This window comes from Watersipora subatra, chromosome 5 (assembly GCF_963576615.1).
Source record: "Watersipora subatra chromosome 5, tzWatSuba1.1, whole genome shotgun sequence".
Classification (NCBI taxonomy): domain Eukaryota; kingdom Metazoa; phylum Bryozoa; class Gymnolaemata; order Cheilostomatida; family Watersiporidae; genus Watersipora; species Watersipora subatra.
In genome coordinates, this window is record NC_088712.1 from 5,567,496 (window position 1) to 5,639,584 (window position 72,089).

At 34.8% G+C, this 72,089-nt stretch overlaps 1 protein-coding gene and 1 pseudogene across 1 annotated transcript; both read left to right on the forward strand.

Annotated features, from left to right (window-relative positions):
- Nucleotides 1-17,842: 17,842 nt before the first annotated feature.
- LOC137397072 (uncharacterized) lies at nt 17,843-20,602 on the forward strand. Its single transcript, XM_068083358.1, has 5 exons — nt 17,843-17,946; nt 18,398-18,527; nt 19,179-19,638; nt 19,830-19,979; nt 20,151-20,602. The coding sequence occupies exons 1-5, from the start codon at nt 17,843-17,845 to the stop codon at nt 20,600-20,602; spliced, it is 1,296 nt and encodes a 431-aa protein (XP_067939459.1).
- Nucleotides 20,603-27,799: 7,197 nt separating this feature from the next.
- LOC137397073 (26S proteasome regulatory subunit 10B-like) lies at nt 27,800-38,501 on the forward strand (annotated as a pseudogene).
- The last annotated feature ends 33,588 nt before the right edge of the window (nt 38,502-72,089 follow it).

Genomic DNA, 72,089 nt, shown 5'->3' on the forward strand with positions numbered 1-72,089 from the left:
GTTTCTTTGTCATACTCAGCAAGCGTTTGAGATGTGAACTTGAACATTTGTTCCAAACTCTTTTCCTTCCCGATCATTCCTTTCTTTAGCTTGTTGATCTTATCATTAAGTTGCTCTACAAGCTGATTTATAGTCATCATCTGATGAGTCTCTCCTGAAACACACAAAATGTTTTAATAGTCTAACTTGACATGTTGATAGATTTGTCAAAATATTGCAATTGACACAGTCAAAGTTGAAAACAAAAAATTCTAAGAGATATAAAGAAAAAAAACTGACATTTAACTTTTTGCAATAAATTTTGACAGCAGTCAAAGTAAAAACTTGTTTTTCTTTACACTATATGGAATATGCTGTTTTTCACTGCTACCAATTACCATCATCACAGAATCTTGCTGAGCAGACACATTCAATGCAGATCATCTTCAGACATTTATCACACCCTAAACTGACTGGCTTGTCAGTATGATCAGTACAGAATCTGCTTTGCTGACTCTTCAGTAGCTCAAACTGCTCCATGTTTATGGTTGGATGAACCTGACCAAACTCTTCATTATATTCCTGATGGATCTATAACATGATTTTTTTAAACAAACTGAACCAATATACGATGAAAAATAACATGATGACATGCTATTTATATTGTCACAAAGTAAATATGAGGGTGAGAAGTAGAATTACAAGAATGACGTAACTGAAACTTCCCAAGTTCTTTTTGGGAAACCACTGAAAATTAAGCAACTAAAGTTATTTATGATAGAAGCTACACCATTTATCGCTGCTTCCACTTAAAAAAATAGTGAATGTATTTCAAATTAATTTTGGCTAATTGATAGTCTTTAATATTTATTGATAAAATTAGGTGAACCACAAACAAGATAAAATATTTGTTTTCCAGGATTTATCACAGATGTTATGTAAATGATTAAGTTCATAAAAATTAGAAAACTACTTTAAACCCTAATATTGTGTGTCATTACTCAAAATAAAATCTGTGAGTTGATCCGAATTTGTGCCCCAATTATTCGTAACAATCTGTTTTGACGATGAACAATTTTTTTGAGATAAAATGTCAATAGTTTATTCAATGCTAAAAATATTACGTAAAACCCTGCAAAACATAACAATGTAATTTCAGCTACATCTCTATAAAAGCAAGCTTTTTATGTTGGTCTTGATGTTGATAAGTGTTGTATATAGTTTATTACAAAAGATCAGAGTTTTGAATGAGCTACAAACCATTTACCCAAAAATTTACCCAAACAAATGTATTTACCCAAACACGTTGAAGCACCAAAGTATGTGGAAGGCTCATTTGAAATTTTTATTAAAACCTAAAGTAAAGTTGGTGTCAATAACAATAAAAGTTGCATACCTCATGGTGCTTCAAACAATAAATTGTATCACAATGTGTGCAATAGAAAATTGCTTGCTGGTCATTCTTTCCTTTTTTTGCACAAACATCACAGAATCTCGGTTTGTCCCTGGAAATGACGTACGCTGGCAGCTTGTTGAGTGGCATCTCACAGACTTGACTACAAAAAAATAACCATCAAGTATTCGTGTTGATGTGCCAACGGCGAAAATTTTGTGAAATATAATATTTATACCTAAAAATAATATCTAGAATATTCATAGGTTTAACAATTCTTACTAAAACTTTTTTAATAATTCATAATGCTCATTAATTACTGTATGTACAATTATTCAAAACAAATTTTATAAAAAGTTTGATTGTTTTGCATATTACCGAAGGCTTCAGTTGAGAACAAAAATGTTCCAATGTTTGGCTCTACATGATGGGGTTCAAGGTTTTATTTCCAATATAGATGCAAAATGGTTATTGTCTTGCAACCTGATGTTCTCATGTAAATTTAAAGGCTAATCAAAGGCTCAATATAAAACTTCTTGTAGCACCAGTTTATGAAAAAACGCTTCAGGTTTTACCAAAGACTCTGTATCAAATATAGAAGCTCGCTACTTTACAGTTTTGTTTCGGGATGATCTAATCGTCCAGTCGTAATCCGATCATGTGACCCATGCTTCCTGCCAAACAGCGCAAATAATTTTGGCAGCAGTTTTCGATTATCACAGGTGATCACAGGCTCGTCAAGTTTGTCAGACAATGATATGTACTCATTCGAGTTAAGGTTAAAAAAATAAACGACCAGAGCACCTGGAGGCACCTATCTTTTCAGTAATTTGTAAGCACACCACTTTTCACTGCATAATATATTTATTATATAATAAAGAGTGTTAAAGATTGACTTGCAACAAAGTTTACACTTCAGGTATTTGGCATCAAAAGATTCGCCATGTCTTACTCTACCGTGTTGTAGGTGTAAAAAATATGGAAGCTTCATTAAAAGCTCCTAAAAGCTCAAAAATGAACATTTAATCACAGTCATCGCAAAATTGTCGTAGATAGGAATCCACTTAAAAAAACGGCTCAAAAAGGACGTAGTTGAACACGATCGCTTTTGTTTAACCCTTCACGCAATCTCATTCTTCAAAACATATTCACAAATATACTTCATGCATTCAATAAAGCCATGCCTATTGTCCTTATGCGCCTATTTCATCATCATTGTAATGCTGTCACTTTGAGTCCTGACATCTCAAAACCTACCTTAAAAAATGGTTTTAATTTGTTAACCTTAGCTAGAAGGAGTGCATATCATCATTTGCTAAAGATGACGACTCTGTAGGTCATCTGTGATAGTTGAAAAATGCTGCAGAAATTGTTCGCGCCATTAGGCAGGAAGTATTTTGGCATAGGTCACCTGATCGGACTACGACTAAATAGTTAGACCAGGCTAAAACAAAACTGTATAGTAGTGTGCATCTATATTTAATACAGGTTTTCCGGTAGAACTCGAAGTGTTTGTCATAAACTAGTGCTACGAGACGTTTTACTTCGAGCCATTTATTAGCCTTTAACTTCAAGCGATAACATCACATGTCAAAACAATTACTACATTGTTTGAGTAGTCATCAAAATAAAGAGATTCCAAACTATGGCTTATTTTGTGATGACTGATTAACTGTTCGTAATTGGGCTTTTAGCAGCTTGTAATCCCATTTCCCTATATATTCCACCATAAACACATTATAGTAAGACATGGTGAATCTTTTGATACCGAATAACTGTTATTTGAACTTTGAACTTACTATCAGAAAGGAATCTACTAAAATATTGTTCAAGCTCATCTTTTAGAGTGGAAGTGGAGCACCCGTTTATTTATTAACACTTGAGGAAAATATGTAAAACAAAAATATAGAGGAGTTGCTTTCTTACTAGTTTGTATTCAACTAATTACATGTATGTTCTGGACACATTATAGATCACATAATCTGACAACCATTGACTAACTATCATTATTACTCTCTAGATGGTTCTTTTAATGGATTTCAACAAACTAACTCATTGTAATACTCTTCTGAAACTACTAGTATGTTGGTACACAAACTCATGTGTACAACTGCTAAACTAGAAGTGATCTATTTAAGGTAATAACTTAAGGTCATTTAGGTCATGTCCTTGTATTTGCATTTTTACACTATCAGGCATTAGGTCTGTTTCTTTAACCAGACTCCCTGATCAATGAACAGATAAGTGTAAGGCAGAAAGCTCATACATCCTATTACTCCAACCACTGTTTTGATGTCATCATCAACAATAAGGTGTACACTCTATGAGTGATTCACTGTTGGCAATGGTTAACACACCAACTATAGTAATTTCGAAGCAGCATTCCTGATATGGTGAGTGCTTTGGTTATTTTTTAATAATCTGATTTTGTAGTTCATTGTGAGTGTAGTTGATTGCCGTTCCTTTCTAATGATATCGACATCGATCGTAATAACTGTTGAAATTGGATCCAATGCCACCCACAAACAGCCAATCAAGATGCTGATAGTAGTGATCATTTGTGTCAAAGTTCAACATGGTTAAAGTCCATCACAGCATCGCTAGCAACAATTACGCTGGCCGTTCATCGATAATTCCATTTATTATTCTGTTCAAAGTCGTAAAGTAAACAAATTCAATATTTTTATTTGTTTTTTTTCATGGACTAGAGACTGGTTGTAGCAACAGTTATGCAGGTTTCACAGCAAGAAACATTTTCTATCATCTCGCTAGTGTGAGTCACCCTTTACCCTCGATTAGACCCATTTTAACAATGAATTTACTATAAATCATGTGTTTACCAACAAAAAGTCATGCCAATGCTTTCAACATGTAATACCAATTCCATCTTTAAAATATAAAATGTTTTGAAGAAGAAATTGTTTTGAAGAGATTATTGTCTGTTTGACAAAGTTTTGTAGCTAATTTTTCCATTTCTCATTCATTTAAAAATGGCGGTAAAACTTATCCATATTTTAAAAGTTGACAACATACACTAGCCATTTTTGATTACGTACAAATCATTTTTAACTTGTCAGGATACTCAAGTGGTTGTAAGCCTTTGAAAAACACAGACTTGGTTTCTTCTGCTTCAATACCTGTAATTATACCCTTATTGTCAAAACTATCTCTACACCCCCAAAGGCTTGTACACTATTGCTCAAATCAAGGTTTAGCGTACGATGTAGTACCATAATTAGCTATTTTAATGCCATCACCAACGATAAGGCATACACACTATGAACGATTCACTGTAGGTGATCAACAACCATTTAGAAATTACGAAACCAAAATCTCATTAGAAATATCGTTGTCCTTTTGTTATCATTTAGTTATCTGATTATGCAATTGATCAGCTGAGCGTAGTTCTTCGCCATGCTTGCAAATATGAATTGACACCGATTTTCACAACTGTTGAAATTGGATTCGATGCGATCAACAAACAGCAAATCAATATGTTAACAGTTTTGACCATCTTTGTCAAAATTGAACATGTTAAAAGTCCATAACATCTTCGCTAGCAGCAATTACGTGGGCCGCTCATCGCAACATGGCGTCATAGCAGTCTACTATTGTGGTCAATTGCACAGCTTGTCATTGAATTGAGTGATAGCGTGTACGGACCTTTAGGCAATGTTGCTGTGTCTGACTGTATGCATGAGCTGGCGTGAAGCCTGCTGCGTCAGCCAGATGTCCTAATCGTTGAACCGCAAAAATTTGTGCAATGGCTCTTAGCACTTTTTTTACACACATTTCACTTTTCACTTGTCACTGCAAACTTTGAAATTTTGGTGCTTGTTAATTTCTGAAACATTGACAATTGGCTTCTTTACCTCAGTGAAACTTGTGATTATACCCCTATTATTTGTGCATTGTCTAAGTGGCTAAGGCCGCGTCACTGTATTTGATTGTTTACACTACCTGGCCATAGGCCTGCTTCTAATAATAGCCAGGAGTCCTAATCATTGAACTGATAAGTTTGTACTAGGACCCAGCAGTGTGTTTATTTTATAGCCTGCAGTTCTCAGTAAATATTTGAAGTCCTTGTATTTAGCCTATGTCGGCTAGCTTCTAGCGAATCAAATTTGGGCAGATTAATATTCTGAAACTTTAGTTCAAGAGAATATCCATAGTCAGAGTTATTGTTAACCACCTAATGTAGACAAACTTGGCATGCCTTACAACCTGAAACAAATGTAAAAAGCTGTCACTTAGCAACCTACCTACAGTCCTCCCATGGACAAATCAGAATGTTATTCTCATCATAGAAGCCAGTCAGACATTCAAGGCAGTGCACATGGTTGCAGGTAAGTTGACGAGGATTGGGTAGAGCTACTCCTTGTCTCAAACAGAACCCACATTCTATGACAGGTGGCACAATCTCTTCCATGTTAGCCATAGCAAGAACTACAAATACTAAAAATACCAACGGACATGGTATTTAAGTCACAGACTCTATCTATCACATCTATCTATCTGCAAACTGTAATAGGTATCTATCACCTACCTATTACAGTGTGCAGTCATCTCTTGACTGCTCCTTACCATAAGCACTAGCAACTAGACTGCTGATAACATATTTTTAGTAAGATAGTTTTGGTATCTAAAACAAATAATTCAAAAACTTGCCACATAACCATTTGTTATATGAACAATATGTTAAACTCAACAATAGCTAATGAGCCTTATGATGTCAAACTTCAACAACAATTTGTCTAGATATTAGAACAAGTTCTAAAACTGTTTAGTACCGACATAATCAATTATTGGTTCTACCAAATTTGTGTAAATAAATGTAACCAGCAACAAATAGCGATCTAATGATGTTTATTCTGATAGGTATGCCTATCTTGTGCAGGACAAAGCAAACAAACCTTTAGTATGGATTATAATGTGTGCACAACTCTAACGACTCACTATTAGTGACGGTTTTGTCACTCGAAAGCTCATAGCATCATGTTGCTAAGAAAATTTGTGAGGTAGATTGTAGAAAATGCAGCTCATTTTGTTTAACCATTAGGAACCAAGCAGCAAGTAACAATGCTAGGTATATCATATATAGTAATAATTTGCTACTTTTAAAAATTCCAAATAGTAACTTTCACACACAAAAATTGAATGACTTTAACAGATAATATAAAACAACTTGTATTTTTCTGTCTTCTATCAACATGCTGATGGATTAACTAATGAGTAATCAAACTAATAATTCATATGATGTACAAATATAATAAAGATGTGGTTCGAATTTAAAAGTCTCTCTATTTTGAAACTTTTAAAGAATTCCAAACCTTAACAAGTTTAATAAAGAGCAAAGGCAGTATTTTTAATAGAAAACATTGCAAAAAATAAAATACTAAACAAAAAAGAGCTTGCTTTCTCTCTTCCTCCACAATTTCTGAAATATGCATTTCAGATATTAAAATGGTCATCAAATAGAGTTAAAAAAGTTCAGCAGCTAATTGCTTTAAAGAAAACATTAAAAGCCACATGTTATTTCTAAATTGGTCAAGACCTACTAATCTAAGTTCGATTAAATATACCAAAAATCTTGACTTATAAGTCAAAATATTGAAGCTTCCGTTGCCCAGCGCCTGGACTAGATGCAGTGCTTCTACAGGTGTGAACAATTTCATACCTTAATCCTGAGGGACTAAGTTTCAAAGGAAAAGTTTCAAAGTATGGTCTAAATGTCATAATCACCAAGATCCTAAGTGTATGTTTGAGCTAATAGGAGTGTACGTTGCGCATGAGAATCTTTATATGACATCAATACAAGTGATTTTAATCAAGCATCATTAGAGCAATATTAGTATTGAATACAAACTAGTACTAGCCAACACAAACACTCCCAAAGTCATGCACTCATTTACTCAGGTTATTTCAATAAAGTACTAGCAGTGGAAACATTGACACAACTTATGATTGTTAATTGTTACCAAACACTAAGTTAGTTGAATGATCTTTAAGTACTTCCTCATATTTATTAATAATTATTTTCAGGCTTAAGGTATGATATATGATACGTGTAGAAGTAAGAAATATCCTCACCCACCAGCCAAAGTGTACTAGTATTAGCTTCCTCCTTGGGCACAACGGAACATACGTATGAAATGAAACTGCTCATACAATGCATTCCTAGCCTACAATGCTTAGCCTAAGAGACCTGAGATGATAAGCATAATCAATGATGTTAGCGAATGTGATGCAAATTGTGCATACCGTCCTGTATGGAATTGCGCTAGGCAGTAAAATAATAAAGCTTTGTGTGTAGTGGTCTGTGTCTACCATTAGTTCATCAAACTCTCTTTGTTTTAGTACGGTTGTTAGGCTTGAATGGCCTAGTAATACAGTCAATGTAGTTACTATCAGGTCTATACTAATATATTTACTGAAACTCACCAGTGAATAGATTACTATAGTTGTTATACTGACTACCACAATGACCATGAGCTAGCAATTGATAATTCACTCTGCCTTTCATTGAGATGGGAAGGAGTAAAAGGTCAAGCAGGATACTACAACTTCTTTATATTTTTAAATTCACCAATTATGTCTTTTATTCCTAGAATAAAGGTAGATTTTATCTGTATGATACCCTAACTATTATTATCTATGAAACTACTTTACTGGAAGAGGGTGGTAACTTTGTCATAACTTGTGTCTGTGTAGCTATTTATTGCAAAATAACAAAATTAAAAAATTTAAAATGATATTTGTATCATTCTGCCTCATATTGTTTCATATCAAAGTGGCAATCATAATAAACTTTTGACAAAGTTTATTGTATTTTTATGTAATCATGCTGTCATACATGTATGACAAAGCTATTTTTTTACAATTTGAGCAAAAATTTTAATTTATAGTTATTCTCTAGAATTATGATATAACTTTTACCATAATATATATTAAAATTAGGCCTTATAAGTAAGTAAGTATTTCATTGCTTTAATATTAAAATAACTATGAGCTGTAGTAGAAGGACATAACTCCCAGTTATTGCCTAGCCTTCTTACTGATTAGACTTGACAATTACAAACTAAGGAAGATAACAACCCTTAATCAATTTAGAATATTTGCAAATTGATGAGTACTTAACATCAATGTCTTTCATATTTTGAATCTTCTGATTTTAAAAATACAGATTTGATTTGCTCCATTCAAGTAGCGTATGAGACCATGCCCCTATTAGTTGCCTGTTGATTATCAGTTGCCTAGTTTCTAGTTGCCTGCAGTTCTTACTAAATATGTTGTGCGCTTGTATTTAGTTGTAGCAGGTGACAGTTTTTACTCAAGTTGTAGAGAGTGTTCTATAACTTGAAATTATTTACTTGCTAGTTTCATAGAGATTTTGACAGCAATAATATTGTTTTTAACAAAATAAGATATTTTATATTCAGTTTCAAGGCAACATTCATATAAACAAATTACAAACTGAAACTTCTCAGAGTTTTCAATGTAGTTCGAATTTTTTCTTGATTTAGTAGTCTTAAGGAAATTCATAACAGATGTATTTCAAAAAATCATGGCAACCAAAGTAAATATAAACGGCAGATTAGGTAAATTGATTGTGCTGATATAATCCAGGAGTGTCTTACAGCATTCCTTCTAGAGAGCAGCAAGCTTAAATCTTGACACTTCAGCGAGATTTCCTTTTAATAGCCAAAAATTAGCTGGGGCTCAGAGGTTAGTGTGATGACTTATGTGTAATGTGTGATGACAGAAATGTGTAACTAGTAGGCACAACATGATAAGAAATTAAAGAAAGGAATTCTTTGTTTGCAGAACTTGGTTCAGGTAAAAATACATGTGTAATTTGGTCATATAAGGTCATATATGATAACAAGTAGGTGAAGGTGCTAAACGGAATAATTTAATACTTCAATAGTTTTGGTCCACTCTATATAAGGTAGCTAATGGGTCTACTACTTTATTTCAAGTTTTCAACCTTTCAACCTTTTCATATCATTAATAATAGACATCAGATGCAAAAGTAGTTAACCTTTTGGATGCCTTTTCGCACTTCTACGCACAAACTTACTTGACCCAAAGGCTATTTTCACGTTTCTTCAAGCCCACAATGGCTCTGGACCTACGAAACAGAAAAACTGTCAAATGAGTCTGTTATTTTTACAAAAAATTTACAAACCTCACATATTCACAGTAAAATATGTTTAAATTGCCTATGAAGATGTTTTTTAACAGTTACAATGACTATTTAATTTCTAGCAATAATAAAAATAGATAGCTGTGAAATATTATGGATGATCGTGATCTTTCAAACCATGTTTAAATATTTATAAAAGCTTTTAAAACTTTGTGATAACTACTTTAATATAAGATTCAGCACACTACAAACTTCTCCAAAACAATAAAAATGTAAAACAAAACTTTATATTTCTTGATGTTTGCTTATCCAAGCAATATAACTAACAATGTTTTGCGAGTGTCAATAAACCAATTTTTTTTGTAAAAAATGCTAGCAATTTTGTGCAGTGTTGATTTGTCTACAGTTCATGGTCCTAATGTCTGCTTGTTGCATTTCAAAACCTGTTTAGTTGAAGCACTCAGTCATTTTTGGAAGTTTCCACCATTGATTTATTCTGTGATATTTTTGATGTTACAAATTAAATTGTTAGTTGATCTCGTTTGCTATTATTATCGTTGATTGATTTTCAGAAAACAATTTTTGGTTTTTACATTCATATGGTATTATTTAACTTTTCATGAATTTATTTCAGTTATACTAAACTGATTTTATGTTACCTTAAAACTTTTAAAGACAAAATAGAATAGCTAGTAATATGCCATAATAAACATAAGCTATAGGTTAAAGGTCACTTGTGTTAAGTACCATTGATCCTATTTTGTGTTGTTGGAAGTGTTGTGTGGTGAGTTTGTGCTAGCTATAACAACTATTAACAAAGCAAGAGCTAACACAAAAAACTACATATTTGAGTCAGGAAATGCTTGGCTGAGCTATTTAACACAACAAGTAATTTAGCAGTCAAAAAGCTAATATATTATGTTACAATGACTGATTTTCAAAAAGAATGTTAACTGATTTTTTATTTCAATTGTCACCTGACACCTAACACCTAACAAAATCGAATTGATAAAACCAAGGAGACCGGAGCAACTCAAATGTTTGCATTTTCATACACACCGATTATAAAGGTAAAGTAGACAACTTCTAATAACATACTTTATAGAAGCAGGAAAGTACAGAATGACCTGCTAAGATAGCTGTTGAAATCTATCGAATGATTGTGTAGCTGTGTTTTCTGAGTACTCTGGACATATATGTCAAAGTAGCAGAGAAGCTAATAATCTTTTTAATTATATTTTATTTCAGTAATTTTAGTTTAAAAAAAATACAATCTGAATATGTGAATAGATCTATAATATATATGCCTATATATATGTATATATTTATATATTAAGATTCTCTTTCTTTTAAAAATGATAATTATATACACTAGATGAATACCTGGCATTGATCAGGAAACCAAAGATTTTAGTACAACATAATTGCACCATTTAGTATTTTAACTTTTATATGAAGCTGTTTATTTATAAATTTGAATACTTGTAGACTTAATCATTTCCACACTTCCCAACAGGTAGACAAATGATGCATTATACTTCTTTTAAAAGGGCGGGTTCCCCAGTAGGCCGTTAAACCACCAAAATGCATGAAACATTAATATCTCAAGAATTTGATTGCTGTACAGGAAGTTTATTACATGACAATGAAAATGAAAAGCATCTAAAGCATTGCGGGAGAAGAGCAGTTTGTGTAGATCGAAAAATTTCACAGAAAAATTAAAACACCAGTAAAAATGTTCAAACGTGAAATAGTTACTAAGCAACAGTTAAATAAAGTCTGTTCTCCTGCAGTAAGTGCAAAAAGATCATGAATTGATAGAAATATGTTATACAAAGCAGGAAATAAAAAATCACGAAAATATCCAATGAATAATAACAATGACAGGTTACTGTTGCTGTAGAAAATATCTGTCAAAATTTGCTGGGCTTGGTGCAATTATATCCCTGAAGCACACAAGGTTAAACGATGTTATTTACCAAATGGCGGGAGAATTTAAAGGCAACTTTAATGCTTACTTGGGATTGTGCAACATACAACTGTTCATGCAAAAATATACGTGTTAGGAGGTGAGTTCTGATGGTTTTTAATGTTTGATCTTAGCATTGGTTGATAGTCAATGCAAAAGAAAGTCCAACTATAAATTGCATTCGTTTAAATTGAAACAGCACATTTGTGGGAATGAGTGGTATTCAAAGAACAAAAAAGTTTTCCCTTGTTGCAGCTCCGATAAGCACTGTAGCACAAATAATATTTGGAAATAAATTATTGTGATCGTTCTTGTTTCATTACAAAGTTTAGGTAAATCCAAATTTAGAAGAAGTATGACTTTGGCACCAATGTGTAGTTGAAGATTATGAGGAAGCGCACTGACACACTGTAAACAGTCTAAGAATTATGTCGGCTAATTGACATAGTCATTATCTTCAACAACACAATCTTTACTAAGGAATGAAGTCGTAGTCCTAGGAATTTTTTTCAAGAAGTAGTTGATTTATGTGGTCAACAGTGTCATGTTTAGGCGCCAGAGTTACCTTTTTTCTCAGCCATTGGTGCTGAAGGTAGTTTTCCTGAATATTGGGGTACACTTTTTGTAGTAAATTATCTTCTGTGTCTCCAATAAATCTGCAATTTTCAGGAAGAGAGATCAGCCCATTGTTAACCGGCAGCTATTTATTACCAACGTTTAAAAGCTGCGCAGAAAACTCCCCTGAAGTGTCATCTCTTTGCAGATGCAGTCTCATACTTTTTGTTAGCATACAAGAATCATTTAAGCAAGCTTTGAGTTCATCAACTGGAGTTACTCTAGGTATGACCGGTACGGTTTGACAAAAATTGCCAGCAAGCAGTACACATATACGACCCACAAGTTTGTCACCGTTATAGAAGTCTTCAAGTGTGTGCTACGTAGACGTAGCTTCCAATGTAGCTTTATGTGCTATCCTGCATTCATCCCAGACAATTAGTTACCCAGGCTGTTGTAATTGCACCAATCTTGTACCATTATGAATGTTGCAAACAGGAGTTTCTAGGCGACCTATATGCAATTTTAGTTTAAACATGGAATAAGGCATTCCTCCACCTTTCTGAGATATAGCGGTTATACCTGAATATGCAACTGCCAGTGCAATTTGTCAGTCAGATCTGATTTTAACAGGCAAAATATTGAGCAGGAATTTTTTACCAGTTTTACTGGGAGCATCCAAGAGAAAGTTTACTTCACTCTCACCTTTTACAGCTTCTAAAACAATTTCATAAACTAAAGTCTGAACAAATGTAAGGTTTGGTTCTGTGCTCCTAACAATTATATCAGTATTTGCTGTGTCATAGTTGGTTTATTCTAGCAATTGTGTCTGTTAGTAGAAGCAAGTCTTAATATTTGCATGGCAATGGGAATTTGAGTTGCTCTAGTCTCCTACCGGAAATGTTAATGACTTTGTCTTCTAACAAAACCAAAGCTTTGTTGAAAATTTGGTCTGTAAAATCTAAACAGTTATGCTGTTAAAGTTGATTGTATTTTTTGACGTATACCTTGACTCATGCTTTCTCTATAATCTAGCCATAACTGTTTAAGATCAGGTAGATTGCAGATTAATAGGAATAGCATCAAAAAGATTATGCAACCGAGAAGGTGAATCTGAAACTTCTGTTATTTTCTAGTCATCACTCTCTGTCATCTTCTAGTAACCCTTGTTTAAGACATGTCTTCTTAAATGTTGAGCAAATGATTCCGTTGACAGTTCAAAACTGATGAAATGAAGTAGGTCCATAGATCATTGTATTAAAATACACTAGGGAGAACACTCAACGTTTGCTGGATGAATGGTATATGCTCCTCACAGCGCATCTGGTGCACATACATGAGGCAATTTTTCAACAACTTTCCCTTGTTTTCTAGATTGCCACTTTTTCTGTTTTCTGCTGTCCACAAATATTAAGTAAGCATTTGATGTTGTAGTAGAGTTTGAGCAAACTCATCGTTTTTGAATTCTGTAAAAAGTTCTGGTAAAGTGTTCATTGGTTGTTCCTGTGCATGTTGTTCAATGTTGCCTGATTGAAGTATACTCTATTTTCTATTTTTTAGCTGTACGCTAAGGTGTAACTGCTAGATGTCTCCGATGGATTGGCAAACAAGTCTCTAATCAGCTTCATTGCTGGAAATATATCTACCAGTTTAGAAGGTAGTCACACCATCCTTCTCCTTTTCTATTGCTATTAAAGCTGCTTGATCACTACCTTTGTGAATGTATTTGCAAAGGTACTTTACTGATTTAACCAAATGACAATGTTCCATACTCAAATGGGTGTTGAAAGTTCTTGATAGAAGAGGTCAAAATGGCCCAATACATTTGTTTTCAATTTCTGTTTCTGTGCTACAAAGTGGTATTCTTGCAAAATGTCCTCCTATCTCTGGCATTCATCTTCTATAGTGGAAATATTCATCATAAGCAGTCAGAGTGCCATAAAGAAGTTTTTGCTGGTAGCTTGGCAGATGTTCCATCTTTTAAACTGGGAGAATGGTGATATAGATGGCATATGGTCCATGAGTCTTTTACTTTATCTAGAGTTTCTGCGGATATTATTGAGTCAACCCTGAAATGAGCCTATTTTTTCTACCAGCCAAAGAAAAAAATGGTAATAAGGCAGATCTCGTTTTTGTCATTCGATTGAATAGAGAAAACATTGAGCATCTATATTTGCTTTCTGTTAGCAGTTTGAACAACAATTTTACTTTTAGCCTAAACACTCTAGCTGGAATGTCAGGTCTGTTTTGAGCTGCTTTTTCATCTCTGAGAGCTTCTTCTATATCCATCAATTTTGGATTGCAAGGTATTGTTATAAAGAGATCTGGCCTTCCATGTTGTCTGACATACATGTAGGTGTTGGCATCCTGGACATACTCATGCGTGTAATGAAGGCTACCGGTGAAGAAAAATGACCGATTGGCCAATGCTCTGTGCATCATTTTTTGCATAGCGTCTCTTAGGTAAATTTAACTGTCAGCTCTAAGTCTACTTTGGTTCTGACAATACAAGACAATCATTCACTTTAAAATTTTTTGTACATGTCTGTCAGCAATTAATGGAGCAGCTGCCCGTATCTGTGTGAGCTGTTTGATCCTTTGTTTTATATCATTATCCTGTAAGCATAAAAATCCATGTCAGATATTGTCTTCCTTTGTACTTCATCATCTGTGTTTGGGTCTACCTGCCTAATTGTAAGATTATATCCATCTTGTCCTTGCCAGTATGTTGTTGAGTACTGTAGCCCACTGTAAGATATAGGTGTTTCAAAACTTATGCAAGTGTTGCCTGTCACTTGAGTAACACGATATCTCTCTTATCAAAGTCCTGTTCTACAATGAAAATTTGCTTGTTCACTTAATTTGGGTGCATTATATTTCCGTTCATGTTCTCCAGGTAGTCGACCATCTGCATGAATTACAATTTTTAAACTGTCATCTGTTAGACTTTCCATTGATACTTTAAATTCCTGAATGTAGTGGTTGTAGCGGTGAAAAAAGTTTTGTAAATCTTGAACAATGCTTTGCGTTACTTCTGAAAAAATTTGACATTTTTGATTCATTCCATCATCAGAATTGCCCCTGAAGTAAATTTTCGTAAACCTGTTGCTTTAGTTTTCAGCTGGCAAAAGTGATCCATACAATTGATAAATCTGTCCTTGTACTTTAATAGTGGGCATAAAACCTTGCGGTTAGATTTATATCTAAGCTCCTAAAGATATCATCTGAAAATAATTGTTATATTTGCAAATACTAGAAAGAAAGTGGTTAGCAGATGAAACAAGTTTGTCATCTGTCATCTTTGTGGTCTGTTTGGATAACTCTCGGTCTGTCTGACTATGGCTATTAAAATCTTGGAATTAAAATTTGCATTCTGTGTGACTCAAACTCATGTAAATTGCAACCAAAAGTTTTAAATCCATGTTCTCTACTACTGAGCTATACAAGGGACATTAATAAAAGACACCACAATGTACCGTTTACCGTCGCAAACACTAAATGCTTATTTAAGCTTTGCACCATTGCGTTACAATACCCCTATTATAAAATATTTGTCGCCAACATCTAAAAATCATGATGCTTTTTCATTATTTTCTCGTTCGGGCAATTTTTTTTGCTACATGTTAACACCAATAATCCTTGTCGAATTAAAAATTTGGTAATTTGTGTACAGATTATATAAGTTTTAACCTTTTCAGTCCTAATTATTTCCAATTGACCACCTGCCAGGCCCGATTGATTTTCCCACTTGTTATTTAATACAGTGAGTTGAATTATATTCAGCATAAATAAAGTTTTGTTCAAGATAATTTTAAATAGTTTTTTGCAACTTGTTAGTAACATTCTTAGCTAAAAATTGATACCAATATATGCACATAAGAGTACATTATATGATATGTTATTAATGAGATTCAAATCGATTTACTTTTTAGAAATTGGAAGTCTATGTTTGGTTGCTACTACCATTCAATTTTTATGGCTGATAACACTTCAATGACATATTAGAATGACAGGAAAATATGTTAGGAGCAAGTTGCCAAAATATTTAGAGTTTTAACCAATAGAACTGAAGTTATCAGCCTATATGCAATGTCATGGCATAATGAAGTTTTCGATCCACAGTTAAATCGATTGGTATATTATGTATATATGTCATAATTACGTTCTATATTAAAACCATTTACATTCTAATGACTGCAAACAACAATTTTTACAATTATGATAATAAGACACAACAGATGCAAATAACTTGAGTACAAAACTGATATCAACTAGTAATGCATGAAAATAAGTAAAAATAATGTGTATCAAAGTAAGTAAAAAATGTTGTTTATCAAAAGTAGTATAAAATAAATGTTCATAAACTATAACTATCTGTTGCTGGCAATCACTGACATGTGTAGACGCTCTGGGCATACCATCATTGCCGCTTGTAAAGTAATCATCACTTACATTTCCACTCTTACCTACCAGTAGCAGCATAAAAATAATAAAAATTATTATATAATAACAGCATAATTTTTTTGAATTAATTTAAATAGGCAACCTCCAGAGTTGAAAAAGCTAAACTCTGTTACATAATTTGCCTGGTAAAATTTCTTTATCCAACCACATTTCTGGTAGCAAAATGAACATCAGACTGTTGTCTTTCAAAATAGAGAATTTCAAAAACGATATACATAAAAGGATTATCAATAAAATTACTCAGCTTGTGTCCCAAAGTAGTCAGGCTTTGGCCCAAGTCAACACAACTTCTCTTAAAATAGTTGGGATCAGAAGGTGGGGAAAGGACTGAGAGATATATGCCACTTGTCATAGCCAATGCAGCGCAGTCCGCTACGGAAACAACGAATTCGCAAAAAGGTAAATGGTAAGATTTTAGTTAAAAGTTTGAAGTTTACTAAAACATATACTTGAACTTCCTTCAAGTATCTGCTGGGTGAACTATGTTTATTTATGTTAGGTTCAGCGTTTATGGTACACATCTGTCTGGAAGGTAAAAACTCTTTACGCGGTACATTGTAATGTTATTTTATCTTGCAGATCATAACCACAAAATGCACTAAAGTCATTGTAGGTACCTGTAGCTACTAGGGTTAATACATTATTTTTGTTACTATTTTTACTGGTGACGATATTTACCAGGAGGTTATTGCTTTAAATATTTATTATCGGTTTCTGTACCACTATATGTACGTATATAACCTACAATATTTTTACATGCCAACAATGGCATGGGAAAATTGGCATGCCAATTATCCCATGCCAATTCTGAAATGAAATGAAAGCGTGTAATTGTAAACCAAATAGTTTTTCACTGTAGTCATAAAAAACAGATTATATTTAGCCATTACTTGCTGATGATTTTACATTTACATTTAAACATATTAAGATTTGTCTTTTCTCCTAATTTGTTTAAACAAAAAGCTTCTTTCAAGGTAAAAAATTTAAAACTAGCAGTTGTTTAGAAAAGTTTGAAAACCTTTACAGTTGTTTGATTTTTTTAATTCATTTTAGCTGCACAAAAATACTTTTGTTTTGATATGAAGTGAAAAGTAAGTATGATAAATGTTGTATATGTTGAATATAAATAAATTTTCTGTCCAAATACTTTTTTATTACCAGAGCAACGTGGAGCATTCAACTAGTAAGATAATATATTTAGATGAATATCTTGTTGAACGCAGAGCATGCAATAGCAAAAAAGCTGTTCAGCTTTAAAGCGTTCTTTATTCCAATATTCTTGAACCCATTTTCTCCCATTTATATCATATATCCCAGCAACTTTTTTAGGAGCCCAATGATTGATCCAGTGCCAGGTGGTGTCTGGCCAGTCATTCTTCGAGCTATTCCTCCTTCCTTGCAGTCTAATGGTGCCACGAGGATAGAGAGCAGGAGTAAAGTGTGGGAGTGGCATGTCGTGGTGTTGAGGGTGATGGTGTGCTGATGATGTGATGGGAGGATGAGTAAAAGCATGGGTTGTCGGCCCAAGCTCTCACTTGTCACTATAGCGCTAGCCTGTGCTTTTGGCGGCTACTATTTGACAAAATTTGCTTCCCCTCATTGCTATTGTATAAGCCCTGTAACACAAACTCCAGACTTATCTACATGCATATACGTTTAGTAAATAAAAACATATATTTGGTTTTTTATTCATTATTTAGCTTTTGGTTTAAACAATCTTGTTGTGTGGCTAGCACTTTCTGTTGTTTGTATATCTATAGCATGGCTTGCTGTGACTTCTGCATCACTTATTTGAAAATACTCTGTACTTGACCACCACGTTTACCATTTTCTGATTTCCTTGAGCCCATCATCTTGCATTTATATCTTAGGCCTGGCTACTTCTTTTCAGGAGACCAATGGCTGATCCAGTACTGGCCGGAGTCAAGCGACATTCTTCCGACCAAGCCAATCTTTTCTCCTTTGAGTTCAGTGCAGAGCTGTGCTACTCGAGTACAAATTTGAGTACAAGTACTACTCGAGTACCGATTTCAACTACTCTCTACTCTACTCGAAGGGGCCATAATATGGGATAAATATACTCTACTTGTACTCCCGTGGGAAGAAAGTACTCGGAATCTACTTGCAAACTTAAATACTCTACTCTACTTTACTCTACATCAAATATACTCTACTCTACTTTACTCTACATCAAAATACTCTACTCTACTTTACTCTACATCAAATATACTCTACTTTTACTTGCACCAGGGAGTTGTCAACTCCCTGTTGACACATAATATTTCTCTTTACTTTACCTAGACTGTGATCCAGTTTGTATTGTGTACTACCTGCTTTGTTCAGCACCACAATTTCTCTGTTTGTATTCTGTATGTGTGTAATGTATGTTGGAACAAGGGCTTTTTCTTATTGAAATGTCAATCCAGGGTCACATAAACTACTGAAATGTTGTGCAAGTAACACGGTATGATAGTTATGTGTCTGTGAGAATTCAGAAAAATAAAATGTAAGGAGAGATTTATTTTAACAATGGCAGAGGCAGGACGAGTGACAGTAATAGAGCCAGTAACAGATAGGAATACCAAGTCTTCCCCTACAATAATACAATTTGGATATACTGACTATAAGGCTAGTTGTTACATTTGCTTTTTCCTTCATTATGTGTGGTTTAGTCTACCACAGCTATGAGTCTACCACAGCCTTTTCTCTACCACAGCTATGAGTTTCTGTTCTTGTTCTACAAAAACAGACTAAAGGAGGCGTTTGAGAAGGCTTTTGGAAACAAAGCCTCAGTGCCTGCCAGTAATGCCACAAGGTGTAACTCAACGTTCCAGCAGGTTTTAGCAGTCATTAATCTTGGTAGAGAAAAACTGAACGAAGTGTTGGCGGTGGAACACAATAACTCGGTAATGTCCGTGAGTGAATGGGGGCAGCTGAAAGAGCTGGTCACCATCCTCGGACCATTCGCACAAGCCACAGACCCAACGCAGGGGGACAAGGTGGTGACGATTTCCATGGTGGCTCCGAGTGTAGTCGGTCTCCACAAGCATGCTGTTGTCATGAACAATGCTGGGCAATACCTGAATAAGCTATCTGCAGCACTGTGTGATTCCCTCGCCAGAAGTTTCGCAGGTAGGTCATGAAAACCAATTGACAATGTCCATTAGTATGTAGCTACCGATAAATATTATATGTGCTCATAGCTCCATAACAAGGCTGTTGCGATGTATCTAATTTTACCTGATCTCCGTTAAACCAAGACTAACTTCATGGCTTTTACGCGGGCATATTTGACTATATGCATATGGAACTGCATATGGAAGACATCGCTGTCACCAACAAGCCTTTCGGTCATGAGCTATACATAATAGCTGCAGTGCTGGATCCTAGACATCTAACTCAATGGCTTCCGGAGGATGACGAAGAGCTAGAGCTGAAGATTCGTAGGCAGGTAATCGATGCAGCTGGGAGAGGTAAGGCTACGGGGTGTTGTGTTTATTATTATTATTATTATTATCATTATACTGTGTTTGATTTTCAAGATTATTTGTGCAATAGCTCTGCTCGTGCTGAATCTGATGAGGAGATAATTATCATCATGCTTTGACTTGCTATACAAACAAGGTGTGTTTTTTGGTGAATAGAATACAAGGAACCACTGGAAGCTGCTGCTGATGTTAACAATGAAGTTAATGTACCTGCTGCGGCCGATGTGGAGGACGCCGCCGAAGAACCTGTATTCAGACTGCCTTGGCTATTTGACTATCATCAGGAGGAGAATATCCCTGTCACTACCAGCAATCCAAATACAGTTCTTACCATCAGCGGCCAGTTTACTATGTATCTGGAGCTCGCCAGATCAACACCCATGGCAGCAAGTGATCCGTTGGTGTTCTGGGACCGAAAGCGGGAAATACTCTTCAAGCTGTACTCTCTTGCCCAAAAAGTGTTGAGTGTGCCGGCAAGTTCTGCTGCCCTCGAGAGGATATTCTCTCACGGTGGCATCTTGATGAGGCCACATCGCGCCTCAATGAGCGATGCCGTTCTGGAGAACCTCATTTTCTGCAAATGCAACAGGCTGCAGGGCCTAGTATAAATAAAGAAAACTAGAACCCGGGGATAGTTGGACATTATACTTTTATATTATCTTATTATTTTACCATATTATTATCATACCCTAATCATTATCATATTATATATATAGGCCTACCTGCACTGGTTAATTTGGTTGTTTTACTTGTTTGTTCGTTTTACTTTAATTTAATAAAAAGTACTTGATATTTGATTAATGTACTCTATACTTGTACTTGAAATTCAGAAGGAAAACGCTACTTGAGCTTGAAATTTGAGAGATAACTCTACTTGTACTCGTAACCAAGTTGTGATACTCTACTTGTACTCGGAATCGAGTTATGATACTCTACTTGTACTCGGAAGCCAGAAACATGTGTATACTTGTACTTGTACTCGATTTTGTTTTGAGTACTCGCTTACTCTATTTGAACTGAAAAAAGTACTTGAGCACAGCTTTGGAGTTCAGTGGTGTCAAGAGGATAGAAGGCATGAGTAATGTGTAAGAGTTGTACGTCGTGGTTTTAAGGGTGTTGGTGTGCGATGAGGAGGCGGTGTAAGGCCTAATGATGAATGAGGGCTAGCCAATGCTCTCACTCCCTAAAGTGCCAGCCTATGATTTTACCAACTATTATTTAACAAGTTTTCACTTCCACTCCTTGCTATTTTATTTGCCCTGTGCTACAAATTCTAGACTCAATTATGTATGTCTAGTAAATGAAAATGCACATTTAATTTTTATTGGTTCTTATGCTTGTGTTTCAAACAATTAAGTTATGTGTGGCTAGCACTTTCCGTTGTTGGTGAATATATAGAATGGCTTGCTGTGACTTTTGCTTCACTTTTTGATATACTTTGTACTTGACCACTGCATGACTCACTCAATTTTTTGTTCTATAATTGATGTGGAGTGCACATGTTCATTCACAAATTTGCGAAGTTTACATTGTTTTATTTAAGCAGACAGTGTTCTGTGGAAGAATCAATTCTAATTTAAAAGTACTTTACCTAATAAGACAGCTTGATCTGTTCCTGAGCAATATACGTGAATAAATTTAGTAATATTCGAATATTCTAATTCTGCTCTATCTTATCATTTATAGTGTCAGCCAGTGCCATAAATTATCTGTAAAATGCAAGCCTATATTCTCACCAATCTCCACAATGTTATTCTAAGCTTTTACTAATTATGAAAAAGTGCATGAGCTATCCCTTATAAAAGTTGCATTTTTTTTATTTAAGCAGACAGCATTCTGCCGAAAAATCAATTCTAATTTAAAATTGATTTACCTAATCAAGCAGCTTGATCTATTCCTGTGCACTATATATAAATAAATTTAGTAATATTATAATGACAGATCGACGTTGTTCTTCTTATTAACTTGGCCAGACTCTGCTCTATCTTTTCATTTATAGTGCCAGCCAGTGCCATAGATTATCTGTAAAATGCAAGTCTGTATTCTCACCAATCTCCAGAATGTTATCCTTAGCTTTTCCCCACCATGAGAAAGTGCCTGAGGCTCTCCTTCATCATTGGATGCTCAATTCACCGTCATGATTTTAGTTTGAACTTTCAATCATCGCCATATCGCTTGCCTTGCCGTGACTGTCACTGAGTAGCGGTCGTCACACACACGCGCACGCACACACACGCGCACGCACACACGCACGCACACACACACGCACACATGTACAATTGCACAAATGCACTAGCGCATACAGCACATGCGTGATCACACATTCATGCACACATACACACATGCATGCATGCACACGCACACACACACCCACACACATTCCCATGCATATGTGCTTATGCGCACACAAACATTAGCCCTTGTTTGCACATGCACACCCGCACGCATGTGCACACGCACACACACTTTTGCTCACATGTGCACATGTATTAGGGTGTGCATGTGTGCGCGCACACACACACACACTTGAACACTCGAACACATACGCGCACACACACGCTCACGCACACACACTAATGCACATGGGCGTGTGTGTGATTTTGTGTGCACACACACCTTTGCACACATGCATATACAGTTGCACACATGCATGCACGCACACACACACACACACGCACGCACGCACGCACGCACACACACACGCACACACAGCTACACAGCTACACATATTAGAAAGCTAGGCACATATTTAGAAAGGTTAGCATACCATATGCGGTTTAATGGTACGGTTTTTTTGTTTATCAACCTTAAACATAATTCATACCTGCTCTAGCTTTTAATTTGTTTTCATGCAAAAGTAACAAAATATACTTCATTGTAAATTATTTGTGATTACAGCTGCTGCATATGATTTAAATACAAAATTTCTTCACTCATCAGTTCTAGTCTAATAGCGTAGGCTTCCTCCTTGTGTGTGACGGAACATACCTATTAAATTAAACTAGTCACACAATAAATTCTTAGCCTACAATGCTTAGCCTAAGAGACATGAGACGATTAGGAAAATCAATGATGTTAGTGGACAGAAAGCAAACTGCACATGATATTTGTTCCCGTCTGGCATTGCACTCGACTTATAAAAATAAAACTTAATATGTGAAAGGGCCTGTGTCAAACATTCCTCTATCAAAATTATCTTGTTTCATTATGATTGTTTGGCTCAAATAGCCTAGTAATACCGTCAATGTACTAACTGTCAGGCATATGTTATTATGTTTCCTTAATCTCACTAGGAAGTAGATTACTAGCCACTACAGTGGCTACAGTAACTGCAATCACCATGAGTTAGTGATTGATAATTCACTACTATTAATTGATAACTACTACGATTGCTGATTAATAGTGGTAAACTGGGAGTCAGGTACTTTGTGATAAATCATCAGGTTTAATAATTATGTCTACAACAATTATTCAATTCCACAAGTGGTCGAATGGCACGTAGGTCGCGACTTGGACGCAATAGCCGGTATCATCCATTGTAACCATAGCAACCAGTTACGATTTTGCTTACGCTATTTTTTCAGAGAGCTCATCCATTTCTATAGAGTTTGGCAAAGTTTAACTTTGACACATTCTGGCAAGCAGATCACCTCAAACATCATCAATTATTAGAAATTATACAAAATACAGATAATTTATTACCAAATCTACAGAAAGCGTGTGAAAATTCAACTTCAAGCAGATAAAGCAAACAACTTAGAACTAGTCTTATAGTAAAACTAGGTGTTAAAAGGGTTTTTGTGGCAATAATGCACTGACATTGTTGTATTATTTTGGTGGTCAATTGCCAAGGCCAGAAGCGAGCGGACTGCCGATGCAATTCATGCCAGGAGTAGGCCGAGCTCTGAATTGGTAGACAAGGCGGGCCTTGGTATTGCTTCTGGTCGGCTGCAATTAGCCCTAAAACTGAAGGGCGGAGTCAAACCATGCAATCAGACCATGTAAGACACCCCAGATGCAATCAAAATAGAGCTCATAGAAGTCTCAATCGGAGCAGTTAATTCATCTTTCATGCAAATTTGACTGTACACTTGCATTTTTGCCAAGTAGTATCTGCTTAGGTTTTTTGTACTTTTGTGGCTTGTTACCAGGAGAGCAAGCAGTGGAGCTCAGTCAATTTTTCTACACTACAGAACAAAAGTATTTTAATCATCGCGGCAACTAAACCTTGAATCTGATAGTCACGAAAATCGCCTCATGAATTAAGGAGAGCTTGTATGCAGCTAGGTCGGCTTGTAAATGATCGTCAGTCTTACATTGTGTCAGAATTAAATTGACTTTGAATGTTATGCAATTTTACAGGAGGGCCTGCAAAGCTAAGAGCAATAAATTTATTTAGTTAAGCTTAAAAGAGGATTGATTATGCGCTGAAAACTGTTATACAATTGTCTTTCACTATTTTGTTTAGTAAATGACACCATGACACATACTCTTTCCTACAAACAGATAAAGTGTTACCATACAAATAATATTTTCTACTTTTCATTCATGCATTAAAAATAAGCAACCGCTGAGGTATTTCAAACTGCAATGTGGTGAAGCACTGCTTTTTTAGTTTAGGATGCAGTTAAACTTACCAATATCAGTTATATGCACAATGCTGTGAGGCCGGGAGAACAGAAGAATCATGACACCTCAACATAACAATCATACACAGGCTGAGATTATTGACTAATTTCTCCATGATGAATAACTCCTATTTCAAACAGCTCACTGTGAAAAAATAAAGTATGCACTGCCTGGGAAAGGTTTTTTAATCTAAGACTTTGCAGAAGAATTATGATAAAAATGTTTAACAACACACTTTTCAAAGTTTGTTACATAACATTTCATACAGTCGTTTAGTTTGAAAAAATATTGCAGTCGCACACTGTTCAACTATTTGGATATAAAAAGACAATGTCAAATGTCGACAACAAAATTTTTAACAAAACAAACATCCTAAAGTTTAAGTTCAGTTCTGCATATTTGTAAACCTCAGTTCAGTTTAATATGAAATTGCAAAAAAATTGTTGTAAAGTTTATCAGCACGTATAGACATTTTTTACCTTATGCGTTTTTTTTACTCTTTGATGTGATCTGGCTACCAATATGTTTATAGAGAAAAATCGAAAAAACTCCATTCGGTCCAAAAGCTCAGACCAAGCCAAAGTGATGTTATAACATCTATAGTAGCAAAGAGACCTACAGAATAGAGACTCGTAATGCTGTAACTTGAATGTAATATCTGATATCAACTATCGCAAACAGTTTTGTCATTTTGCAAAAATTTTCCTTCTGATAGTTTTACTTCAATCAAGTTTCAATGATTTTTATCTTGAAACACTCGGGCAGCCAGATCACCTCAAACATCAAAAGCCTTTGCAGAAAAAATATAAAATGCTGCTAGTAATAGTGGAAGCAACTAGAAATTTGTGTAAGTCCATCTTTAAAGTTTATCAAAGGTTGGTCAAATATTATTACATAAGATTTAATTGAGTTATTACGTTTACATATATTGTAAAAGCTAACACCATTTAACTTTTGAAATTTTAAAAATTGGCACACAATTGTACTGTTAATAACAAAATTTGAACCAAAAGGAACCATTTAGAAATAGCTTTAGTTCTACATTTTTAAGCTAGTACTATCAACTGTTGGCACAACTTAATGGGTAATAGGTGAGACAGCTGGCATTAATACTTAATTGTCTTGTGGCTCTTTAGCAATGTCCTCATGTCTGCATTTAGCTGAAATATAGAGATTATAAGGATAGGATTTCAGTTGCTAATTTGGCCCACCGTAAGGATAGCTCGTTAGGCTTGAGCTAAATATATGTGATACCTGTCATTATACATGAAGTCACAAGCAATATCGCCATACCGTGACAGACATGCATGTCAATAACAACAAAATTGAAATACACACAAGAGTTTTAAACCGGTAATGCCTTGAGATATGAAAATCATTTGAGATATGAACTGGTTATAAATACCGATTAAATTGTCATGTATGGGACAAGGCGTTTTCAAGATCAACGTTGCTCAATTTTTCTCGTCGAACTGGATGTAAAAAGTTATAATAAGGTTGCCACATAGTTGCAGTAAATGAGAGGTCAAAAGCGCCAAACCAAAACCATAGGTATGGATTAGTAGGCAGTGAACTGCTACAATTAAAGGCAAGTTTCCATTGTAATATTTTGTTTCAGGTAGTTTTTCATGGCATGAAAAACGGTTAATTTGTATTTAGGTAATTTATATATGAAATATTACAGTAAGATAAAACTCAGTCACAAAACCATTAGATGTAGTATGTAAAGGTATGATTGTACTAGCCAACTATGAGCTAAATACAGTTCCGATAGATTAATAAATGTCTAACAGCATTACAATCTACAAGCAGTTCAAATTTCAAGTGGCAGCATTATGACTTGGCATAGTTTGCCTCATGGCTAGTGCACACAATATCGCCATACATTTGTATGTCAGCATTATCCTCTCTGCAATTATTCATCGATTATATACACCTTTAAGCTGTGACATCATCAAAGCAATGCAAATAGAACGACAAGGATGATACTTCTCAAACTTTCTTGATGGTTCCCAAACATCCACAACGGCCTAAAGAAAGCGTCAATTACTTTGGCAACAATGATTGGCCATCGAGGAGCGATTGATCCATATTTTCTTTCATGACCGTTGCTGAAGAACTAGTAATTTGTCACCTGACAATAAAATACATTGAGACTCCTAGACTAAATTATATTTGCTGATGTGAATGTGAATGAGTTTGTGATAGTATGATCGTTGTTATTATCAAAGACCACAAGAGTATTGCGTGATTAACACTGACATACAGTGAAATATTGTGAAGTCTTTAGTGTTACTGGGTTGTTTGGTAGAACCATTCATTTCTTTCAAAAGATAAAATGTCTCGATTTCAACTTTTATTTTGTATGAGCTGTTAATACATCCATAAAAAAGAAGAAATGCTACTGACCCATCAAAATGCCTCCCTATTTCAGAACTCCTTCTTTTATCTAATTTTTTTTTAAATCACTTAAACATCCACATCAACTCTTTATGGTCCAAAAGCAATGTTTCACATCCTTGTTTGTGCGGATTTAGGAAAGGTCACTTGTGCGCTAAAGCTGTTTACAAAATGATCTCAGACTTGTTTTGAACTTGAAATTAATATTGAAAATAATAAAATATTTGGTAATATACAACAATACTGCTGATAAGATAATGCATATATTCTTTTTACAATTTTTCCCGGGTAAGAGTCACTCCTGCAAATGATATATCCTGGTATAAACTATTTGTGAACATTTTGATCATAAAATTCGGCGCAACAGTGGGCTATAAAAATATCTTTAGCTGACATAGCAACCTCTAGACAGCTTTGAGTGAGAGTAACATGGTCATAAAATTTAAACTTATTTAAACCTCATTTTTACGCTTTTAATTATTTTTCTGTTTAAAAAAAAAAATGATCCATATAAAGTTACTGTTTTATATTCATAATCTAACACGTTAGAGATAAAGAGCCATAGGCTAAATAACTACGGCTTAAATGACTAGGAGACACAGGACCCCTTTGGATATATAGTGGCTGGAGACAAAGCTGAAGGCCTCTTGTGATCTTGAGTTCACAGTGTTTGATTAGTTGCTCCCCTGAGCAATATAACATTTAAAAAAGCACACAAGTTTTTGGTTACTCAACGCCATGTTTCTCAACAGTGAGAGCACCGGAAACAAACCAACATGGCTGCTGATACAGCAAGAGAAAAAGGTCTAGCAAATTAAAAAAAGGAACACAATGAGACGAAAGACAGACTAAAAGATAATGTGTCATTAACATTGCGGCAATGTTTTTCGGTTATATTTTAAAGTTTACCATCTTTGTCAATTCAGGTGATTATCTTGTAGTAAAAACACTTAAACAGTCCAGTGTCATTCACTTATTTTCTTATTATAATACCTCTGGACATATATGCTCTGAACTATCTTGTTGTATGCTATGGTTTTGAACAGTTATTTTATTCATATTATGTTTATTCATTCGAAGCCGTACCCACCTTCACTTTTTGGTCTTAGAAATTGAATTATCACACTACTATAGTGTGGTAAAACCAGTTTCTAAGATCAAAAAAGTGGAGATGAGTAATAGCAGTTAAGGTTATATTAAATGAGATCAATTTTATATTTACTGATGATGGATGATGGATCTTGCAACGTATTTGTTATTAGCACAGCGTTTAGAATAATGAATATTTATCTGTTAACATTTACCGTTTACAATTCGTTTTGTAAGCGTATTAATAAAGCTGCATTAGTAATAATGGAGGTAATTTTCATTAAAAAGTAAGTCATAAAGTACAAGTGTGCAAATGTAGTGTGATTGTATCAATCGGAAGAATTGGACAGTTCCCTGTTTTAACGATACTACATTTATAGACTGTTTAGACTTACAATTTGTGTAACCGGCCTCATAAGTGAGGCACTTGCTGACTAGTACTTCTTTTCTCGTCTAGTGAGCAAACAGTTAAAAGAGCTCACAAAACAATATGACAAATCTGAAGATGATCTGAAAGCACTGCAAAGCGTCGGGCAGGTATGTGCTTAGTTTCCCAGCAGCCAACAAAGCACCAAAGTTATAATTTAAAGTTGGGTACGTTTGTTATGAAACTTTTCCTTGCATCACAGAACTAAAATACATAAATTTTACTTTTTTAGATTGTTGGTGAGGTCCTCCGACAGCTCACAGAGGACCAATGTAAGTAACCTTTTGATGATCATCTTTACCATTTTGAAGAACACAAGTTTAATAAACGCTATTGCGCTTCGTCAAACGGGAAACTTTAGAAAACTGCGAAGTCACTAACTGTATTTTGAGAGTTCATGTTCCTTACTGTGCACTTTCGTAGCATTCGCCATATAGCTATTTACAGGTGACATGATTTAAAGTTTAACTGATAGTGTACAGAAGAAATTCATTAATTGTAAAATATATAGCATTAAGAACTAGGTGTGACAGTTACATAGGGAATGCATGTCGGGAATGTTAGATGTGGGCATGTAATTTCATGTATATCACTCTTGAGTTTTTGAAGAATAACTTCTAGTTGCTCCCCTTGCTTATGTTAAAGAATTAAGCAATGACAAATGCCAACTATTTCCATCATACATGTATATAATTAGCCAACAATCAACGCAACTGAAAAGCACTAGGCAAAAGTTTTTTGTATTCAAAGCTTCACAGAATTTTCATTAAGATTGCCTAGTCGTGTTTTAAAAGTTGTCTTACAATAAAACGAGTGTTTTATTTTAAGACAAGTCTAGATAAAAACTGTTTTTAACATGATTGCTGTCGGTTCAATATAAAAATTGCTGGTAAGCAGTGATTTAATAGCAACGTATAAGCTTGTTATTACAATTTGGCTTGAACAAATAGCCTGCAGACAGTACTATATATAGAAGTTTCAACAGCTAGAAGTTTTCTCTTCATTAGCTTGAGTTATTCAGAGTCGTGAATGTTCAGTGTATATAAACAGATAATTTGGTGTTTACGGTTTATAAAAACTGCAACTTGTTCTTCATCGGGTTTAAACCAAAGCTAAATTTTTATTTACTTTTGCTCTATTTAGTTAGCTTTATCTCACTGAGCTAGCATTTTGCATTCTGGAATATACAAACAGTTTTGAATTTGCTAGTTCATTTGAGTCTGTTTTAATCATTTCTGCTGTTTTCGTATTCTGGCATAATACTGTTTATTTATAATGAGGAAATTTGCGACATGCTTGTCGAACTTTCAGATCCTTTTAAAAAATTTTGAACTACTAAATTTAACGAATGAGACTTTATAAAGCCAGGAGTTGTCTGTACTTTTTTGAAATGAAAGATGGTATAACTCTAAATTGTAGTTTCACAAGTTGAATAGCAGTTGCTCATAACACATCATCTGTCAGCTTGAAAGACCTTTTTGCTGTACAGGCCACAAGTTCCTTTCCGTTGTAGATACCTACATTTGGTGTAACCAAACGGTGATGAGCGTATTAGTGAGGGCACTACCATAGGGCTGTCAATGCTAAAGTCTATTGATGTTTGTCATTTTTTTGTTTTCCCTTGAAGACTATGATGGGTATTTCACAGTGTAAGATTGTGTATCTTATTGTTGCATTATTAAGTACCAGGCAAGTAGTTGTTCAATACTAGTTGTCTTACACTGATATGTTATAATATTTTATTACTATCATCTATATCATAACATACCAGTCCAGCTGATCCTATAAATAGGTTATGACAGTCTTTTTAAACAGCCACCCAAGTTTGGCATATTCTTTGATTGTTATTTATTCTGTGCACAGCGTGATGCCGTGTGTTTATGTGAAAACAGATCATGCAAAAGCAGAGCATTTTACATAACCTGTTTTTGATAAGGTAGCTCTGTTAGCCTACCTGTGTGCTGTTGAATATTACTGGCAATGATAGGCTTAACCCTTTCACAGGTAAGTTTTAACCTAGCTCTCTTGTTTTTGCTCCTGAGACCTACTGAGTAGCAGCTACCAAGCTTGTTAACTCATAACTGAATGGCCTAATTTCAGTCATAGTGAAGGCGACAAATGGTCCAAGGTACGTCGTGGGCTGCAGAAGGACATTGGATAAGTCAACTTTAAAGCAGGGCACACGTGTTGCACTTGATATGACAACACTCACTATCATGCGGTATGACTCATTCCATGCATCTACATACCTTGTTATCTTTCAGTTGAGCTTCCACCCACCAATAATTTCATTCATTTAACATCATAGAATATGATGAATTCTTTATGTAATTACATGGAGCATTAATACCAATGTGTTATATAAAGCTACGTCATGGGGCTAAATGTTGAAACATTAATTTTACATAAAAACTAAATTAATAACTTAATAAACAGTAAAATCGTGTTTTATTGTCACTTTATCTTGGAAAGATATCAATGAAGTTTAGGCTTGGCTGTGGTTGGCTTGGAGAGAGAGGAGGTAATAAAAGTATAACATCTATTTTGATTATACTTTTCCTCAACACTTTGAAAGTAGGACTATTAACCCTTTCGTTGGCGAGTTTTTTGGGATATTTGAAACTCCCTGGGCAAATTAATTTTTCACAAATCAATTTAAAAAAAATCATTAATAGACTTATGATATTGTATACGTGTATTGTTTTTTATGATACGAGTAAATACAAATAAACATGTTTCAATTCAATTCTTCATATAACTGTTTCTCTAGCTACAGAATTTTTGGAAGCATTTGCCCTTGCAGAAGCCAACGCTGTAGTCTTGGCATCATGTGCTTATTCTTGTTCATCTTGCCTTTGCCTATAGCCGTTGGAGGACGCCATGACAGTCAAATAAAATTGTTGAACTCTGGGAAAATATTCAGAAAGCAGAAACAGAAGCACAAACAAGCTACAAACAAAATTCCTAATTTTATTTGAAGACGTTTTTATTTCGGATTTTTTGTTCGTTTAGTATTGCGAAAACGATCGTTTTTTCTTCTCAAAATGGCTTATTTTTTGTTGGTAACAGAGACCAATCTATTGTAGTTTACTATTGGTAAAAAATTAAACAAAAAAAGGCAATAAGCCTGCCAGAAATCAATCAATAAAAAATGCTGGTGTGGCGACATAATAGTCGCTCTGCCCATTATTGGCAGTCAAAACGACAATAATTTCACTATACCTGCCAAAGGGTTAAGATCAGTAATAATCTTATCCGTCTGATATGTTTTACTCAAAGCTGTTCCTTGTTCATATCTGTCTGATACTTTCATTTAATTGAAAAACCGTTTGGCAAAAGTGTTCATGCAGATGGCATTAATGTCGCTCAGCTCAACGGATAGTGTAAAACATAGTTGACCTTAGCATCACTTCACCCATGTAAGGGTTAAATTTATCTTTCCAAAATTTTGATCACCTAACACTAAGTAGATAAAGTTTAATTAATTATTCACTTTAGTACTTTAATACTTTTTAATTTTGTTTTGCATTTGTACTCATAATTGTAATTCTAACTATCGCCTCAACGTGTCATAATGGTTTGTATTGTTGTGACCATCACAACAATACAATGGTTTCATGCATTGTTGTGATGACAACTCCAGGTACTTGCCGAGGGAGGTAGACCCTCTTGTGTACAGTATGTCTATGGAGGACCCAGGTGATATCAATTACAACCAGGTTGGTGGTCTTGGGGAACAGGTCAGAGAGTTGAGAGAAGTCATTGAGCTCCCACTTATCAACCTTGAGCTCTTCCAGGTATTTCTTTACTATCTATATAGATTTAATACAAAAATATGAATTTTAAATTATAGTGGACCTTTATTAACTTCATAGAAATTTTACAGACATGAAATTATTTTACCAACTTTAAATTGGAACTGTGTTCATTTAACGAAAGACGATGTTTCAATTTCAGCGTTTGCATCTGCAGAGCCCTCTGCTCAGTCAATTAAAAATTACTTTTATCCATAGTTATTTTTCCCAGTTGCTTGTCAATCCATAGATAACATAATTAGTTCAATTTCTCTGTTCTTAGTTGGGGTCGTTCATACCCAATCCTTGTCTTGGAAACCTTCACAAATACTAATTATATTCATCTATTGAGTACGACTCAACTTATCTCTATGTCTTTACTGTCCTTGATAACCGGACTGGCTTATCATTTCTCGGCTTCCATTGTAGAGGGTTGGCATCACCCCACCAAAAGGTGTCCTCCTCTACGGCCCACCTGGAACAGGCAAGACTCTTCTTGCAAGAGCTGTTGCTAGTCAACTGGATGCGAACTTCCTAAAGGTAAGCCAATCATTTTTACAGACTTTAATAATTGACTCAAACTTCCATCCTCGTCCAGCCTTTTCAGGTTGTTGTCATTATTTGCTAACAGAGTGGTGCTTGCATTTGGGTATGATTCTGTCAAGCTGTAAAGGAACAGACCTTGTCTTAATTTTAATTTCAATGCGGTAAAAAGTCTGAATTCACTCAGATGTCCGCGGTATATTTTTTTCTTGTTTTTTTTCTCGAGTTTTGTGTCGGAGATATTACTCGGATTAATTTAGTGACAGGCCATGTACACTTCATTAGTTTTATATGTTTTAGTGCAGTATTTTATTTTGTATGAATCATTGACAAAGCATTAGTGATCTTTTTAAAAACAACCATTTTTTTAAACCACACCTATGATCAGCTTATCACCACTCACCCATGTACTGCGAAACTGCTCGTAGAAAACACAGGCATGTCTCATCATTCCTTTGTTACTTATAGTTTATAAAGATTATTAGCTTCAAACTAAATATCAATTCACAGACAAGTCACTTTGCTTGACCATCCTTTGAAATTCATTCATTTGGCAGGTTGTTTCCAGTGCCATTGTGGACAAGTACATCGGGGAGAGTGCACGGCTCATTAGGGAGATGTTCGCTTTTGCTAGAGACCACCAGCCATGTATTATATTTATGGACGAGATCGATGCCATTGGTGGCAGACGGTTTAGCGAAGGAACCTCAGCAGACAGAGAAATTCAGCGTACTCTCATGGAGGTAATACTTCCTTTCTTTAGCTTGTGATGCCTAAAATTATTTGAGTTTGTTGGTGAATAAATCATCAGCCTGTGTTGCATATCCTACCGGCTAACCTTAGGTGCTTATGTGAGTTTCCTGTCTACCAAGGAACTGTGATTGCTGCTGTGTCATTAAAGATAAACTTTCACAAAATTTTAGTAGATTCTATCAAAAAGTATTGGTATTTTTCTGTCATTGAACATTGTTTTTGATATTTCAGGTCGCCTGACTGCCAATATGTTTGTAGATTAAAATTGGCAAAACTTGGTCGCGGTAAAATATTTCTCTTATATTATCAATACGGTGTTTGTTTGTAGTGTTTTTCTATCACTTGGGTATTATTAGATAATAATTTAGCAGTTTGTGTATAGGAAATGACAAGGAGCTCATCACTAATTAATTTATTCTTTATTTATATAATTGCAAATATAGTTCATAATAGCATTCCGTAGTTCAATTTGTAGAGCCAGTGATGGCACTGTTAAAATGAGTTCATTAGGTTTTAAGCATTGGAAAGAGAGATTTCCTGTACAACCATGTAAAAATGTCATCTATTAGATATTATAACACAGGCTTCCAACGCTTCAAACAAAAGTAGTTTTTAGGCAATTGTTTCATGCCTAGTTTATTTACGATGAGGTGTAAAATATGGCCAATACTTGACCTCTACTACTGACCTCTACTCTCGAAAGTTTCTTCATACGAAATTCTTAAAGGTTGACTAGCAACAAAATTCACATTACAGTTATTTAATATCAAAAGATTCACCATATCTTACTCTGTTGTGTTTTAGGTGCAAAATATGTGAAAAATGTGTATACAAGCTGGTAAAAGCTCAAAAACGAACAGTTAATCGCAGCCACACGAGACCGCCGTAGTTTGGATTCTCTTTCCAAAACGGCTCAAATGTGACGTAGTTGTGAGAGATGGTTTCTGTTTACACTTTCATACAACCTTATTCGTCAAAATATTTTCACAAATATACTTCACGCATTCAATAAAACCATGTCTATTGTTCTTACGGGTCTGTTTTATTGTCATTGTAATGCTGTCACTTTTAGCAGTGATATCTTATAACTTACCATAAAAATTCATTTAATTTTTTAACCTTATCTCGAAGGAGTACATATCATTGTCTGATAATCATGACGAGCCTGTTGGGTCACCTGTGATAATCGAAAAGTGCTGCAAAAACTATTTTCAAAGTACTGGGTCCCATGATCAGATTACGACTTGACGATTCAGATTCAACCAAGCCGAAAGAAAACTGTAAAGTAGCGAGCATCTATATTTGGTACGGGGTCTTCGGTAAAACCCAAAGTGTTTGTCATAAACTAATGCTACGATAAGTTTTATATTGAGCCTTTTATTGGCCTTTCAATTCACGTGAGAACATACGTGACAAGACAATAACCAAATTTCATGGCTACGTCATCAGAATAGAGAGATTCCAATGTCTAGTGGCTTTTCGTGTTTGAGCTTTTAAGAGCTTGTAATCACATTTCCACATATTTGGCACCTACAACACAACAGAGTAAGACATGGTGAATATTTTAATACCAAATAACTGTAATGTGAATTTTATTGCAAGTCAACCTTTAAGGAAAATTTTAAGATACCAAAGGCTTGTTGTGTTTCACCTCATTAGTTTGTCTTGTATTTTGACCCTTGTACTGCCTGTGGATACAATGCACGACACATCACTCGGTTTCATTTGCTAGCGATAGTCAGTAGACGACAAGCGTTTAGTTTTCGTTCGTTTTACAATCTTGAGTTATTATACCTCACAAAAAGGGTAGGACAATTTTAGTTACCAGAAATTTAATTTTGCGTTTTTCTATGATGACAGAGATTTTGTTAAATCGTGGCGATGTAAATAAATGTTTTACTTGCGTTCTAAAAACATTCTGAGCAAAACAAAATTGAGACACAATTACAACACTTACTTCCTATTATTATAGTCATCCCACTTATTGTGGTCTTAGCTTAGTCTTGGCTAAATGGCCAACTCCAAGGGCAAACAAGCCTACCATTGTTAGTTTTTTTTTGTTATTCTCCTGTTCTTCTTCCCATGTATTTGTTTTCCACAAACTAGTAATATAGTAATAGTAAAATAGTAATAATATTCTAATATGTATTTGTTATAGATCTTAATCCTTACATGGATTTACAATTCATACAAAACACATCCAAGTTTGGTGGGATGGCGCGAAACAAATTAAGACATTTTTGCAGTAAAATGGGTTACTTTTCACAAAATTATCTGCGTATTGACCGACAGCTTCCAGAATGAATTGCTTTTGTAAGTAGTGGTTCCTCTGTACAGTAGACACTCCTATCACGTAAATATTATAAGTAAAATACCTAAAATTCCAGGAACGTTTACGTTATAAGAACAGTAAAATGCATGTAAATTGCATAATCCATTTCCAGATCTTTCCAAACTCACCCCTTTGGTTATGGAATAAAAGAAAAAAACCTTACTGAACTTAATTTGTAGGCTGTACCGAAACTGCAGAAAACTTTGTTTGCATCAACATCATTTCTCTTTTTTCTGATCAATCTCACTGGTTTTATAGTCCATGATTGCGGTAAACTTACCACAAGTTGATAGGAACTGCACATTTTCGGCATTCATTTACAACGATTTGCTTATTTTTCTAAACCCAAAGTTTATAATGCAAAGTAAAGCCAATAACAAGTATTTTGTATGTCTACAATAAGGTAAAACAACAGAATACTTTTATTACAAAAAGCAGTTCTTCCTGTCGTCGATTACTATCTAGGGGTCAAGGCTTGGATAAAGATAATTTTCGACGATACTCCAACTCGTGACAATGAAACTGGTAGACAAACGCTGAAACACCTACACTTACCAATCGCCTTTGTATTTATGAACAATTGCGAAGCTATCCTATTCCCCTTTTGTCGACACATTCAATGTTCTTCCTGGCAAATGGCGCAAACAGATTATGCAGCCTTTTTCGACTATCACATGAGACTAACAGGCTCCTTATGTTTATCAGAGTATGATACACACTCATTCGAGCTAAGGTTAAAAAACTAAACAATTTTTTACAGTAGGTTATGAGATATCAGTGCTCACGGTGACAACATTTAAATGTCAAAACAGACGCTCAAGGACAATAGACATGGTTTTATTGAATGCATGAAGTGTATTTGTGAAAATATTTCAACGAATGAAGTTGCATGAAAATGTAAACAGAAGCTATCGTGTTCATCAACATTTCATTTGAGCCGTTTTGGAAAAGGTTTCTAATTTACGGCGTTTTTGTGATGGCTGCGATTAACTCTTCGTTTTTGAGCTTTTAAGAGCTTGTAGTCATATTTCTACATATGTTGCACCTACAGCACAGAAGAGTAAGACATCTTTTGATACCAAATAACTGTAATGTGAATTTTGTTGCAAGTCAACCTTTGAAGAAATTTGATTTCCCCGTGTCACAGTGAAGCTGCAATGGTTAAAGCTGCAAGATAGGAGAGATAACATCATTTTTAGTTTTCCTCTAGCTGGAAGCAGTAATCAGATTATCACACTAACATATGACAGGAATCATTCAAGACGTAAGCTCACGACATAGTCACAAAGCCATATACCAAGATGAACCCTCGATGATATTTGTAATAGAAGCAAGAGGGCAAACACTGCTAAGAGATTTTCGAACTTTCAAATGCCTTGAAACTTCGATCTCATGTTGAAAAAATAAAGATTTTGAAAAGCTTGTAATGCATTAAATATTGGACAGCTTCCATTTAGAGAGAGTTGTGAAATTGAGGCTTTTGACCTGTAGGCTGTTTAATATTGAACTATATTTCCCTTTTTTGTCCACATTTGTACCATCATCAATGCCAGAGTTGCCCTCTCTTAGATCACAGACAAGTCCGAAATTTATTTTGTGTTCAATTCTTCCGGTTCTTGCGTTTTCAATTCTTTCAATAAACTGCTACACCAGCTGTGCATTACTAAAAATTGTTTTCAGGTTTTGGTTTAATATGTATTTCGAAGGTCATACATAGACCATTGTTCTCTGTACAAGACATGCTCACAACACGTCCAAGACATTTAGAACCTTTCATAATAATTAGCAGTTGTTTGCTCTTAATCAGTATTTGTAAACATGATAAGACAACTCTGATTTTACTGTTATGCATTTCTTTGAGCCTGTGTTTATGTATATCATTTCAACCTAGTTTATTAGTCACAGTATTTAGCAGACCTTGCTCATGCTGACAGCCATTGCGCTTATAGGTTTTTGTGATTAAACCTAGTTGATAGTCTAGGGTAGTGTGTTAATTCGTTATCACACAACAACTTGACACCTTATCTGTGTAGTCTCGCTACTACTAGGGATTTGTCTGTTTTTAGATTGGGAAGCTGTTGTCAAACTCTCAGATGACTTCAATGGGGCTGATTTGAGGAATGTTTGTACAGAGGCTGGTAGGTTAAGCCGCTATTTTTGCTTGCTATGTTTGGTTACCTATATATTACGTTTTGTGTTGTTAGTTTACTTTTGTATATAGTCTGTCCAAATTCTCTTCGTTTTCTGTTTACCTATGCGCATGTCATGGTTAATATTCTATTCTAGGCATATTCGCCATCCGAGGAGAAAGAGATTATGTGATAGATGAAGACTTTATGAAAGCTGTGAGAAAGGTTGCTGAAAACAAGAAGCTAGAGTCCAAACTAGACTATAAGCCAGTATAGGAAGTTGTTTCCTCGTGTAGTCTATTACGGTTTTTCCGAACATGAATATATTATGTACATTGTACTGCTCTTATCATTGCCTAATAATATATTATTGTACTGATCAATTTGTTTCGCATGCTAACTACATCTAGCTTGCAATCATGGGTCAAAGTTTGGCCACCCGCATCGTTTCATCGTTCTGTTGTGGGTCTCAACGACTTCAAAAAAGAACTGGTGAAATTTTTTCTAATTCATTTTTTGTATGTTCACTTAATTATAACTCTAAATTTGAAGATAGCGTTAGACTTGCAACATTAAAATCAGTTGTTTACCATTTGCATTGCCCAAAATATACTTGACTTTTAATAATCTACAACACTCGGATGCGTGGCCTACATCTCATGTCCAGTGTCGAATGTTTCTCCAGTGCACATGCAACATGGCTTATTGAGCACCACTATGTAAAGTATGTCATAGATAAATCACAAAGAAATATATAGTTACTGAAGATGGTGAAATGCTTAAGGCTACTTGCCAACTGACAGCCCAATGCACACTGGGCCTTTTTGTTTTGGAATTATTTGGTTAAAAGTTGGCTTGCAACAAAATTCACATTACAGTTATTTGGTATCAAAAGACTCACCATGTCTTACTCTGTTGTGTTGTAGGTGCCAAATGTGTGGAAATGTGATTACAACCTCTTAAAAGCTCAAAAACGAAAAGCCGCCGTAGAGTGGAATATATTTATTTATCTGACAATGTCATTACAGTTTGGTTATCGTCTTGTCACGTGATGTTCTCACGTGAATTGAAAGGCCAATAAAAAGCTCAATATAAAACTTATCGCAGCACTAGTTTATGACAAACACTTCGGGTTTTACCGAAGACCCCCGTATCAAATATAGATGCTCGCTACTTTACAGTTTTCTTTCGGCATTATTCAATCGTCAAGTCGTAATCTCATCACGAGACCCAATACTTCGTAAATAATTTTTGCAGCACTTTTCGATTATCACAGGTAACCAACAGGCTTGTCATGATTATCAGACTGATATGTACTCCTTCGAGCTAAGGTTAAAAAGTTTAACGATATTTTACGGTGAGTCATAAGATATCAGTACTAAAAGTGACAGCATTACGATGACGATAAAACAGACGCGTAAAAACAATAGACGTGGTTTTATTGAATGTGTGAAGTATATTTGTGAAAATATTTTGACGAATGAGGTTGCATAAAAGTGTAAACAGAAACCATCCTGTAACAACTACGTCCCATTTGAGCAGTTTTGGAAAGCGAATCCAAACTACGGCGGTCTCGTGTGGCTGCGATTAACTGTTCGTTTTTTAGCTTTTAACAGCTTTTAATCACATTCCCATATATTTGGCACCTACAACACAACAGAGTAAGACATGGTGAATCTTATGATACCAAATAACTGTAATGTGAATTTTGTCGCAAGTCAACCTTAAAGTTTTGATTTTAGTCTCATTAACAAAAAGGAAACAGGTCGTCTTGTTAAGTTTGTATTTTTCTAATAATTAATTAGGCCTTAAATGGACACCAAGTATTTTATGATAAATTAGGAATTGACAAAGTGTTTGATTTTATACATGGTCCATGGTACAGTTTTTTGTAAAAATCTTGTTATATGTGCATATACACTCGCGCTACAGACAGTACTGTTTCGGCTATTTGAGCCTCATCAGTGCAGTTCAGTGCATATACATTTATAACTGTATATGCGTATGTGTACTGTATATATTTACACACTGCATATATACATATTATATTAATGTTTATATTTTTAAACATGTATACGCGTTTACATCTATATATATACTTGTGTATATGTGTATACATGTTAAAATGGCTGCATGTGCTCTCATTTTATTGGGGAGCGGTCCCAATTGCCGCTGTGGGTAAAAAATGTTGCTGAATCCTGTCATGGTTAAAGCATAATGTAATGGTTAAGTACTTAATCGGGTTCGATAAAGTATAATAGTGATATTGAAACTGCATGGTAGGTCATGGATAGGCAACTCCTCATCTGTATGATGACGGCTGAGGCATTGTAGCACTATTGTTTGGATTAGAGTTTGAGACTCATCACTGTTGATTTGATGCATATAAAGAGTAAACAGAATGCATAGTGGGGAATTCCAAGTACTGCCTTCTCTCAGCACACTAAACACATAGTGCCCTTGCCCTCCCTTGCGCTGTGACTTGTCCTCTCTCAGATCAATCACAGACAATTCCAAATTTTGTTGACTTTCATATGACAAGTGAATACTGAGCTTTCCAATGGATGTCGTAAAGTTTCATAATAACAAACAGCCCTTCTTCACCAGCATCGTGTGTTGTGTAGTAAAACCTGGCGTCAAGGTGGCCCGTTCATCCACACTGACATTTTTTACCGCAGAAGATATTAGCTCCTTCTCGTTTATCTGGGTGTGTATGTGCGTGTGTGCGCGCGTGTGTGTGTGTGTGCATGCATGTGTGCAACTGTATATGCATGTGTGCAAAGGTGTGTGTGTACACAAAATTACACACACGCCCATGTGCATTAGTGTGTGTGCGTGAGCGTGTGTGTGCGCGTATGTGTTCGAGTGTTCAAGTGTGTGTGTGTGTGCGCGCACACATGCACACCCTAATACATGTGCACATGTGAGCAAAAGTGTGTGTGCGTGTGCACATGCGTGCGGGTGTGCATGTGCAAACAAGGGCTAATGTGTGTGTGTGCATAAGCACATATGCATGGGAATGTGTGTGGGTGTGTGTGTGCGTGTGCATGCATGCATGTGTGTATGTGTGCATGATTGTGTGATCACGCGTGTGCTGTATGCGCTAGTGCATTTGTGCAATTGTACATGTGTGCGTGCGTGTGTGTGCGTGCGTGTGTGCGTGTGTGTACGTGTGTGCGTATGTGTGTGTTTGATATAACTATTTAGGAGAATTAGAACAAACAACATAAAAAAGATATAGCTTCAATATTGAGAAAATGAGAAAAATGATTGAAAGCCTGATTCATTAGTTTTTCTGTGATTAAATCTCTCATGACACCACTCATGGTCATTTGTGACATAGGTCCGTGATTGTCTGATCATACATATGTCAATGTACTAGCCGTAAAACCACAGCCTGTGCCATTAGTAGGAAAAGACATCTGGGAAAAGTTACATTAATTGAAGATACTGCTACAGTAGATGAGGGAATATTCTAAAATAAAGCCATTTGATTTTGTCAGCAAAGCCAGCCAGTCGTTACCAAAGTGTATTCCGCCCTTTGTTGGTCAAACGTGTTCTCTTTAATAATTTCACGTTTTATGCCTGCCGCTGCAATATTTTCATTTTATGGATTTGAATTTTTTTTGTGTATTTTCAAACCGGTAAAAAGACTCGTGCAAAAATCCCTGATAATCCCAATTTTTTAAATCTCTAGTTATCATTTATTAATCTGTTATACCAACACACTGGATGCTAACAATAGTTGTGTAATTTGCTGGTAAAGCGTGTTATCAGCTGCTAAAAGGTTTGGTCAGCAACTTGACTCAACAATGCTGATGGTCCATTGCGTGTAATGCATATCTCTACTACTATGTGTTAGATTAACAATTTTATAGTAAAACCCAATAATAGCATAGCAGCAAATCTATTTATATAGTTTATTATAGAAACTGAACAAAGTGATAAGTTGAAAGATCATCAAATGTTCTAAAATTAGAAACACCAAAGTGTGACAGGTAGGCAACTGAAAATGTATATGTTAATTTTGTTCTGTTGCCTGTTACAAAGTATTCATCTCAATATTACAAAATATCTCATACAGCTCTTATTTCTAGATTTTTTGACTTAGGGTCATTGTACACTAATTAAATAAAAAGTTCATGGAGTAGGTAAACTCTTTTAGAAGTGTGCTCTCTATGGTAATGAGATATTGCTGGGTTAAAATACATTATACGCTCATCTATGTTTGGTTTAAAGCGCTTTGTGTCATCTTTCTGGTTTCCACACTTGTCTGGGCTATCCATAACACCCATCATTGTCTTTGCAACTGCTACAACGCTTGAAGTTTCAGCATATCCAAAAGTTGTCAAGAAGAACTTTTTGCAGACAACTCTTATAAATTTTTCGTCGTCCATCAAGCAATCAATGTTGTTATCCTAAAATAGCCATATCAAATTTTACTCTTGTTATAGCTAAAAAGTAAAAGAGACATAAATTAAAACCGAGGTACGCCCAAAGATAAATCCCTTATTACTTTTTACCTATTTCAAATAATGTGACTATAACACTAACTTTTGCAGCAAACATAAAATATACCTTTGGATTTGAATAGAACGGCTAAAAACTGTCTCAAGGAAAACATTTCAAGGTTTCCTAAAGTATTATATGATCACATCATAAATTTTTTATTACTCACTGTGTTATCATCTCAACATTGAACTAGACAGTGTATGAATTATTTCCTTTCCAGAGAACTAACACTATAGTATTGCAAATAATTTTTGATGCGCTGTATTTGATTTATAAATTTAATGCAGTTATTAGAGAAGCTACAAGGTTCAAACATTGGATATTCTGTGCGCTCATGAGGAAGATTTTTGTCTAGTGTGCTTGTTTTTTTATGATTCGCATCTGCGTTGAAGTCTCCTAAGAAGTCTGCATATCTATGTCAACTCGCTTTGCCATATTTACTTTTGAATGTAACTTGGTAAGTGTACTACTGATAGTTTTATATATTTGAGTGCAGCTCATAGGTCCATGGACTTTTTTGTGAGACGTTAAATGCTAGACTTATGCTGTACCCACAATGGACCATTCGTATTGGGGAGACATAATGTTGACAAACCTATTCGCAGCTGATAACCTCTTTTACCAACAAATTACACTGCTATTGTTAACATTCAGTGTGATGGTATAACAGGTTAACAAAGAATTACTAGAGATTAAGAAAAATGGCTTCTCAGAAGTTTTCATACCAGTTAGGTTACAGGTTGAAAAATACACCTACAAATTTCAAAGCCATAAAATGAAAATCTTGCATTGGCAAGTATAAAATGTGAAATTATGAGAGATAACACATTACACCAAGAATGGGCATTATAAGTATTTTGATCTCTTTTTCTGAAAGTCTTCTATTTAAACTATCTCTAAGACTCGATTACATCAAAAGACAAAATTAATACATTGTAGAGATTTGAAACTCACATGCTTAACAACCTAAGCAATTCAGAACTCCAATGGTAATTTTGAGAAAAATGTCGTACCATAATCTTTGTAGTATTTAGAGTTACAGCATTCAAGCATGCATTGGTTTAACTGCATCAATGAATACACAGAACCAAAATAGACATAAGATAATGCTTAGGGTTCAGTTTGTACCTTGTGCCAAAACTAACCAGACAATGAAACCTGTGACCCAATTTACTTTATCCAGGGTTCAAAAAGAGTCAGAAGGGATTAGAGGTCATAAAAGAGCACAGTGCAGACAATGATTTGTTTCACACAAAAATATATAGTGGTGATTTTGATGTATTTGTACAATTATCGTAAATAATTTGTTTGTAAAATACATATATCTTATTTTGTCTATTAGTTAACAATCATTACACATTTTTTCTCGTCGTATTTTAGTTTGAGATGTAATAATTTTTGCCAAAATTGGTTATAAAGCAGTTAAATGCTAAATTAAAGTTACATGATATTCACAACAAAACTTAAAACAATATTTCACTATAAAAAAAGTTTGTTAACGAGGAATTACACAGTTTAGGTGTTTAAAACCTGTTAGGACATGTACAAACTTAATTTTGTGAAATAAATTATAAAGTCACGCTTTAAGTCTGATATGACCAACATGGAAGCCATTGCACCACTTGTCATATAATGTGGTTTCTGTTTGAGACAAATAGTAGCTCTACCCAAGCCTCTTCAACTTACCTGCAACCATGCACATTGCCTTAAATGTCTGACTGGCTCCTATAATGAGAATAACATTCTGATTTGTTCATGGAAAGATTGTAGGTATTTTGTCAGCTAAAAATGTTTCAACTTTTTAAAGGTAATTTTTTTAATTTAGGATAAATTGAGTTTATGTTGTGAGGGTCCACTCAATGCATAATTATTCTTCTTAAAGTCATTTAAAATTACATCTTTGGCATACATTTGACTTGTTATCTCAAACTACCAAGTTCCTGAAGTGTTTTCTAGACATTGGCTGATCACTTGCTTGAATATGTTAAAATTGAATATACATGTATCTATATTCAGGGTTTGTTGTCTGTCATCTGTCCTTTTTTATGTGTTGCTATAGCTGTTAAAATTTTGGAATTCAAATACAACATTTTGCTAGACTTGAACTCACAATTATCGCGAACAAAGTTTGATAAACCAGAGAGACCATAGAACTAATTACAAGTTCTGGCTCTTAACACATAACGTATACATTATTTTTCATTTTTATACCAAAATGATATATTATTTTAAATTCTAATAACATTTTTAGCTTTATGAAACCCGATAATTTTTATCCTAACTTTTTAGAGCTAATGGTTTTCCGCGAAACGATATTACCCTTTAATTTTCTCAAAGTTAACATTTGGCGATTAAATTTTATTAACACTGTGAAATATGATGCCTTTTTGCATTTTAGCAATTTCTAGTTTCGGCTTCTCATTTGGTTGAATTACTAAATGACGGTGAAGGTCAAGACTTTTCACGCAGACATTTTGATTCTGTCAACTAGGACTGGCCTCTACTTTCTCACATCTTTCGGTCAGACAGTGAAATATCTCACTTATTCATTTGTATCAATATAGACAGGTACTAATATTGTCGTATTCAGAATTCAGATAGATAACTTTCCTGTAGAACAGTAACTTTGCTCTACAGAAACTTCAATGCATTAATGGTTTTTATTAATTCATCACATTCAGAAATTTTATTTGGTTTTGTCGTTTTGTATTATATGTATCATTCACGAGTAATCTTTTATTGCAATCATAGCAAAACAGAATTAATTTAGCTAAAAATTGGTAACTTGTTTTAGATATACATTTGAACTTATGCATAGTGGTTAATTGTTTTTGATTTATTTGACCTGTACAAAACATTATGTAATAATATGAAGTTTAAAAGTTGTCTGACAAAGTTTTTAAATTTTCTCAGTTTTTTTTATTTTCTTACTCAGCTTATTTTAATTGCTAAAAATCATTTTTATCATGAATTGTGGTTTGAAAGCTAGAATGGGAAATGTTGTTATATGTTAAATACAAACAAGTTTTTTATCCAAAGACATTTTTATTGCCCGGCAAAACTTGGATGTACAGCTAGTACTAAATAATACTCCAAACTGGCTGAAATGTTTCTATACTGACTGAAATGTTTAAGCTGCAAAACAAACATGATGCTGGGGTTTGGCAAATACTGTTATGCAGTAATATGATGCTAAATCAGTGGACATTTGTGTTTAAATTATCACAATACTATATGTTTACACATAAGCAAACCGAGTCGTAGTGTTCTCATTGTACAATGCAGCCGCTGCATTAATAAAATACCAGATTTACAAAGACTTAGGTGCATGTATCATGAAGGAGAATCACATTTAAGTAATTCATGGCATTCCATCATCAATATTACAGACCTGACAGACTGGGACACAATGTTAACCAGCTTTAGAAACCCTAATGCAATCATATTTGTTCATTGATTATGACTCCTGGTTAAATAATAATTTATTGTGCTAGCAATTTTCCTGTCAAAAATATTTTAAAAGTAGAAACATAATCACAAACTTTACTGGTTTAAAGGGAACCAATGATTTTTTGTATGGCTCACAAACATTGAGGAGGTCACCGTGTGTAAAATCAATAAAATGTCATGGTGAAATTAATAAGCAAGAGTCATGAATGATTGTTGACATGTTTAAACTGCACGCACACAGATCAATATGACAAAACTTATAATAACACAATAACAAAACCTAAAAAATCTCTCTGAGCATTAACTAAATATGTAGTCCTTCATTGCTACTCCTCATGTCATGAAGCAACACATTATGAGCAATTGGTTTTGTATTTACATGTACAATAAGCAATAACCTACTGTACATGCACATTGTACATCAATATGTTTGTTTCTGGTTCCAAAGAGTATGCACGAGTCTTAACAATGTATTTAATAGAGCTGATTCAGTTGTAAGATCAAAAAAATATAATTTCAAAGCTAGCAGTCAAACATGTCACGAATCAATGAAATGAAATCGAATTTTATGAACTTTAATCAGTATAAACAGCCTACTATTTTGTCCAGAGATTATATATCAGAGGTCGTAATGGAGTTTTCTGCAAGCTTGTACCTAATTACCGACCCGATACTGAATTTCACAACAAGGTTGCCATTCATGGTGTAACAATTGGGCTATGATGCGCCCATCTCGACTTATTACAACACCCAAAACGCTGACAGGAAACAGCAAACTATAGAGCAATTGCAATTCTAAAAGGCTTTCAAAAACTATATCAGTTTAATGGCAGAGAGTTCAGGTTAGATGGAAATGCTTCACACCTACCAGTGTAATTAACGAATATGTTTGCACACGACCAACATGCTTATATTATGGACAAAGTTTCACGCTCTACCGGAGCGGAGCAGACTATGTCCAATATTTTATGTAGCACAAGCTTTAAACATTAAAAACTGTAATTTCAAGTATATGTCAGTTTTTATTTATACACAAATGACTGCTGACTATTATAATTTATTTGCATTTCAATTGACAACTCAAAAAAGTGATTTGGCTGATGATTTACTGAGATTCCTGTCTGTCTATGACAGACCACTTTTTAATTCCCAAACCATTAAATATAATGTTCATCATCTCTGCTACTTAGAAGTATGATGATATTTGGAGATGAGGAAGTTTACTACTTAAATGTAATATGTGACAGACAATACTGATAGTTGTATGTTGGGTTCTAATCACGGGCATTTCATTAGAGACGGACAATGACAGTAATGCACGACAGAGCTTTAGTTTGTTTTATTTTATTGACAGGCACAATCTACTAACTAGTAGTTATCTAGCTAATGATCTTTCAGATCATATGATTCATAACAAACTTTAAAGATAAATATTTGAAGTTAAACTAGAAAGAAAAGCACTGAGCAGTTGTTTTGCTTTGCATACCGTTCTCAAGTGTGCAAGACATGCTTAAATATCATTTCAAAATTCAAATGAAAGAAACCTTGGAATATCTGCAATAGAACTTGATCAAGCAAAAGTTTAAATGTATTTTGACTATTTTAAGTTAAGTTGTTAGAAAAATCTTAACTGAGATGCAAATGGTTGAAGAACTGTTAGCAGATGCAGAATCTAACCCTTTCACTGTCGTATGCGCATTTATGCGAATTCCATGGTCAACTGCTGTATGAGCATTTATGTGAATTTTCCAGTAATTGCGTCCTAGCTTAATTTTATTATTCATTGACAACATAACCAATGATCTTTATGATTATTATGGTATTGAAAGTGTTTTCCGAAGACTTCTCTATAAAATTAACCTAAAGTAATCAAAAAAATTCTAATTATTGTTTAAAGTTTTCCAACTTGAAAACGAAAATTTTTTGTGTAAGTTTTTGTTAGTACCTTCTGAGTTAGAGAAAAATATTTACTAATATTGAATACATTATAGGCAATTCAGAATTAGAGTTTTGTGATTATACTGATAATTTAAATAGCAGCGCTGATTCTGATGGTGACGAAATAATAGTATTGTGAGAATAAGGAACATTAGAGGATCATTTAGGCTTTGTAGCGATCATAGCTTCGCGTTGTTTTATGAATACACAAAGTATGAATACAGTGAAATTTTTGAATAGCAGTGTTTTTTAACATTTTGGAAAAATAAAATATTTAACAAAAATATTCTAGATAGAGTTTTTAATTGACAAATATTGTATATATTTCATTAAGCAATATCAGCAACTTTCCGTAAAATATATGGTTGTAGGCCGATGGCTAAATTTGTACATGGATGGCAGCAAAAAGGTTAAGTCGTCATGTTTTATGAAAATGTTCTTAAAAGCTTTTTTGAGTGACAAACTCTAAAGCATGATACCAGGTTTGTCAGCTGGGAATCTTTCATAGATGTGGCAGCTACCAGTATTGAGGCTAGAGTGACTTTAAACAGATAAACCAACTATTTCTCGTTCATATTATTTTGCAGTTAAGTTGAATCCATTATAGTATATACTTTTTAATATGGTAGCTCAAAGCCTTGTTGTTACAAGTCATATTGTTTGTTTAAAGAGCTACTTAATTTTTGGCAAACTTTGGAAGGTTTCCCTTCTGAATTTTTGTAGCTCACCCATAGAAAGTCAGCCAGTAAGTTATCGTAGAGCAGTAAGAATAAACACAGAGGTTTTATTTTTACACTCCCTATCATACATTTTTACCACAAGAAATGGGTGCTTTTGTTACTTTATAAAATGTCATCTCATTTGGTATCTAACAAATAAAATGTATATTTTTTGGTTAACATTGTGTATTACTTATAGACTCTACCAAGTTATGTTTGGCAATATTTAGGTTTTGACATCATTCATTCCATCATAGTTTTTGTAAAAAAACGAGTAATCTTAACTAAAGAGAGTCAGTTCTTTAACTGTGATTGTTATATGCACAGTGTTTCTGACTCAAATACAATATCTCGCTTAATGCTTAGAGTGGAACCCTTGTTTTAGGCGGAACCCATGAGTGTGAGGTTAGCATACTATTTCCATTACGCTGTTTGCAACAATTTCAGCATGATATTGGGTTAAATCATGGGTTGCCAAACGTATTAGATGTATTTTAAATGATGTATATTAAATATGTAAATATGTATGTTTAAATATTTTATTAGATGTATTTGAACATCTTTATTAGTCAAATCCTAAATACTTATTTCAACGTCAACACAGACAGGACAGGTCGGGGTACCAAGTAGTAACAAGTGTATTATAAAAACAGAAAGAAAGCCGTACAATATGAGCAAAGACACAGGTTGCAGGACTAAATTAACAATAGCTACAATACTAAGATATTAAATATTTAAACATTTGTAGGCCTACTCCATTCACCATTGTTAAACTATATTTGGATAGTTTTAATTATTAATTAAAACTGGAAGTTGTCATCTTGCATTGGATAGTTCATAGAGCAATGCGCAGCCGCCAGGTTATTTTACGTTGGTCGCGCTGTGTTACGATACTGGTACATAATCATCCCAAATCGCGATTGACGTTTGAATTGACTCAACTGTGGATGGTTTGTCCTTAGCTATAAGAATGTGCCAACAAGCCTGGGTCCTGTATAATAGCCAATTTCTTTTTTGATAGGGCAGTCTACCGATATTCTCCCTTCTTGATAGTACACAGTATGTAGGCCTATGTGGTAAAATTACATACTTTAAGTCTAAAGTTTATTAATCATATTTATTAAGTTATTGTTCATTTTTTGTTTTATAAGCATAGCATTTATTCAGGAAAATACAGTAGTTAGGAAACTATAATACCTTATAAGAAATGTGCTGATAAAAAGTAGGTGGAGCCTAGTGTATATAAGTTGTTGTATTCCATTTTATGAATCAGTATTGCTTACAAACTCATTACAAAAAAGAACAGAATAAAAGTTGGAAAAAGATTCTCAAGCTTGTTAATTATCATACCATTGTACATAAAATAAAGATACAAGGAATATACAAAGTGTACATAATACGCTGGCAGTTTTTATTGATACAAACCCGTGTATAGTGCTGAAATATTTAGTACATTTTAGCGGCAACGGTGAGATATTGTCAGCCATGATCACAGAGTACAGTACAGATTATAGATTACAAAGTACAGTACAGATTAGTGATTACAGTACAGATTAAATAATTATCATAGAGTACAAATACAGAGTTAATTCATTGGCACTGTTAATTATGTACAGACGGCGTACAAAAAGAAATAACCAGGACAGAGAATGAGAAAACTTGCATGGAACAATTTTATCTGCTGGTTTGCCAACAAGACAATATGGTACAGTTAATATAGATAATTTTGTACATGTGCTACACAGAACACAGCACACAGATCGTAAAGAAATAAAAGCATCTACATTTGATGGTGAGGGAAATGTAGAGCTTTTCATTCAATAATTCACATATGTGGATAACTTGAATCAATGGTCAGACCAAGAATCACTAATTCATCTACAGCTCAATCTAACTAGCAAAGCCAGATATGAAGGTTTAAACAGGACTGTGGCACATATTTGTAATAATCTAAAATCCAGGTTTGGGTTGACTACAAAGCAAGCTAGAGATAAGCTAGAGAATATCAGGAAATCTGCAAACATGAACACTCATGAACTAGGTTCTGAATTAGCTATTCTGAATTATAGTTCTGAATTATGGTTTTACCAGAAAGCCTGATGTATCCAGACGTGGTTGCTTTCAGTGCGATGGACAGCACATTAAGAAAGACTGTCCTAAGTTCAAGAATCAAGAACCACAGAACCAGGAAAATGTCTGCGGTTCAGCTCAGTAACTGGCTCATCTCAGCATGAACCATTAATAAAACACAAAGAGCCTATGTGCAAGAACGCTTGTCCTAAGGCTGAACCAAAGAATACTGCAGTACGAGCTGTAGAACGGCAAACTCATGGTTGCCTATACATACCAGGATGGAAGCAGACTTCTAATTTAAGGCACTTTAACATTGCCTTGTCATGTCAGAACGATGCAAATTCGTGTCACATTGAAAGTAGCTAACATCACATATGATGAAATACTTGGTATTCAATTCTTCAAAGAACACAGATGCTTGATAAACCTGGATGAGGAAGGTTTAAATATACAAGATCAAGGGCTTCTATGCACCAGTAGAAATGGGTCACTGTACTCTAACAAAGTGTAGGTTACAGAGACCACAACAGTCACCTATGGGTGTGAATCACAGTTATTCCATAAGTTAACATCAAGTCCAACTCATCCAGTAGAAATAGTAGAGCAAAGCTTTGCACTGGATTCAAAGGTGGTTATAGCGGCAACATTTACACAACCTATTAGTAGAGGGATAGTCATGGTGAGATGTTTCACTTCAAACTCACTTTCAGTAGAACTACGAGCTGGCACTAATGTCGAACTATACAGACCATTAGATCATGATCAAGTCTTCACAGATATAAATAAGGACAACTCTGTACAAAAATCACAGCCCACAAACTTAAACTCACAAGTACTTAAACACATAATTCCCTTATATGAGCGGGCAGTTCAATACTGGGTATTTTCTGCTCAAGTACAGACACTGGCTAGATTTCTAGTGAATTACGCAGATGTGTGCAGTAGAGATGACACAGATATAGGTCTATCCAATCTAGTATCACGCAGTATACTAGTAGAACCAGGTACAAACCTAATCAGGCGGCCATTTGGGCTATCGGTGCTGATAAAGACCTGGAAGTCAAAAAAAAGGTTGCTGATATTGTAAAGAAAGAATGGTTGAGTTTACCGATATTTCTTGGAGCTCCCCTGTAGTGCTAGTCACTAAGAAAGACCACTGTTAGAGGCTCTGTGTGGATTACAGAATATTAAGTGATGTGACACGCAATTATGCGTACCCACTGCCCGGGATTGATGATAGTCTCGATAACTTGGCAGGTATTGTATTGTTTAGCACACTAGATCTCTTGAGTGGTTATTGGCAGGTACCATTGGATCAACATGCTCAAGAGCAGGCAGCATTTGTTACCAGAGAGGGACTCTGTAAGTCAAAGGTGCTTCCGTTTGGCTTAACGTTGGCACTAGCAAGCTTTGAAAGTACAAAGTACAAGTACTCAAAGGGTTACATTCAAAAAGTCGACTTTTATACCTGGACGATATAATTGTGTTCTCTACAGTCTTCAACATTCACTTAAAAAGACTTGAGGCAGTAATACACAGATTCCGCACAGCTAACTTGAAACTGAAACCATCGAGGTGTGAACCGCTACAAAAAAAGTCAAGTTTTTGGGATATATAGTCAGTTCACAGGAAGCGTCTACATATCGAGATAATTTTAGAACTGTCAAGGAGTGGAGACACCAAAATGCCAGACATAAGTCAGAACACTTTTGGGTTTTGTTGGTTATTACAGGAAGTTCTGTCCGGGTTTTGCAACTACAGCAAAATCTCTCAACAGGGTAACAGCTAATTGAACTCTATTTGAAAGGGGTGAAGAAGAAGAGATGACATTTTGTAAGGTAAAAAAGTTTATCATAGAAGCACCTGTATTAGCTTACCCTGACTGCACCAAAGAATTCATACTGGATACAGATGCCAGCCTAGAAGGTGCTGGGGCTGTGTTAATACATGTACAGAATAGAGAGAAAAGACTTATAGCATATTACAGTAAAACCTTCAAACCAGCAGAGAGGAATTATTACCAGAAGCTGTTTGTTACACAATAATCTTAGCAACAAAACAATATCGACCATACATATATGGGAGGAAATTCCATCCCCTCACAGATCACGTATCATAAATCTGGCTTTACAAAAGAAGATACCCTTTTCATCAAGTGGTCAGATGGCTGGAGTTACTATCAGAGTTTCAATTCACACTTAGCCACCATACTTGAACAAAGCATGGAAGTGCTGATGGGCTAAGCAGAGTTTGCTGTGAATGTAGACAATGTAGTAACATAGAACGCAGAGATTGCGGACCAAGCCGGAAATATATCAATATAACAGATTACCTACAAGTAGCAGGTGATAAAATCATGGAGGGAAGCGAGGCAGGACCAGATAGCTATGTACTGGAAGGGAGAGAAGACACAACGATGTGTGGCATATCTAAATAACCTGAGCTAAAAAAGGACATAATCCCTCTCCAGAAGCGTACTGGAAGTGCAACAGAGATTATGAGACAACTCATAAAAGATGGAAAGGAACTGTCACAAGAACTAATTGATCATGGAAGCGCAGAGATCAAGAAACTATGTGATCTATTCAAAGTCCAGAAGATAGATGATCTGTTCAAAATTAGGGTAAGTGTGAACAATCGGTACAGCTGGGTGATTGTGTGACCCACAGAGCTCAGTGCATCTTTAATAAGACAACACCACAGTCAGCATCATGCAAGGGTCAACAACACAACAAGAAGATCAGGCTCAATTGATATTGGCCAGGCATGGTATCACAGATAAGGCGCACAGCCAAGATGTGTGAAGTTTTTCAAGCAGCCAAACATAGTAATACAAACAAAAGATCAAGTCAACATAGATTGTTCTGTGGCCGCCCATGGCAAGTGCTATATGTAGGTTTAGTAAGCCCATTCACAAAGACACCAAAAACCACACCATGATTTTTGTATTAGCTGATCATTTCATGTGGTGGCATGACACTGTATCCAAACGTGAGGGTACAACTAAAAGCATAGCCAAGGCTTTAGAGACCCAAGTCTTTGGTTATTTTGGGATTCCAGAGTGGATTCATTTGGACAAGAGATCTGCATTTGAGTTTCAATTAATGCAAAAGTTATGTAAAATCTGGGGCGCAGATAAAAGTAGAACAACACCTTACCATCCACATGGAAATGGTGTTGTCGAAAGAGGTAATAAAGAATTGGGAAATACACCGTGGTCCTTCCGATTAGGCCGTGACGAGACAGATTGGGACTTGTAATTATCCCAGTTAACCAGATCTATGAGAGGCACACACACAGTTTCACTGGTAAACCTTCTAACTTCATGATGTTTGGACGTCTAAATTACAATGCCAGATAGCCTCATTTCAGGACCACGCCTAGAGAAGCAATCCAAAGAAAACTGTGCAGCTGAGCTGGAGCACAGAGTAGCATTAGCATATAAATTTACAAGAAATGAGCAAGCAGAAATCAGAGCAAATCACCACAGACACTCTTTTTTCTTTCACAATGGTGACTATGTGTGGCTGAAAGCCAAGATATACAGAAAAGGATACACACTAAAACTTCAAGCAAAATGTCAAGAGGCCATAGAAAGTCAAAGAATCATTCAAAAATCATACTTACTTAATTGATTTACATGGTAGAACCTCGATGGAGCACGCATCCAGGTTGAAGCTATACACTCCAGCTGATAGCAAGTGGGAGAGAGTTCGAGTTATACAAGACCCTAACTCCTTATCCGCACGATTTAATAAGCTACAATTTAATAATTCGCGAACTTGACTGCTCGCGAAATCGCGAAATTTTATATCCATCGAATATTTTCATCCTGTAGGGTATATATAAGCTGTTGTATCCCATTTTATGTATCAGTATTGCTTACATACTCACTACAGAAACGAACAGAATAAAAGTTGGAAAAAATTCCCAAGCTTGTTGATTACCATAACATTGTACCGAAAATAAAAATACAAGGAATATACAAAGTATACAGAATATGCTGGCAGTCTTGGTTGATACAAACCCATATAAAGTACAGAAACATTTGGTACAAGTGACTCTGTCTTTGCCCTCCGATGCTCAGAGAGGTGAGACTTCCTATGAATGATTTTTTTCCTTTGTCTCTCTTTGGTGCCTGCTGACTGGATGTGAGAGCTTGCTGCTGACTGTATCCAAACAAAAGTCCATGATTATCATGACAGTTGCGTACATCCAAGGAGTGACCAACTCGTCATAGCTAACTACACACTGGTATTCTGATTTCCTGTATAACTTCATTTTTCTGGGGTTAGATAATAAATTTAATCACGTAAAACTCGCTCTTTTGAATATTTATTCAATTAAAATCAATAATATCAATTGTCTTGAAAGATGAGAATAAGTGAATAAATGAATAAACTCTTGATACAAGCAAGTTCTTATATTAGCAGTCTGTGTTATAGTGAACTGTGGCTCTGTTCATTTTTATTAACAATTCTCACCCCTTTATTATTTCAAGTAATTGACAACCCCACATTCCTTCATAACACTGTAGCAATTCAATTAAAGGAAAATTTGTTTGCCACACTCACGGCCCTGTGCACACGGGCTCCAAACTAGAGATGCCGCAATTATAATTTCACCAGCCGATTCAGAGACCGATTCGATATACCGATTCTTATTGAAAAATAAGCCGATTCAGATACTATTTTAGATATTGTTTTCTGCATAGAATATTGTTAATTTTACGATGTAAATATAATGCAAAGAAAATATAAACATTGATGTATTTATTTGTTTGTATTTATGGAAAAAAGATATACATGTATATATATTTACATTCTGCCATACCGTGCATCTAGTAACAAAACACTCCATGTTTCTTGAAATCTGTTATTAATAATGGTAATTACTGTTAGTGGTACAACTTTTTCTGTGATAATGAAGTCTCTCTTCTACCGCTGAACAAACTGCTGCGCCTATACAAATTTAGTTCAAATAAATGTTTCTTTCAATTACCGCTAGTAATTCAATTACCTCAGTGAGACGCTTTTATCTTCTATCACTATCGATGTAGCCAGGCGTACTGAAGATGGACTCACTTGCCACAGATGACGGAGGACAGGCTAAATATCGATAAGCCACTGAGATTATTTTATGTGATACAAACGATACATCATATTGTCAGGATCTGTTAAAACGTGAATTCAGTGCACTGTGTTGTTGCTGCTTGCATATATTCTGAACAACTGACTGACTAGCATAACATAAGGCATAATGTAACGTCATGAAGGCAACTCAGACAGTAAGGCCTAACTCATAGGTCAATAAGTACAGGCAAAGGATAAACAGGACAAGGACATAAAAGGACAAATGAAATCACATGTCATTACAAGTTATTATAACAACGGGATCAAGAGAGAGATGAATAACTTTATGCATCGACTACTCAAATTACTTTCCTAATGTTAGTAAATAGAAACATTACACCGCATTCTTGTTGCTCATCATTGTTCTCTTGTTGGTGATTGGCTGCAATAAATCATATCGCTGTAATTGGGAAATACCGCACTTTGTGATTACGTCCTGACTAAAGCCAAAAGATTCCTCAGCTGTGTGGATGTTTATTAGGCTATAGACATGAAATAGGTTGTGTAACAGGCCCGGAATTCATTAAGGTAAAAGTGAAGAACCTGCAGCTGATAACTTTTTTATTGGTGTCGCAGGCTAAAATACGGTTTTCTGCTAGGTAATTGATCTGTAAAAAGTATCTGAACTATCCGATTTTTAAAGACAAGATCGGCTGATACCGATTTGGATACTTAACACCCATATTGGCACCGATACCGATTCCGATATTAAAATCGGGGCAACTCTACTCTAATCCACTTCTGGTTTCTTCTAGTAAACTTGGAGAGCTGCAAACCATGAAAAGTCGTTGCTAGGTTAAAAATTAGTCTCAAAAGTCAGGGCTGAGCCAAGGAAGGGAAAATCTTCTACTCAGCATCTCCAAACCAGGTTTACTGACAAAAAAAATGATTTAAAAGTTTTTGCAAGCTAAGTTTTAGAAAAATGCAGTGGATATGTTTTAACTTAGCAAAAGATTTATTACTCCTAGAAGAAAAATTGAGTATGAACTGAACTTCAACTTTCTTCTAGTAAACTGGGCACGCTGCCAAAATCAAGCCTGAACATGACACGATGTCAGGAGCTATGCTTTGTAAAGTAGTCCATTGGTTTGAATCCTTCTCGCTTTGTCAGGACCTCAGGTTTTGTAAATTTTAATCTTGAAATGTTTTAGCCGTCAAACTACCTCTGATATAAAAAATGAGTATAAGTGGAACAAAAATGCTGATACTTTCTAGCAAAATCATTTAAATTATTTTATTAAGTTTATCCGTGAGAAAGTTAAACTATTTTTATACCAACCCTTGGTGCTTACATTGTTAGGAAACCAGCTGAACATCAGAATAAATAAACACGCTTGACTTCAAAATCATAAATACTAAAGATTGCCAAATGGCTGATACATGAAATATGTAAAAATACAATATGGAGACCTTTAATTTTTTCCATTGGCTGTAATAAGATATTCAACTATTGAGCCGGCAATATGAAACTTGATTTATTATAAGCAACAATAAAATATTTGTGTCTTGAATGCACTAGATGATAGCCTATATAGCAGGAAGAACTAAAACCAAAAAGCAAGCATATAATATTGTGGAGGACTGGACAAACGCTAACCATGCTCTTAGCTTTAGACACTGATATTCTTTGTTATGACCTTAGGTGTGCTTCCTTTATATCTTATTATGTAATAACCTTGTGTGTGCTTCTTTTATACCCTATTACATAATACTGTGTTTCTGGGCCTGCCTCACAGGCCTGCCATCATACCATTATATGTTATTATCTAGGCCTGTGAGGCAGGCCTGCCACAACGCATTTGGTGTTACATAATCATTATGTAAGTGGGCGGAGTGAAACCGTATATAAGAAGGCGCAGGCCACCTCATTGGGATTTTTACTTGTGAGCTCGATGCTGTTTAACGCTGTATTGCATATGTGCTGATTATATATATATATATATATATATATATTAAATAGACTACATTTATTCATACGAACTGATCACGTTTATGCCTGCCTGGTTGGCTTAGTCAGGATCATTTTGCCAGAACTGATCTGGCTTCAAGTACGAGCTGCTTGGGAGATACCTAAGAAAGGCTAGGGGTTGGCTACGCTACAACCGGACCTGATCAGAAATGCGATAGCATTAGAGATCAGGTCCTACAGTAAGCTAGTTGGGACCTAGACTAGCCAAGATAGGGTCTCAGAGAGCAGGCCGTTAGTATTCCAAGTGAGCCTGAACTGAGGGCAGCCAGCCGCGACCTGATCAGACCACTAGGTGTGTCAGGCAGGCCGACGAGGGGAAGGCCCAGTGTTCAGACTGCACCGGCTTGTTAGGAAAGTAAAGCTGGCTCAGCTACCGGGGCCAAACCTTTACAATATGAAGTTATTGTTGATAAAGCTAGTATAATGTCAACATGACATATAATATAATTTATGGAACTCGTGTAATAATATCAAAACTATTTCAGCTTATTTCAAGGCAGTCAAACCATATTCACATATTTAGTTCTTCAATAGGAAGCAATACCTTGTGAAGTCTCTACCGTTTATAAACTTGAAGCATTGTTCCTAAAGCACGAATAGCTTCAGGATGCGGTAGATACAAAAAGCTGAACGCACTGAATGACTGAACAGACCGAGTATATTTTGGGAGTTGACCTCCCTCAACTATCATCTATAAATCAATTATTATCTATAAAAATATTGATTGCATGTTTCATAAAATTATAATAGATATTACTATATATAGAAATAAATATATTCATTTCCAATTGAGTAAAGAAACAATTTTGGCTAGTTATTTAGCTACTAGTTCGCCAATGGTTAACGATACTACTGAACAAATTAAAACCTTTTGCGTCTACAATGCATTTCGCTTTTATCTGTCAAAGGTAAGGCAAGTACTGATTGGACTAGTGACAACAAAAATACTTCGATTGAATGTGTAATATTTTTATTCACAGCGAGCTTCACGGGCACGAAAATAAACCACAGCCTCTAAAATGTTTCTACGGAATTCATTGAGCTCTTTATTTAGAGAAGTTGGAGTTATGCACCCTTATCCTTGAATAATCATAGGAGAGGGCAACTCCCAAAATATTCGGTCTGCTCAGTCATTCAGTGCGTTCGGCTTTTCATATCTACCGTTCATGATGAGGGTTAAAAATTGCCAGAGCGAATTTTGTTATTAATTAGTTAGCCTGGAAGTCAAATCATGAGCCGAAAAATCTTATCAAATGCAAATTTTCTTTATGAACCAACCAATTGGAATGAGCAAAGTTAAAGTGAAGAAAAACAACTTTTGATGATGGAAACATTAAACTTTGTTGTGTACAGCAAATCAGTGTTTCTCCTGAGAAGCAAACAGCTACATCGAAACCATTCTCACAATATGGGTACATCTCTCTTAACTTTTGTAGAATAGCTAATAGTTTATAATAAGAAAGATAAGTCAGCAGCTCAGACTGATGAAGTAGCAGCTATGGTTGTAACTGAAAAACTGCTATGTTCTTACTGCGGTAGTTAGCTACAGTTAGCCTGTTACCAGAGATGTCCATGTCATTCACCCAACCACTCTCAATAGCGCTGTCTGTCAGCTCTGAGACTACCTCACCTACAATATAATAAGTATAATCAACAGTCACAGCATACTCCTGATTTCAATACTCTTTAATATAATTTAATATAATTAGTCTGAAGGTTTACACTGTATTCTTCAGTCACTTACAAGAAAAGCTAGTTGAAAAGTTATCCTTCCTCAACAAAAATTATAATTCACTGCGCTGCCATAGAACTGCACCAATACTCCTCACAGCTAATTAGTTAGAGGTGCATTGAAAGACTTCTTGCTTAAAGTAGATTTTGCAACAACTTTTAACGCTAAAATCTACAACCTCACTCCTTGTTGCAGAATAAAACCTCCAAAAGTTTTAACCGCTGTTTAATTACTTTTTGTTAGAATAAATAGTTAAATTTTATTCATAAGCTTCACACTTGAAAATTATCACTTCCTTAGCTATGCCCTAACTTATTGAGTTATGTTTACACTAAGCTGAGAGTACAGCCCTAGCCTAATTACTGGAGAGCACGCCTCAGCTCGCTTGACGGGTCGCCCTTTCAAGCGCCCATCTTGCAGAATAAAAATAGATGAAGTGCTACCTGATTAAATTATGAACATAGTGTCAATAACTAGTTCCTCATATTAACATATTTCTTACAGTCGCAGGAAGATTGGCATGATGCCAAATACCAGCAATTAGGGAAGCCAATGGCAGAGTGTAAAAAGCTTGATAGAAACTATATTTGTGACCCGCAGTTCAAGACTGGCTGATATGGGTAGGCAAGCGACTATATAAACTTTATTGACTAAATAAAGTGAAATGGTTAATACTAATATTTGTATAATGAATATAAGATTATACTTATTTTATTTTATTTAAACAAGCTGCAATACAAAGTATGCTTGTCTAAAATTGAGTTCAAACTTTACAGAGTGACTGAACAGAAAATGTTTTAGTTTTGTTTTAATTGATTGTAGTCACATTAAGATGGCCAATGCCATCTTTTTATCATAGCATCATAAGCAATAGTAGAGTAAAAGGCAATTTTTCATTATAAACTTAAATTTATAAATATTTTTGTTTTGTCTCATTGAAAGTACGTCCCTCCACTCCTTTGGAACACATTGTAAGTGCCTCTAATTTCTCATCTAGTAGCAGGACTGTCCATAGTTTTATGTACAACTTTGAGACCTGATGATATCACCGGATATCATACCATTAAATTATATGATATTCAGTTGATCAGCGACAGTATACTGAGTGTGCCGACAAATCCAAAATAAATGGCTAACTAATGAGTAATGGTGAAAATTAAACAGCTACTCTGAATCCTGAGCTGATACTAAGTCTATAGCAAGTGGATTATCAGAGCTCTCTATTAATACATGTAGTGTTTAATTTCACTATGAAAAGTTGTCAGAGTAGGATTACGTGTGTTTACATCCACATTACGTATCTACTAGTACATCTATCAATTACTAGATCGTACATCACATTTGTCAGCACAACTGCTCTCACATATTCTGTATATCATTTATAAGTAAACCAACCAGTTGAGCTATCCAGGATTCTCACAGTGCTTCTGTTGAGTGCTGCCACCAGGATATACCTCTCTCTATAGCATGCTACTCCTAGTGGCGGATGCACATATTTACAAGTCCAAAGCAGCTGACCTTGAGAGATGTCTATCCAGCAGACTTTAGATGAAAGGTAGTCGGACACAACAACTTTGTTTGATCCTGCAACACAGAGTGAGACCCAATTTTGGCTTAGCGGCGGACAAGAAATGTCTTTGAGTTTATTCCCTGTCAGTGAGTAAATGATGAGAAGCTTGTTCTTTCTGTCTGGAGCAACTACTTTATCACATGTGATGGCTAATCCGGTGGTACAGCTGCCATCATAGTCATCGTGAGCCCAGGAAGTGACTTCCTTTCTCTGCTGATCATGTACATAGATGGTCCAAGGATCACCATACACTGTTGTATATAATCTGTCCTTGTAGACCTCCATTGCTCCAGGGTAGTTGTTGAATGTGATGATTGAGCCTTTTACTTGGTAGTTGTTGTCAATAGTAGCTACTGCTTTATTAGACATTCCAGTTAATATTTGAGAGTTCCAGACTTTAGTTGAATAAGGATATGATGGTAAAGGGACTGTCTGAAGGAGTTTGAGGGACTGTGGAAAAGATTTAGAAGGTCGAAGCTTGAGTTCCTTATCAATTAGAAACCCTTCAGTGGAGACAATTCCTAGCATTATCTCACAGTTACCACCTGTGAATAAAGGAAAAGTATGTCGTATAAAGCATGCAAGATATAATAATTGAGTGTTAACACTAATAGTGGACATGAAAATGCTAGTCAAGTGGACACTCAGATTGCACCATCACAACTGTATTCATAGAAAGTCTGTAATTCTGTAGGATACCATTTTTTTGTTTATTCAAAACCTGCTTCCAAAATCCTTTATGCAAAAAATTCGCGTAATTTTTTTTATTTTTTTAAATAATTTTTTGCTTTAATATAATTGAAATAAATTGTTTTTCCAATTATATTTATTTATTAGCTTGATCAAAAACAATAGTTTAAAATACAGTCATTCTAAACTTACATTCATTATTTTAGCTACTTTGATGCTCCAATACATTAACATTAATTACAAGGCAGCATGGCACACTTGTATAGCCATCTTTAAGGTTCGGCATAGAAAAATATGGGATGTGACAGCTTATCAGCAGTGGGTACTTTTTACTAGCAAAGTTATGTATATGAGTCTATCACTGTATGATACGGTAATGATACAGTTTCCATGTGTCAAGAAAGCCTTCTTAGCAAGTTTTTCATCAATGCAATAAAAGTTAAAACTCATGGATATGTTGAACATTTATATTAGACTATCGACAGTACTTATATGTATTATAAAGACCTTTTAGTTGTATAAAGATTATGATAAGTATCGTGTGTAGCACTGAATTCAGGTTTGCTTCCTTTAGCTAAGTCTAAGTCAAACCAGATCCATATGCTGTCTTATACCCCATTTATACAGACTATCCCAACTAACAACATAACTTTATTGTAAAACAACGTTCCCTGCAAACATTTTTTTATAATGTTCTACAATTGCTATTTGCTGATCATTGTTGTGTTATGTTCCAACACCTGAACACATGTTTTTTTAAGATGTCACCTTTTGATAATGACAAATTATTTAAAATGAAGCAAATTAGGTTTTATATACTTTTTATTACAGAGATAAAAACAAGTAAAATAATGTAGAAAAACTATGTCAATTTTGAATGATTCATGTAAAGAAATAAAAGTCTTCACCAATTTCAATTTTCGCACTTAATAAGAAATGTAGCAACAATGACTAGGTTCCATTAGAACTAATGATGCATCAGGGTGTGTTTGTTATGATGCATGAGTGTGATAAATACCTCAGAACTGATTAGATGGCCATAATTTGATTTTGTCCTATATATATTTCGTCTTACTATACCATATTATTTACTAATATTAAAATATTATTTAACAACATGACACATTGGTATGATAATCAAATGTAGTTGGCTGCACAAACAGAATAGGCAGTCATGTGTGCATTTACATTTAAACTTGGGTATCAAGTCACTTACCCCTTGTCACATACCCTTCTAGACTATATATCCCCTAGGTCAATTACTCCCTTCCCATGATATCTTTGAAGAGTTTCCACTAAGCACTAATTATAAGTGCAATACCCTTGATCATAAATTAGATATTTTGAAATTGAACTTGTAAGGAATTTAGAAAATTAATTATTGTTTTGATTCCATAGAGTACAGATGTCAACCAAGAATGGGTTGCATAATAGAGCTGCTCAGGGTACATATCAAAGGTGCTCAATGCCTTGATCCTGGGTTGGATAGATTCTTTGAAGCAGAACTTGTAAAGAGCTAAGACAGTTAAAGCATGCATATATAAGTTAAAAATGTGTTGTACCATTAGTATCATAAAATTTATCATGGAGTTCATTACTAGTATTAAAAGAGGTTCGCAGTTAGTGTATGAAGGATTCGTATATGTGACAGCGCGTATCATTTTCAATACAAACGCGGCATTTCATATAACGCACAATAGGCTCTCAAAGTGAAACTTGTCTATGCGGCTTAGACTTTTGTAATTTGAGGTCATGACTTTTCTAGGGCGAATCATATGTCAGGAATCATTTTCTGAGGTGTTTGATTAGCTAGGATGCTTTATTAGACTGTTTTGCAGACTTTAAAGTGGTTGCTAAGGACGACAAAAATGGCGATCTTTTATTTCCGGTTATTCAGTCCACGCATCGCGTTTTAAAATGTCTCACTGCGATATCGGTAGTGGTGGTTTTTGGAAAGAATTTGAGGAGGTCGATGTGGATTATTTAGATTTATTGTGTAGAAAAGCAAGTAATAGTGATTTTCGAAGCAGTAAGATCGATTTAGATCTTGAGAATGATGGATTAGATGGAAAGTTTCAGCTAAGTTTTACTGATAGCAGTCATAGTTTAGGGATCCTGTCGTCTCGACAATATTTCACAAAAGGTTCAAAGCTTGGTACCAACACTCCTCTGACTGGATCTTCTGTTGCTCACTGCGGATTTGATTATGCACAGCAGGTAGGTAAAAACATTTTTAAAACATTTCTTGTTGCTTGTTATAAAACGCAAATCTTATTTTATATTTTTGTCAAAAACGCACACGCAGCCCAAAATATAACAATAATTACTCGACTATTACAAGGTATAAGGCTATGAATGTAGTGTTTTAAGTTGAAACATTGCTGAGATTTAACAATTTGCTATTATTAATTGCAAATGCTAATTAAGAATTATAAAAACAATCAAATTTATGAATCAAAATGTATATTTAAAAATTAAAATATAAATAGTAAATGTACAATGTACTTGCATGTCTATAGCAAACAACAAATGTTTGTTTTGTTTAATTCTTAGGTCCACTACCCTGCCAACCCACAGCAACTTGAGCCACTCTATTTCAAACCCCTTGGATGTGTGCGCTATTTGGAGTGGCCTGTGACACCTTCCCTGCACAAGTGAACTATCTGATTGATGAGACTGCCTGTGCGACAAAAGGAGCCAACAGCGTCGTATCCTATTTTCATCACTATCTAGAGACCTATGGTCTTAGTGAAAAGAAAGCTTTGTTCCACGCTGACAACTGTTGGTATGCAAGCAACAACCAATGTTATGAAGTTTCATGTTTGTATTGAAAATGTATTGATAAAATTATGTATACATATCAAACCCTTTTTAGTGGCGAGAATAAAAACAACGCAGTAATACAGTACATGGCTTACGTGCAAACGGGCTGCACAAGGAGATTGAACTGAATTTTCTCGTCGCAGGTCACACGGAGTTCAGATGTGATTACTGCTTTGGCTTGCTAAAAAGGAAATACAGAACTAACAGAGTTCCTCTTTTTCTGATATAGCTGAGGTATGTTTTTCATTTTGTCAGTTAGTGAAATAAGAATTTGCAATTTTTGCATGCGCTATTTATACACAAACTATCTAAAGGTTCTTGGTTACTTAATCTGAGTTGACAGTACAACATAGGGAAATTTGATAATGTTGTACAATAAATGTAATACTAATAGACAGTGTGTGCAGTACTCGTTTTTTTGCTGCAGACAGTGTCCAAGTAAAAAGCATGCCAATAGCGGGGAGAGTGAAGATATACAGCTTATGTCTGCAGAGTCAGCCAGGTTAGGGTGGCCTGAAATCATTCCACCTCCTTGTCTGAGTGTTGAACGTCAGCGATATCTTTTCAAAGAAATCAGAGTTATGTGATGAGAGCAAAAAAAGTCTTGTGTGCCCAGCGCCCATTCAACAGCCATCACAACTCAATACGTCTGCTGCAACGACTGCAGAATCCAAAGACTACTAAAAAGTCTACTAAGGCTAGCTGCATCGCCCTGATACAGAAATGTAAACGTCAATCATAGACAGTAGCAGCAGTGCTATTAATTTATTTTTTTATTTATATTATGTTATTATATTCATGTTATTCTAATAATGTTTTAATCAATTTTAACTTGCTATAACTTAAACCTAATTTATCTACTAAACAGGTAACATTAATCTCAAATTGTCTCCCCGGGCTCAGAAGCCTTGAATCGTCTTACCCTAAAGACGCTAACTTATTCATCTCAGAAAAAGTTCTGTGAATGCATTGAGTTTATATTCTAACACTGATACATTTGCATTAATTTTATGCTCAAAATAATCAATTCAATGTGCAAAACAATTTGGTAGTAACTCCTTTACTGTGTAATAATGTGTTCCTTTCCAACGACACAACATGTGACCATGACCTCACTGTTTTTATGTATTCGAGTTGAAGTGACATCATCGGGATCCATTTCATATTGTTCGCCATGTTCTCTTCCATATAGATCTCAACATTTATGAAAATATACTGTCTGTAGCATGCGGTTGCTATGACATTCCAAAACGTCAACAAATAATACTGTTTAAAATTCAATCCATCAACTTTAAAGACGAATTTCTCAGTTTGTGGTGCCGACCATATTGACCAACACCTTCTTCGATAAAAACCTGTATCTCAGGTTGAGTTGCTTCGATTTCAATTCCGAAAACAGTTTTGAAAAGCAGAGAAATTTCTCTATTACATTGGGCTAAAAAACAATTTTGTGTTCGGACCTCGTTTGTATTGAAAATGACACGACCTGTCACATATGTAAAGCAGAAAAATTTAGCAAATACATGTAGATTTGTGTCACATGAGTGTGAAATGAGACGGAATGATAAAAATTGCAAAGCTAAAATAAAAGTGAAAGGTAAATAAATTATTGGGAAGACCAACGAACATGCACGTCGTTCCTACTTTTCGTTCAGAGGCTCTGAAACTGCGTCAGTCAGTTAAAAGACGTGCACTACACGTCTTCTACAGAAGCTTCTACACATATCCTAGCCATTCGCACTATACGCAGAGGAATAAACAGATATCGCCAGCTTGCGGGCAACCCACACCTAGTTCCCCAGACCTCTGAGGAGATTGTCATTCCTGAAGAATACAAAGTAACATCATGTGGAAAAGATTTAAATGTAAATGTTATATGAATTAAGATTTAAAACTAAATTTCCATACATGTACATGTTTTGCAAATACATATAAATTACTGTCTGTTTGTATTAAAATACAATTTCGTGATTAGTTTGTAAATAAATGCATTTATTTACAAACTAAGGTAGGTAAAGTGTTTTTTTAATTATTCATTATCAACTACTAATTAAACCATGATAAGTTAGCAGGTGGCTCATGTGATTTAAACCAAAAATTAACTGATCTAAGTTAAACTGTATTATGTGTTATGTGGGGGTAATTGACCTGGGGGTATTTGTTGACCTGGGGGTATATAGCCTAGCCTAGGGGGTAAGTGGCCAGGGGGGCAAGTGATCTAAAATCTTAAACTTTTAATGATCATTATCGCTTAACTAAGATTTGAGGGTAAGGTATGATAGGTGTGTAATACCAATGTTATGAATACAATATAGGAATGTTTGAAATATTCCAGCATTTATATTCCATCAATGTTCTAAGCGTAACCATCCTGGGATGTTAGCTATTATCTGCAATATTCTGGTAATGTTTTCCAAGATCATTTGCTGAACTTTCCAGCAACGTATTTCCAACAACGTTGCAGAGACGGTATGAGAAATATGTTTGAGCAATGTATTTCCCACAGCGTTGCTGGAGCATTGGAAATGTGTCGGCAAACAATCTTGTGACAACTTTGTGATGAAACAATTATGGGACATTTTGGAACATTCCTGGAACATTCTGCCAACGTACATTTGTTAGTAGGAAAATGGTACATGTCATTGAGAGCATCAAAGCTATGAAAAGGCCGTTATCAAATGAAACTAAAATAATATGAGGCGAATTTTGTTGTTTTTTTTTAAATTATGGTCAACTAACCTTGAATTTATTTAAACTGAACATTGTGCAGTAACTATATTCACTGACTTGCTATCAACTGTCATCCTGATATTGTAGTTTTCATAACCCTTTTGAGGGCAAAGCGACATTTTTGTCGCTTCATGAATCTCCTTCAAATGGGCAGAGCGACAAATTTGTTGCCATAGAAACATATTTCTTTTATTGTGGCTTTTGGTTAGCTAAATGCCGTTTTTCTTTAATTTTTTGATCAATAGCAAGCTACATTATATTGAATTTGGTTAGCCTCTAAAAAAATTCTCTATTTGCACAAAACGATCGTTTTTAGCCGTAATAAAGGAATAAAAATTGCGGAAAAAATTAGAAAAAATGGTCTAAATAATATTTAATTGTTTTTTTTTATTTTTGGTTCTGTTTTAGCCTTTATTTAATGAAAGCTTCGAGAGTTTTAATTTAGTTTATCATCATGACGACTTCTCAGAGAACTCTCCGTAATTATTCCAAAACAGCAAGTACTAGTACCGGAGTTACTAAGAGAATCACAGCTGACTGTTACTTTTTATAATTAGTAGCCAGAGGTGACAATGTATCAGGTTCAAATTGTGAATGTAATTATTTTACATCTGGAAGTGACATTGATGAAACAGCTGGTAACAGTAATGATGATGAGGTGGGTTGGGCGATGCCAGTGCCTGGAAGAATATTACCAATATGAGAAGAGATAAATCTCCTACCATTCATCAGTTTGTAGTATTGACAGGTCAAGTATTTACACCAGTAGATTTTGTGTGATTGGTACAAAAAGACATGAATAAGGACATTGTGCAAAGACTGTGACGTAGGCCTTTGTAAATGAGAATGATTTTCGATATATTATACAGAAATTGTGCCTATTAAAGTGTATACTTGTATCATAAAAAGATATACAATATATATATATATATATATATATATATATATATATATACATATATATATATGTATATATATATATTTTTTATCTTGGTAGACCTACATGTACATACATGTATACACATATGTTTTCGTTATACATTTTTATTCATATATAATATATAGATATACGTATATACATCTGGACATATAAATGTATACATATGCATGTTTATACATAGATATATGCACACAATAACATAAAAAAGAGTGTATAAACCTTTGAAAAGAAATTGATTTTCCAGAAAATTAATTCGCCCAGGGGGTCTGATACAATCCTGAAAATTTGCCCGGGAAAAGGATAACAATGGGGCACTGATCAGTGCATGCGTGAAGAACTTTGCTAAAAAAAGCATACACCCTAGTGTGCCATCGAGTTACTCTGACCCTGTTATACAAATGATTTGCCTCACAATTTAGAACACAATGAAGTTTTGGCTGTACAATGCTCCATATTACTCAAACTGGCATTGTTAGTGATTAGCTATTGTGAAACGGAAGCGAATAAATGGCACAGTTTTTGCAATGAATAAGTTGAAGTTCAGCAAAAAATTTAAAAATACATACTAAAACTAATATTTAGGTACGTGTTTGGTAAGCTAAATTCATTTATGGTAAACTCAACCTATATGTATATGCTACCCTACAGGATGAATTTATTTGCGGAGTTAGGTTTCGCGTAAATTGCCTTTTTATTCTACTCGCTGATTAATTTATTTGCGACTGAACATTGTCACTCACTATAAAAGGTTAATCCTACAAATGCGCACACTGCGTGTTTCGGTTTCTATTTAGCTAACAACTACGAGGCGATCATGCTAAGCTATAAATTTTTTGCTGCGTTCACAGGCTTTCACGAATATTAATCAATTTGGAGGCCTTTGATGAACCAACAACTTGTGTTAAGTAATGAGTTTTTCAAAACCATTTACTAAATTAGTTGAATTTTACTTTGGTTCTTCGGTAAAACACAATAATTATTTTTTCCATCTCTACCGCTTCACTATTTGTTTTAGTGTGAGATAGAGGTTTTTCATCATACATGGAGACACAATGACTGCAAGGGTGGTAAATGCCATTCTTAGAAAATCACCAATCATTCAGGAAAATCTTGAAATTGAGGAAGAAGTGACCGGAGCTGCTAACAAGGAGAATATATCTGTTTTGAAAAATAAAAACGGCTTTAAGAGCTCAATTTTTGCAGAACTTTGCCATAGTAAGCCAAGAGGAGAGTTATGATGATAACTTCGTTACCAGCCATGTAGTAGCGAGAAAATCGCCTTTAGCATCTACCCAAGACAGTAACAGCGATATAGAGCGGCTATTACCAAAATAGCTAGTCAGAGAGTCCCCTTACACGCTAGTATTCACTTATCAAGAGTATCAGTTTAATTTTATTGCTAGACAACCGCCTAAGGACTAAACTGTTTATATTCACTCCCTTCATCGTTTCCAAAATTTTATTTGTGTTTGAAATATTTTATTTGTACACTCAAGTTTGTAATGAATTATAATATATCTATACATGATATAAAATATATAATATAATCATGTTTGCTGCAGAGATATCAAGGAGTTGTTGATGAAAGGGTCTAGATTGACTGGTTGCATCTCTGTTAATATTCCTGCCTGGATGAATATTACTACTTGTCTCTAGCTTTCGTAATCGGAACAGGTTATGATTCATCCCCAATCTGCAGTAAGCACACAAAAATATTAATAATTGTTAAGGAAGTACAAAAGCAATAGCTGAAGTTTTTAATGAAAGCGACCAGTTTTTTAAACAACAAGAATTAACTAACACAGTTAATTATGGAAAAACGTATCTGCACTGCAAATCAAATACATACCAATATGTCCTGATCAGAATCATTATCGTCCTCAACTACTGTATGAGAGACTGATGGAGAGATTTTTGCCAAGAAGAAGCCATGCCGAATAACTTGTGAAAACCTTGAATAATTTTGTAAAGAAGTTTGATGCAATGGCAATAAAACTCAAAGCTCCGGCAATGATTTTAAATAAGTTCTGAAACCCGGCTACGTTTAGTACTTCTGCCTAGCAGCTACTTTTGTGATGACGCATTCTGCATATTTTGTGACAACCTTCAATAACTTTGTCAAGAACTGTGATGCATTGGCAATTGGAATTAACTCTAAACCCCGGCAATCATTTTAAAGTGGTTTTGGAACTCAACTACGTTTAGTATTTATGCCTAGTGGCTAGTTTTTAATTTGAGGCAGTATTTATTCTCCCTTGTGATTAAAAATAGAACTAATTATTTGCAGAATTTAATAATTCACGGAATTGACCGTTCGCGAAGTTGCGAATTATTATAACCATCAAATATTTTCATCCTGTAGGGTAGATGCCTACCTTAAAGGTAAAAACTTCATACAGTGTGTACTGGACCGCTACATTGTAACATTACATTTTTTGGCAAATCTTCACTAGTAAGCACACTAAAGTTACTGCAGGTAACTATATTTTCTACCGCTAAAATATTATTTTGAAAGCAATTTCAATATGTGCAGAAAGTATGTTGAATTTTCATGATTTTTACAATAGGGGTGTTTGCATTAAAAAAAATTTTGGGGTTTTTATTGCCCTTCATATAAAACTTTTGCCTTGATATGCCACACAAAAACAAATTAAACCTATATGGCAGGGTTCACTTTATTATAATAGGGGCAGTTCATGACAGGAATTTAAGGCTCACTTAAACCATGTTGTGTGAAAGCATGAGCGGGAAATACATAATAATAGTTTTGTGACCATTCAATCATCTCCAGTCAGCCACTGGATAATCTTTCGTTTGTAATCACTGTAGTAACTTGTTTGTTGAACAAAATATACCGAAGAACAACATACAGTGTGGTTTGTTAGATCATTATACTCTAGGTTAATTTTAGATACTATAGTATATTATAATGTAATAATTATAATATATAGTAACAAAATGTAAGAAAATCCATGTAAAGCACAACAGTATAAGTAAGTGATACAATTGATACCGTGATAAAGTTAATAATACAAATTGATAATATAAAATAATAGATATACTGGCTAGTAATATATAAGATTAGGTAGTACATTTTTGTGCATCTATAGTTTCACAGTAAAATTTTGATGATTATTATCTATTGAGTATTGGTACTGGTGACATTCTTTTGTATAATATTTCTGAGCAAACAATAATGAAATGAAGGAGATAGACACTGCACAGTTCTATGCTCTGTTAGTATCTGCCAAAATATGAATGGAAAGTACTGGATATCTGAGGTAAGTAAACCTTACAGTTTACCAGTATTCCCAAACAAAAAATCTGAGAAAAGCTACCCAGTAACTAAATTTTATAATAATAATAATAACAATGATGTCGTAAACTATATAAGGTATATTAATTATAACCTATGAGGCTTGAAATATGCTGACCTTGTTATTCACGGTGTCAGCAGAAAGTGCTGAAAAAGTCTGAACTCACTCTGTAACACATTTTTAGGTTTTTGTTGAAAAACCTGAGATAGATTTTAATGTCGATTATCTTGGTATCAACTATTTTATTTGACATTGCAAACAAGAGAACTTAAATGTTTTTGTAATATTATGAGTTTTAAGAATGAATAATTGAATGATAATGATAATTATGAAAATTTACTAAAAAGTTAATCATCCCAGTAGTATAAATATTTAGTAAGTAAAGAGTTAAGAAGGGTTTGGAG

Coding starts and splice junctions, on each gene's coding strand:
- LOC137397072 (XM_068083358.1), top strand. CDS start 17,843: ATGATTGATCCAGTGCCAGGTGGTGTCTGGCCAGTCATTCTTCGAGCT. Junction 17,947..18,397: donor ATAGAGAGCAGGAGTAAAGT/GTGGGAGTGGCA, acceptor ACTTCTTTTCAG/GAGACCAATGGCTGATCCAG. Junction 18,528..19,178: donor TGAGTACAAGTACTACTCGA/GTACCGATTTCA, acceptor TGTGTGGTTTAG/TCTACCACAGCTATGAGTCT.